Below are 72089 nucleotides of genomic sequence, written 5' to 3'. Positions count from 1 at the left end.
TATAATACTAGATATTATATCAGGATAAAGGAGTATGGGAAAGCTGGGTGCTGAGGTTAAGAGCCAAGTGTTAGCATAATTATCCTGTAGCACGAGGGGGATGGGAACGAGGAGGGGGCCAGGTCAAAATTTTGCACTTGGGTGCCATTGCAAGTGCCATACCTCAAATCAACTCCAGGCCTTTTATGTGCTTAATTGAGAATAAAACATCAAAGGCATTGCCCACACCGGCCCATGAACCAGCCTGAGAGTCAAATGTGCAATTACTTTTGGGCCCATTAAAACCAGGGGGGCACATGTAAAGGAGCGGAAACTCCTAAACCCTTCATTTAATTTTAATGTGGATACCCTCAAATGAAAGCTAAAAGTCAGAACTTTATGTCCATGTCCATTATATACCTATAACTTGAATATGTTTTAGTAACCAGGTAAAAAAAACAACATTTGTGTCAGTATCCAAATATATTTATGGACCTAACTGTATGTCATCACATTCATTTAGTTTTTTTGTTTTTATTTCACTCCTTTGTTACTCGATTCATTTGTTCAGATTCTTGATGACATTAAAATGGGAAAACTGTTCTTAAATGAGTCTTCTTGGTATGATTGTTTTACTTGATAAAAACCTGGCATTAATGGGGGTGTGTAGACTTTTTATATCAGTGTAGAGTCCAGGCTATTTTGCTCACTGAAGAATATCTAATCTGAATTCGAATGTTCTGAAGTATAAGGTCTTTATGGCAAATACCTATAAAAATGGACATCATTTATCAAAACTGACCCAAAATAAATAACGTTTTAAATAAATATACATTTTTAACATATCCATTCTTATCAATATTTTACGTTATTTAAAATAAGTGATAAATTGTGTAAACGCAAAAAGAAAAGCTGTCAAAATATAAATTAATATTAATTAAGGGTTTTGTATTGAAAAGGTTTTATTTTGGTGTGACATTAGCTTTTTAGAAATTATACAGAAACTTTACAACTGTTAATAAACTCAGGCCTATAAGCCAGGCTCATGATGTCACTGGCCCATCGTTGCTGTCATTTCAACTTTGGCTTTGGTCCCTTTGTGATGTCACTTGACCTTTGGCTTTGGTTCCGCTGTGATGTCACTTGACCTTTGGCTTTGGCCCCTCTGTCATGTCATGTGATCATTAGAATATGATGATGTCACAATTGCCTTTGTGATGTCACGGAATCAATGAAATGTCTCTGCAGCCTGAATATTATCCAGTTGTTTTCATCACTTAGTGGGTGAGGGCAATTTTTCTTGCGCTTGGCAAATTTTGGTTTGATATAAAATATTTGACTGAAAAGCAGAAGGCCTGTCATGGGAGCAGTTCTAGACTACATCCGGGAGCGCCCTAGAGGTGGACAGGACCTTCCTCAGCCCAAAACGACATCTATGGAGCTGAATAATAGGAAGAGAAAGGGAGAGAGACTTGGTAAGGTCTCAAGAAAGAGGAGAATAGAAGCATCAGAGGGTGAACAAGAGGGCACCAATCAAAAGATGATCAAAGCTTCAAAAAGACCTGGAAGTCCGATACAGGAGAGTATCATGAAAAAGAAAAAAAAGGAAAAAGATGGCATCATTATCAAAGCTTCAAAAAGACCTGGAAGCCCGATACCAGATAGTATCATGAAAAAGAAAAAAAAGGAAAAAGATGGCATCATTATCAAAGCTTCAAAAAGACCTGGAAGCCCGATACCAGAGAGTATCATGAAAAAGAAAAAAAAGGAAAAAGATGGCATCATTATCAAAGCTTCAAAAAGACCTGGAAGCCCGATACCAGAGAGTATCATGAAAAAGAAAAAAAAGGAAAAAGATGGCATCATTATCAAAGCTTCAAAAAGACCTAGAAGCCCGATACCAGAGAGTATCATGAATAAGAAAAAAAAGGAAAAAGATGGCATCATTATCAAAGCTTCAAAAAGACCTGGAAGCCCGATACCAGAGAGTATCATGAAAAAGAAAAAAATGGAAAAAGCGATGGGGGACAAAGCTGTGGATGGACCCAGTGTTTACCCCAATACTGACACTGAGCAGCTCTCAGGTGAGTACAGATCTAAGACACAGAGACCCAATATCCCAAATTTTGTCAATGACAGGATTTTTCGTAGGAACCCACTTATTATGATTACGGTCTTGTTTCTCTTTGGTACCCCCCTATATTTTTGTACCCATCTGTAGGAGGCCACTTTGGCATTAGCTAGGTCTATTACTTTCTTACTGCAGAAATACAATGGGCTCCAGAAATGGTATTTCTATGAAGCCCCCTATAGCCTATTGTCTGTATACCATCTCCCTCTGGGGATAGTGGTCAGATGGAGAAGCAAAATACATAGACACATGGTGTGTACATCAAAGTGTCTCTCTGGGGGCCAAACCTGTTATCCCCCCTTTATTATAGTAAGAGCAGGTTTTAGAAAATAACTAATAAGTATTTAACAAGACATAGAATATAAGCCAATCATAATACATGAAAGATAAAACAATCTTAATACAATATAGCATAATATAATATAATCACATTTTTATTAATGAATTACATCATTTATATCAAAAAGCATGTAATTTATTCTTAATGGTAAGACACTTCCCTATAATATATTTTTTGATTATAGTCTGCTGGTTTGGTTCTGCAGTGGTTATCTTTTTGCGTAATGCTGTGGTTCACTGTTCCAAAAAACTTAATTAGAGCAGAGGTTATGATATATAATAAAAAGTAAAAATTAAGACAAATCAAATAAAGAGTGAAAGTTGAGATTTATGTAAGAAGTCAGATAATGTAATAAAATGGAGATTGTGTTGCATGAACTATTATATTCACATACAGATATTGGCTTTCTGTCACATCTTATTTCTCCCTTCTCCACCAGGTATAACACCAGCTGAATCTCCCATCATTGTGACGGGAGTGGAGAGCTTCACCTTCCATAAAATCCTTGGAGAGGGCTCATATGGTAAAGTAAGTATTAGACATTGTGGTGACATCTTCCTCATGTGTCTGATGTGGAGCAGTAATAGGACTCTAGGAGCATCACTGCTTCACATCTTCTCATCACATCTCATGGCAGCTCAGGCCTTTCCTTCAGTTCTAACTCTCTGTATCCTCCAGGTCATGTTGGCCACACATCAGGCCTGCCAAAAACAACTGGCAGTGAAGATGGTGAAGAAGAGGCTCCTAGTCAAGGACTCAAGAGACGATGTCCTGATAGAGCGACAGGTCCTGGAGATGATTAGGAAGAGTCCATTCATTTCTCGGGCTTTTGCCACCTTCCAGTCCCAGGTAAGAGGCTCATAATCCAACATTTCTGAGTCATCGATGTATTAAATTTATCTACTCTATGTGCCAATTTGTGTGCAATGTTCTTCTAGGTCACAGTCATAGTCACAGTCATAGTATTTGTTAAAAGAATGTGACTTAGAAGAACATTGATTAAAACCAGTGCAACCAGTGCCTCATATCGACAATATTTCATTATTTCCTCTGTTTTACACAGGACTATGTTTTCTACGCCATGGAATATCTCAGTGGAGGAGACCTTAGAGGCTTCATGACAACTTATGCCCCTATTCCCATTCCAGCCATCAGGTAAGATAGAATGTCATATATTAGATGAAGATAATGGTTGTCAGGGATATTCGGCTTTATGTCATTATCACTCTCTTAGTTTAGTGGATGAAATATTGGATTTTGATGGATTTCTTTTTTTCTCATCAGATTTATTGCAGCTGAGCTGATCTGTGGGCTGCAGTTTCTCCACAGCAGAGGCATTATACACAGGTAAGTACGGCACACCTTCTATGTAGACCTGGTATAAATAGTCTTATACCCTCATCCTAATGCCCTCTGTAGACACTTTTTATCTCAGGCCACAATGGGGTCTTCCGCCAGGTTAATATAATAAATATGTTATTATCTCTTTTTTTCTACCAGAGATATAAAATCAGACAACATCTTACTGGACAACAATGGTCACTTGAAGATTGCTGATTTTGGTCTTGCCGTGATGAACATCTTTGGCAATGCAAAAACGACAGGATGGGCCGGGACGCTTAAATATATGGCTCCTGAGGTGAGGAATCATTTACATGTCCCTGAGTTATCTCAATACAAGACTGGACATCTCCATGTGTTCCGCTGTCTGGTCAATATTCTTATTGTCTTCTTTATGTCTTCACAGATTCTTTTAGAGAAGCCATACAACACAGCAGTGGACTGGTTCTCTGCTGGTGTTGTGATATATGAGATGGCTACTGGCAGATATCCATTCAGTGAAAATGAAATTGAGGAGAACATCGAGAAGGCACTGATCAATGATGATCCTGCCTTCCCAAAAGAACTGGACCCCCAAGTCAAAGCCGTCATAAAGGGGGTGAGTATAAAGGCACAACTCAGTAATAAAGTTTTTGAATACTATGAAAAACACAACAATAAAAAAGGATAACGACTGAAGGCTGAATAAATGTCTAAATTGTATGTTCCCAGCTCTTGGATAAGTCACCAAAGAGTCGGCAGAAATTCGTGGACAACATTAAAGATCATCCATTCTTTACGGAGATCAACTGGACAGAAATAGAGGGCGGCAAAGCATCTCCACCATTCCACCTACCACCTGTAAGTATATGACCCAGAGAAGATGGTGACAGCAGTACATCTCTATTGTGTGACTTCTTTATAAACACTGATTCTTGAATATTTTGTCCACAGCCACCAGTGATGACATCAGATGGAATGAAAGATGTCCTTTCTTTCTCCGAAGCCACTAAACCACGAATGGCTAAAAAAAATCAAAATCTTTTCTGTGGATTCACATTTGCTGATGATGGATGGAAGGTTGTAAAGCAGATGCAGAAAGCTAAAACACCTAATCGGAGACCTAAAACACCCCATCGTAGGTGAGTCATTGTAAATGGTGGGATAGGGGTCATGAAACCCTATCTTGTCCCATGAGAATCAGTTAGCACAGTGTAGTGAGGAAAACTCTTAAGGGTGCTTTACATGGTGCGATATCGCTAATGATTTATCGTTGGGGTCACAGTGTTTGTGATACACATCCGGCGTCGTTAGCGACATCGCAGCGTGTAACACGTACGAGCGACCTTCGATGATTGCAAAAGTGGTTAAAATTGTTGGATTTGGAGAGATCGTCCAAACACCAAATATCGTTGTCAGGTGAGTAACGAGGTTGTTTGTCATTCCTGCGGCATCACACATCGCTATGTGTGACACCGCAGGAATGACAAACAACTCCTTACCTGTATCCGCCAGCAATGCGGAAGGAAGGAGGTGGGTGGTAGGTTATGTGCCGCTCATCTCCGCCCCTCCGCTTCTATTGGCCAGCCGCTTAGTGACGCCGCAGTGACGTCTCTATGACGCCGAATGCACGTCCCCCTTGAGGGAGGGATTGTTCGGCGGTCACAGCGACGTCGCTGCCAAGGTATGTGCGTGTGACGCTGACGTAGCAATAATTTTTCCTACGGCAGCGATCAACAAATGTCGCACGAGTGACGGGGGCAGGTGCTAACGCTCGCGACATTGCTAGCAATCGCTAGCGATGTTGCAGCGTGTAAACCACCCTTTAGTGTTGCTTACAGTTTGCTGATTGCCCATAGGGCCAAACCTGGAGGTGTTTTCCCATTAAGATAATCCCATTTCATGTGTCCCATTAATATAACCTAGTATCTCTTTTTGTGAAGGTCGCCTACCACAGAATCTGGAGGAGGATAAGATGGTGGAAATAAAGAGCTCTGAAGACATGTCCCAGCAGAGCTTCTAATGGAAATGATGTGCACCAGAAAGAGCCAACGAGTCTTAGAGTGCACTCCTGACTACTTGTCAGTCCTGGCTCCTAATCAATCAACACTAGGAGTGTCCTGAGGGCCGTGACCTGCAGTGTAACATGCAGCCATATCCACTCCTTCCTATTGAAGGCTGGGGGTGTTGCTACATTCTGGTGCTCTGCAGTGTCCAAATACAAGAAGAAGATGAAGACCATGAAAATCCTACCAGGAGTCAGTAAAATGACCGTGGACCAGAACTTCTAGATGGCATGTTGCCTTGTGCCCCCAGGGAAGGACAGTTATCCATAGGCCATGGTTCCCTAGAGGTTTCCCCCACAGGGGGTTTTTCCTCTCCTGAGTGCCGATGGATAAACACAACATAAAAACAATGGCAACTTGTCATCTTCTGCCCTAGGTGGATCTCCTACTACAACCACTAGTGGCATAGAGGAACCTAAGAGGACTTTTACGAGCAATAAACAGGACAATTCACCATCATGTGCTAGTAATAGTTTCAATTTATATCTTATGTATAAGTATTTTTTTCTATTTACCCTTAAAGAGAACAGGGTGTAATGTATTAACTTTTATTCTCATCAGGGCTGAACTCCTGGTCACTATGGGTCACTGCTTTACTCTTCCTTCCAATAATTTGGATACATTTCCCCTATGATTGTGTTTTTTCACTAAAATCTCAGCCAGGGAGTAACACCTCAATATAAATCTCCCTTCAGTCCCTAGATTTCTGAAAGATTCAGTCGTTCTTTCCTAAGGTAGCACTTCCACTGACTTCCAGGCGTTCGGACCTGGCCACTGTTCCCTGTTTGATGCAATGGTTTAATGTTTCTTTAACCCCTTAACAACCACCAATGCGAATTAAAATGGCGGTCACTCGGGAAATAGGGAATAAGGAAATTGTGCCCCCAGAGCTGCAAAATCTCCAGGATTTCAGCTACCAGGAATAACAGAGAACCTGGAGAACACGAACGAGACCAGTTACATAACGGTGATCCTGTGCCTCTCTCTTCTCTCCTTGTAGTTGTTCTGGGAGATAAGAGGGATACAAGTGCTGTCCTGTCAGTGAAGTTAGAATCAAATTCAAGATCAAATCAATGAACCCTACCCCAATCTCCTGATCATCACCCCCAGATCATCACCCCAACACCATTCCCCTTGTTATCCCCCTAATACGATTAAATTTTATTTTTTTAATTTTTTTTTATCTTATGATTTTTTCTTTCTGTCTTTACTAATAGCTGGGTTAGGGTTTAGTGTTCTGGGTTTTATAAAATTTACACAACAAAAGTATAATAAAAGAAAAATAATAAAATACAACTAAAAAAATACCAGTCTTAGATTAGGTTTAGGTTTACTAGTGTTAGGTTTGCTTTTAGGTTTTATTCTTTTAATGTTAGGCAAGTATATAAAATACAATAGTGGCCCTCAGAATGCTTACTATGGAGCAGGCGTATACGCTGCTTTGCTCCGGCAGTTCCGGGACAGATACAGAATTTGCCTCTAAAGCAGAACTGTTTTGAAACAGTGACAACTCGGCTTCCTCCACAGGATCCCACAGCCCGATGGTAGCAGAGTCAGTCGTCACTGCTGAAACGTCAGTGGCACGGCCAAGTTCTGCAGTCCCCTCTTCATAGAGCTATCCTGATCAGTCCTTTTCCCCGCAAATTCCCCAGTTTCCAGCAGCTTATGGTACAAAAGTTGACGTCACTAATTTTACCTCCTTTGATTTTTTCAAAATTTTTGCCACCCAAGAATCCCTACAATTAATCGCCCAGCAAACCAATTTCTATGCCCTTCAATACATAAAACCCATGGCCTTCCATTTCTGTTCATGGAGTTTCACCAATGTCTCTGAAATAGAAAATAATAGGGGTATTAGCCTTAACATGAATTTATTGAAAAAACAACAACAAAAACCACATACTCTGCTCCTACTGGGCAACAAAATCTGTCCTCAGTACCCTTTTATTTACAGCTGTAATGACCCTATCCCGTTATGAAGCCCTAATGAGTTTTCCTCATTTTAGGGACAATTCCCAAGTTCTCTAAGAAATGACCCTGATTAGGATTGCCTTAGTAAATCGAGACCCCTAATTTATTTTTAAATTCCTATACCCCTCAGCACAATGTTTCCATTGAAGCAGAGGTTACCATTAGAGATGAGAGAACCGGTCGCGGTTCGGCTCGAGTTCGGTTCCCCGAACGGAGGTCTCGTTCGAGTTCGGTTTGGCTAACCGGTTCGGCGAACCACTCGAGCCGCATAGGAAACAATGGCAGGCAATCACAAACACATAAAAACACCTAGAAAACACCCTCAAAGGTGTCCAAAAGGTGACAAACAACTCACAACACAACACAAACACATGGGAAAGTGACAAGGACATATACTCATGCGAAAACAAAAGAGCTGGACAAGGAAAAAGAGGAGGAGACAAAGATATATGAGTATATGCAAGGAAACATTGATGCCATTACTGTGCAACTTGAGCCCTGCTCATTTTAGGCTTCCAATCTGGATAAATTGCCTGAGCTTGCCACGTACGCCTTGGGGATCTTGTCGTGTCCTGCAGCCCGCTTTCTCTCGGAACCTGTCTTCAGTGCTGCTGGGGGTCTGCTGGCAGATAAGCACACGCGTCTGTCCACTGACAATGTTGGCATGGCTCTCAGAGGACTTTTCTTCCCCTGGGTCATCCAGGGGATTCGAAAGGAACGCGTATTTTTGAGAGTGCTTCATGCAAAGCATCTTTTTCATTTTAAAAAGGGGGATCAACTGATGCCAGTCAAGTGGGGTGTGTGTGGCCCGATTAGTGGAAACGAGGGAGACTGTGGTTGGAGTCCCCTCGCTGTTTTTTACATGATTTTCGATGTGCATGACATGTCTAAGAGGTTTTGTTTCGGCATCTCAAACTTGTTGGCTACAGAAAGGCTGCCTTTACACCCTTTTATCACCGAGGATTTTCGAGACCTTATGCCCATTGCAGTGCCCCAAGAGCCGATGGCCATTTGCCACTCCTTCTCCAAGAAAGGGGTGCCCGCGCTAACACAGCAGGTCGCACACAACATCAACGCTTCCTTGAGAAACTCTGTGTGTGACAGGGTGCATTTCACCACAGATACTTGGAACAGTAAGCATGGACAGGGTCGTTACATGTCGCTAACTGGGCACTGGGTAACTATGGTGATAGATGGAGAAGTGTCTGCTGTACAAGTCTTTCCGTCCCCACGAGTTGTGTGTTTAAATCCTTCCTCTGTATGTACAAGTTCCTCCACTGCTTCTGCCTCATCAACCTCGTGTTGTTCCTGCACCTCAGCCCAAACCCTGTGTGGTCAGGCCACCCTTCCTTGTAACTGTGCCCAAGGAATCCCACACACCTCCTTACTATGCTGGCAGCAGAGCTCAAGGCCATCAGGCGGTCAAATGTTTACTTTGAAATATAGGGGAAATGTGAGACACCGCTGAGGAGTTGTGGACGGTTAGCTCTGTAGAGTGAGACCGAGTTTCATCAATGGTTGTCTCCACTCAACCAGCAGCCAGGGAATGCCGGGTGCGACAATGATGCTAAACAGTCTGCGGCCCTTCTTCAGGGCAATGTGACACACGTACCTTGTATGGCTCACGTGTTGAATCCGAATCTCCAGCAATGTTTAAAACACTATCCCGGCCTACATGTCCTTCTGTCGAGGGCACGGTGTAACGCCTGCCTGGATCGACACACTCAGATGGGCTGTAAAGAATAGGCTAGAGGGAACCCACTCACCAAGCTGGACCCCCAGAACTCTGAAACCCTTTAATCCCTATACAGTGATGTTGAATGACACAGGGCCCAAGTTGATCAATACCTGTGGAAAGCTGCAGTTCCAGAGAATAGTAGTCATGCAGGGTCAAAACATTAATTGAGGAAGAGGAGCAGAATGGGAGGGACAGGACTTAATCAGAAAACAAGCAGAGGTGAAATGCAAATCGGCCAACGAGGTACCTAAACAGCAAGCAGGAAAAGTAGTCAGGTAACAAGCACACAAACTCAAAAAACTAAACTGGGGGTAACAGTAACCAGAGGTTCATAGCTATGTCTGGCAGTGGACTTCAGACAGGAGGGGCCTAAAAAAGGATGTTGTGTCTTCCCATTGGTTGTAGCTGAATGATGATACTTCATCTGTGAGATACCCACCACCTGCATTCAGCCTGTGGTTCTGCATCTGTCAAGGTAACACATCCCAGTGGGTGAGGTTAACCTGTGTCCACCTGCGCCGCTGGCGTCGACTCCTCTCCCATCATCTGCACTATGCATGAAAGGAACACGTTGTCACCTTGCGACAGGAATACAAATTGACGTAGCGGACTACGGTGGTGACTTAACAGCCGTGTGCGGCAATGATGCAAACATGGCAGCGTGCCTTCGTCAGGCCCATGTGACACACGTGACTTGTATGGCTCACGTGTTTAATCTGATTCTCCAGCAATTTTTAAAACAACATCCCGGCCTACATGGCCTTGTACAGCGGGCACGCTCACTATGTGCTCACTTCCATCGTTCGCACCCAGTAGCTCAACAATTTTTATCGCTCCTGAAGTCTTAAGGTCTGGCGGTTAAACGTCAGAAATGCGATGTTCCGACACGCAGGAATTTTAACCTGCACATGTTGCAGCGTCTGTGGCAGCACCGCAGAGGCCAGCTGAAATACGTTATGACGTATACCCTGGGCTAACTTGATCCAGAGGTGGTGCAGATCACGCTGCTGGAGTGGTGTCAGTTCAAGGACATATGCACCGTTCTACACAGTTTACAAATGTCGACGCAGATGTTTAACACTGGCGATGACATTCTCAGCGTGACAATTTTGGTCACCTACATGATGGAACACACTGTAAGTATTATTCGGAGTCAGGTGTTGGTCCAAGAGGAAGGGAGGAAGTACTGGAGGAGTCATATGCGGAAGGGATAACAAGATCTACAAGGTCCAGACGGTCAGCGGCACCTTGGCGGCAGTCATGGTACGGTGGGGGAGAGGGATTATCAAGGGAGCATAGTATCAGCAAAACAGTTGAGGAAGGTGCAGGAGCCCAGGAAGAAATGGAGGATGAACTGGCGATGGGCATGGAAGACTCGGCAGATTAGTTAGAGCTTGCTTACATTTTGGTTGTGCGAGGTTGTGGGGAGAGGGCAGAGGAAGGAGGCACGATTCTCACCTCTCCGCCACCAACACACCAAGGACTTGGTCCTCCTGGATGCTCAAGACACATGAGCGCCTTCTTGCTGCACTACCTACAACATGACCCTCGGATTGTACGAATTCCAAGTCATGCTGACTACTGGGTTGCCACACTGTTAGATCCCCGGTACAACACAAAATTTTGCGAAATAACTCCTACCATAGAAAGGGACGCACGTATGCAGGAGTATCTGCAGAAGGTGGTACGCAATCTTACATCTGCTTTTCCACTAAACACCAGTGGTGCACAGAGTGAATCTCAAAGCTTTTTCATCGATAGGAGGAAATGGTCTTACTTGTCCACATCTGAGGGACCGAGGGCTGGCTGCTGTGCTTAGACGGCGTTGAGTACGGTGTCTCTGCAGAGTTGCATTTTTGGTCATATACAAACTGAGTTGAAAAAGGACAGATGCTGGTGGAAAGGGGAACAGGTGTGTTGGAAAGGGTAAAAAAGTTTATGTCCGTGGGTTTGGTGGTTAAGCAACATTAACATTTGCTGAAGAAACAACATCTGGTATGGTGGGACTGGCAGATTTGGATAAGGTGGTATATACTATGTTACCGCTATATCAAAAATATTAAGAAGAAAAGAAAGAGAAAGGTAGATATCCCAATCGCCATTCGGTGTCCACCGTGCTCAGAGATGGAAAAGGAGAGGTTGGCAACTGGAAGGTTAGGTGGAGGATACAGAGCAGGTTGACTCTCAAACAAATAGTAGCCTGAACCGAGTTAGACGCAACTCGGATCAGGAGACTTGGAGCCCTGTTAGCGTGACAGGGTCCACACGACCACCCAGCCCTGGAACTCCCTGTTAACAACACAGGGGCCTTTGGTTACGCAGTCCGTGTGCGTAGGGGACACACCTGTGGACAGCAGGCGCATCAGCAGCAGCAGGCCTGTTTATGCCACTGGGCTGCACTAGCAGGACTGGTAGGACAGGAGCTGTTCTTAAACGTTCTGCGTTACCAACTGTGGTGTCGGCCTGCATCGATGACCTATCCCTGCCTCCCTCTGGCCTAAAGCCACAATGGGTTCAACACATGGAGGTGTGCTCTTTTGGAGCATAATAGAAGACTGGGCACCTTCTTCTTGGCTCCAGCCCCTTTTATAACCTGGGTCCGCCCGAAACCAGGGTGGACCACAATGCACCTCCTGGAGACAAAAGCAGAGTGACACGTCATGAGTGGCATAACTAGCGTCCTATTTTAGACCGCCACTTGAATGATGACCTCATGGCTGCCACAACCAAAACACTTCAACAGTCATCGTCTGACCAACAACAATGAGGTGACAAGTCATAGGGGCGGCCCTCTGCAAGCCTGTTGGGAGTGGCCTGGCCAAATTATCAGGACACCTGATGCCCTGTGGTCTTTATGGGCTCCCCACATCAGGGGCAGGGCCAAAGAGTTCATTACCCGACCTAGCCTCTGATGCAGTAAGTGCCTGAGCATGCTCAGTAGCATGAAATACAGTTTCTGAAAAAAAGACTATCCGCTTCAGCATGCTGTCTAGGCACAACACAGGACTGAGACCCGGCACGGAGTGCAAGTACCTGTGCAAAGAGGCTTTTCTCAGTCAGTGTGAAGTCCCACAGGTGTTGTGTTGGTGCATTACCTTCAGGGACTCCACGTGGAGGAAGAGTCTGGTCACATTTAGGTTGCTTCTTTATATGTATTTTCGTGACGCCACTCTCTGTATTGCGGTCAGTGGGGACCGCCACTGCAGTGTAAGGGGACACCTGGGGCTGATGTTGGGTGCAGTTAGTTTTAGTGGCCTCCCGAGAGTGAGTCAAGCACCAGGGCCCTGTGTAAGTGTGTTGAGCCGCAGGTCGCAGAATGACTCAGGCACAGTCCAAACGAGCATGCGCTGTAGCCCAAAATTAAGACTTTGCCTAAGGAATGACACAGTCAGGCAGAGCATACTCAGTTGGCGAAACACTGGAGTTAGGCTTTGGCTGGGGTAAATCGGCACACAGGAAGGAGCAACCGCAGAAACACTTCGTTCAATTGTGAGGGGAGTCATTTTGGAGTTTTATGAGGAGTGCCGTAACGCCAGTGAGCAGCATCCTGTGCCACAGACCAACATTCTTCTGGTGCTGTCTATACTGTTAACCATGATAGGAGCGTAAAGTCTGTATTTATGGCAACTGGACATCACATTACCCGGGTACGGTAGGCTGTGCCCAGACAGTAATGCGTGCACGCAACACTTTGTTTTATTATGAAAACACATATCTGTTCTGGGTAGGACGACTATATAGACAATCATACTTGCTGCCTCTGCACTGTCAAATTGTCACGTACAGTTTAAATCATAGAGGGACAGCGACACATGTTTGCATTGAATGTTGCTTTTCAATATTTACATGACTGTGTTGCAGAGCTGTGTGGTTTGCATTCACACTGTTATCATCTGCCTTATCTGTGAGGCTTCAGCTAACAAGGGTATTCAGGGTGGGTGATGTGTTTTGTCTATGTTTAGGTAGATAACTGGGAAGCTCTTGTGATGCGCCACTAGTTAGTTGTCTTTGCACACACACACACACACACACGCACAAACACACAATTACTGCTGCTACGCAGAGGGCTTAGCAAGCAGTAGGCCACTGATTAGATTGTTCTATTATTTCAATTTAATGCATGGTTCTTATTGTTTGTTTTGGGAAAGTGAAAGAATCATTTATGAACCCAACAGTGCTTTTCATGTTGCGTGGTTTTGCTGCATACTGTCGATCCCACCAAATACAAGACTTAAAATGAAGCATAAGTCGCAAAGGGAATTTCACTGTGCTACAATGCGGCCTAGCGGGGCTGTGCAACCACCGCCTGCCCCATCAAGTGCATCTGCGTGCTCTTCATCTTCTGTGACTGTGGGGACAGCAGTCACACATGCTTTTTCATGATGAACTTCCACCCCTTTACCCGTAAGCGGGAGTGTGATTGCCATGTCGCCACTTGTTTTGGAAGTGGAAACAGATGGTATTGTTGAGCTGTCAGACATCGAGAGCACCACCATTGGATGAAGGCAACATTATATCCACGCCTGCACCTTTGTGAAAGATTGGCTGGACTACCTTCAGTTAATTATTGCGTTCCACAAATGGAAAGGAGTGTAGAACGCACATGTGTTGTACCTTGCTTGGCAGCAAAGGAACACTAACTTAGTATTCCAGACAATTTTAGGATGGCAGAAAAAGTGTCAGCTCTTTGGGCAAATTAAATAGCGTGGCAAAAGTGGGCAGGTGGGTACAGTGGCCGTGTTCTGTGTGTACCAGGACAGTAAAGGAAGCCTCACTTTCTATCCCTCCTAAAGGTGAAATGCAGCAAAGAATTCCATGAGTTTGCTATAAAAATAGCGTTGCAAAATGTGCAGGAGGGTGTCATGCAGAGGTGTTAGAAATAGCTTGGCACCATTGGGGCACAAATGGAGTACAACAGCCACTTTTTGGATGCCACTAACTGGCAGCATTTTTTGCTATTATTATAGCTTATTAAAAACAGAGCAGGAGTGTGCAATGCAGTGGTGCTGCAAATAGCTTTGCACCAGTGGGACACTAATGGAAGTCCAACAGCTACTTTTAGGATGCCACTAGGTTTACTCAGTGATTGCTAGTATAATGGCTTAGTAACAATGAGTTTGAGTGTGCAATGCAGTGGTGCTGCAAATAGATTTGCACTAGTGGGAAACTAATGGAAATCCAACAGCCACTTTTAGGATGCCACTAAGTTCACTCAGTGTTTGCTAGTATAATGGCTTAGTAACAATGAGTTTGAGTGTGCAATGCAGAGGTACTGCAAATAGATTTGCACTAGTGGGACACTAATGGAAGTCCAACAGCCACTTTTAGGATGCCACTAAGTTTACTCAGTGTTTGCTAGTATAATGGCTTAGTAACAATGAGCTTGAGTGTACAAAGAGCAGGAGGGTACAGTGGCAGGGTTGTGGGTCTGGGTAGAGGAAAGGAAGCCTCACTTTCTATCCCTCCTAATGGGGAAATGCAGCGAGGAAATCCCTGACCTTAGCTACACAGACGCTGTTATCTTGTGTAGCTGTTAAAATCTGTTTTCACGGACCTGACAGTCACCTATGGCTCTGAGCCTGCTGTTATTAGCCCTTACAAGGGCTAATAGAAACTTCTATCCCTATTCTGTATAGCGCTGTGTGTAGAGCGTACACAGCAGTATCGGAGACAGGAGCTACGCCAGTGGTGACTGACTGACACCCAGACACAGAAGGCAGATAATGGCGTCCAGACGGGCAGATGCCCGAATTTATAATGCAGGGACATGTGACATGGACATCCTATCACACATGCCGTTGCTTCTCTGGCTAAAAGTCCACTTAGCTGTGTGTGTGTCTGGGATTGGCTGACATGCTGGCCCGCCCCACTACACGCGCGCGCTTAGGGAAGGAAGACAAGGAAAAAAAAAAAAATGGCGATCATCATTATCCCAGCAGCAGTGATCTGAATGCGCTGTTCCCGTACACTATACGCTGAAATTTCATAATAGTGTGAGTCACAGAGTGACTTACACTATTACAGCGGAAAGCCAGCTAGTTATTAGCTTGGCTTTTTGCAGCTAGAACCATTCTCGAACGTAACTAGAACTATCGAGCTTTAGCAAAAAGCTCGAGTTCTAGTTCGATCTAGAACAGCCCCCAAAATCACTCGAACCGCGAACTGGAGAACCACGAACCACGCTCAACCCTAGTTACCATCCTTCTAGACCTTGAGACGAGCCACATTCAGCTCTGAGAGAGATTCGCAAGCCACATTCAGCTTCTGCCCCTCACTGTAGTGACACCCAGAGCCTCTCATTACACGTATAATGACAGCCAAAGCTTTTCAAAAGAAATCACACTAAGTTCCATACCCAAATTAGATCTGCTCTTCTATTTTGGGGCAACTCACAAAAGTCACCATCTGGAGACCTGCCCTTCACAGCTGTTTTCTAGACCAGATTCTAATGCACCAATCTGGAAGATGGTCATGAGCTACACATCACAGGCCTGCAAGCCACGTGTGGCTCCCGAGTTACAGGTTGGTGACCACTGCATTGACAAATCCCTTATGAGCTTCAAGGGCCGTCTGTTATTTATTCCAATTAATGCCCTCCAAGCGTGACAAATAAGGTGCCAAATTATACAACATTTACTAGAGCACAACATGGTACATGTGCACCTTTCTCATTTATGAAGGTAAGTGTGATGCCCTGGACCCCAGGGGTCACGGAATAACATCATATACACACACACACCCCTCCCCTGGTCAGGAACACCCGTCAAACAAAACCCTTGTTGCCTCCCTCCAGGGTCTGATGTCCACACCAGGTGGGGCGGAGCCAGGAGGTTGGCCCCACCCACCGAGGAGTTCACAGGCCTGGAGGCGGTAAAAGCAGTCAGTTGAGTTGAGTGGAGTTGAGTGGAGTTGAGGAGTTGAAGTGGAGACTGTGTGTGTCTGGGTCGGAGCCCAGGCACCATCAGCAAGGTCAGCAGATGGTGGTGACCGTCTGCAGGCGTTAGTGGAAGTCTGCAGAACCGTAGGACCAAGGTCGGGCGGAGGCCCGCCGGTACCGAACCGGGGAGCAGATTGAAGCTAAGCACCAAGGCAGGGTACTCAGACCCCGACTAGGCTCGGAAGCCGCCGTAACGGTCAAATTCTCTGATTGCAGTCTGGACCTCAGGGGTTCATTCCCACCCAAGTCCCGTCAGAAGGCAACAGCCCAACCCATCCGGATAAGAGCCACCGCCAACGGCCAGAGATCCAAGGGCCAGCGCCTGCGGGCAAAACGGGCTCTCCCGACACGTACAAGCCGGGAAGCGGACCACCCGTAGGAATCCATAAGGGTCAAACACTTAAACACAGGTGCAGGGAAAGACAGCCACCATCAACCCGTCCGGGGAAAGTGAAGACACCACAGCCGACTGCGGGCCCCGTCCATCCAGCCGTTTGGTTTACAAGAGACTCTGTCATTGACTACCTGAGTGAGTACACCAGTGCCATCCGGAACAGCGCTACACCGCTGCCCCGCATCCGCGCTGCCTCCCCGCATCGGCACCTGCACCTATCCCTTACTCACCAAACCAACCGGGGCCCCGGGACCAACAGCCCCTACCCACGGAGGGGCCAACACCTCAGCTGCTCCCCGCCATCGCTCCCAGGAACCCCCGTCACCAGCAGCGGTGGTGCCCACCATCACCACAACCCCATGGGTGGCGTCACAACCGACATCCCACCACCAAACGTCCCCTTTTCACTCGTGTGCGAGGAGGAGCTGATCGAGCCCCCGGGTCCAGCCCCGTGCTCGAGCCACTGAGGAGCAGAAGCACCAGACCCGAGTGCCAGCGATTCCCAGGCGAGCGGCGATCCCAACCCCTCCGCCCGCGACATAGGTGCACCAAATAAACCCTCCAAACTACCCCCAGAAAAATTAGCATCCCTGGAAAAAAAATTTTTAGTAGTACACCAAATTATATTTCTGAACATTGAAAAACTAGTGAAAAATTTTCAGTGTTTTTTTTAGAACGCACAAAAAAGATTCATAAAAATGAGAGAAAATAATGCAAATTGTGATTTTTCAAATTTGTGTTGCTTCAACTGCATACAAAATGGTGCAATAAAACTGCTTACTGCCTCCCTAGATAAGACATTAGAGGATAGAATTTACAAAAAATGACGTTTGTGGGAGTTTTCTCTTGTTCTTCAACCACACAGGTCTGCAAATATGGCAATCTATTTCAAATAGAGTCTAATTTGTGTTCCAACATTCAAATATTGCTCTTTCCATTCCGAGCCCTCCCATTTGTCCAAACAGAACTTTCTGACTACATGTGGGGTATTGCCGCGTTCATTAGAAACTGGGTAACAAATTGTGAATCCCCATTTTTGGTGTTACTGTGCCGCCCTAGCAGCGTTCGAACCGCTCGGATCCGGGGCTCACTGCGGGTCAAGGGTCTCCTAGCCCAGGGGCTTGCGGCCACTACAAATAAAAAAGGAGGGCTATTTACAGGGGAGAGATAGTTCGTGACACCACCCGTGGTGTGTGGTAATAGGGACTACCACCGCTGCCGATGGAAGTGCCCGGGGGAGATGGAATGGGGACAGCCAGATGACGTTTCCCTCCACGGGTAGGGAAGGCCCAGGGACTCGGGATTTTGGGCTGTAGGGTAGCACAGGGCTTGGTGGTAGCAGTGGAGGACCATGTACTCACTCAGACAGCATCTGTGATGGAAAGCAGACTCTGACAACAAGGTAAACCAAGTCTCTGGGTGCCACTGCCCTCTTGGGGGACCTCATCCGGTTATCCGTCCCCTACAGTACTGCCTGATGGTCCAGAGCCTGCCTCCATGAATAAATTTAGAAGTGTTCGGGCGGCCCGTAGGCATAAAGCTGTCCGGGCCCCGATCCCTACTATTGGTAGTGGAGCTGTGCTCTTAAGAGCTCACGCTTGGGATTTCTGTGGGCTGCATTTCTTGGAAAGACCTATCCCCCTCATTGAGCTAGTGCCCCTGATCTCTGAGCTTTGTGGGGGGCAGTCCATAAATTCACTATCCTCCGCAGGTTAATTGCTGGGTTGCTTGAAGCTACTCCCCATCCTAGAGTCCAGTACCCCGCCTTGCTTTCAATCCCAGACAGGCTATTGAACTCGAGCTGCTGACTGTCCTCCAAGACTAGGTCTAGGCACCCAGTCCCAATATCCCGCGACCTTGTCTCCGACTACTCCGGCCCAGACCACCGTCTGCAACCCAACCCTTCACTCAACTTCCCTGGGAGCTCAAACCCCCAGTTTTTTTCTCCCTTAGAGAGCTACTACTTCTCTTCCTCTCACTTTGCTCCCCTGGTGCCGACTGACTTGTCACCTACCACTAGTCTGTGTGATCCCTAATTGGGCGGCCCTATTCCAGCTCACCAGTCCACTGGTGTGTCTGACAGGGTGTGATGTGAAGTGTCATTGTGATTTTGGATGCTGATGGAAGCAGTACTATAGGTTGGGAACCCAGAACCAAGAGGGGTTTAGTCCTGCACTAAGGGTAAAGAGCGTGCAGTACCCTGTGACGCCCTGACTAGTCCAGGGGCGTCACATTACCTCTTACAAAAGTAAGAAATTTAGAGTTAAATCAATATTTGTGTGGAAAAAAATGAAAAATGTCAATATCATGACCTAATGTTGACAAATTCTGTGTAGTGCCTGTGGATCAAAATGCTCACTATGCCCATAAATGCAATCCTTGATGAGTCTAGTTTCCATAATGGGGTCACTTGTGGGGGGTTTCTGCTGTTTGGGCACCTTAGGGGCTTTGAAAATGCAACATGGTGCTCACAATCTATTTCAACCAAATTTGTGTTCCAAAATTCCAATATTGCTCCTTCCCTTCTGAGCCTGGCTGTGTATCCAAACAGAGGCCTCAGAAGAAACTGCGTAACAAATTTTGGGGTCTATTTTGATGTGCTATGTCTTGTAAAAGTGAAATTTTTTTAATTTTTTATTCCACTTTGTATTATATCCTGTCAAGCACCAGGAGGGTTAAAACATTGCTTGACAGCAGTTTTGAGGTATTTGAGGGGTGCAGGTTTTAAAAATTGTATCACATTTGGGGAGTTTCCAATACATAGGCCCCTCAAAGGCCATTTAAGTTTGAATAGGTCCCTAAACAAATGGGTCTGGTTAATTAAAAAAAATAAATAAATAAATTAGAAATTTTAACACTTTCAACAATCTGACAAAATAAAATGACGTTTGAAAAAAGATACAAATGTAAATAGACACATGGGAAATTATATTTATTAATTATTTTGCACAGCATGACTAACTGGTTTAAGAAAATAAAAATTGAAATTCTTAAAAATTACAAAATGGAAAAAAATGCAGCCAAAATTCTGATATTTTCACAAATAAACTAAAAATATATATACATAAATTTACCACTATCATAAAGAACAAGTGTCGAGAAAAAATATATTCCAAATCAATAATTCCATCACCTGTGAAATACTGAGGAAATCCTGAAAACATGCACTGTTAGTGGGCCTTGAGGACTGGAGTTGGGGAACACTGCTTTAGAACATTCAGTCATTGGACCTTTCCTATCCTTTTCCTGAGTCCATTAAAATCTGCCTTTATAAAGTCCAACCTTAAAATTTGAGTCGTCGCAGGTCTTCCTCCTCTTGTCATCGAAAATTCAAGAGCAGCATGATCACTGTCTCCTAAATTCCCAGCCACATTTAGTTCCTCAACCATTTCCCCCTTGGATGGTTTGAACATGATTTTTCTTCATCAATGGAGTCTTGCGTGGTGAGTGTGCATACAGACCATGGAGTAGGAGTGCATTACTTATTGTTTTCTTTGAAACAATTATACCTGCTGAATCCAGGTTTTTCTGTAGTTCTCCACAGGTGGTCTTTGCCTCTTGTACAATTCTTCTGATAATTCTTTTCACTCCTCTATCTGAAATCTTGTGTGGAGCACCGGGTCATGGCTGGGTTATAGTGAAATGATGTTCCTTCCACTTCAAGATTATGGCCCCAACAGTGCTGACTGTAATCTTCAGTAGTTTAGAAATTCTTCTGTAACCAATGCCGTCAGTATGTTTTGCAACAATAAGGTTGTGAAGGTCTTGAACAGCTTACTGGTTTTACCTATCATGATATGTTTCTTGTGTGGCACCTTGGTAATTAGACAAGTTTTTATAAGCCATCAGAAATGATGGGCGAGCACTAAAATACTCAGGTACTACAGTAGTTACTTTAGTCGATCAGGTCAGATGCTCTGAAAGGGCTCAACTCGAATAATGAGTGTTATGGAAGTCAATAATTGGGCAGTTCGGCTCTCTACCCACATACAGCCAGCCATATACGGAGCACTTCCAGGGGGAGGGAGGACAGAGTTTTTAGATACATATTTATTTAGAAAATTGGTGACGTGTTCAATACTTAATTCACCCGCTTTAGTATCAGAACCTGAGTAATCTTAGAACGCAGTTTATTGTCATTATTCCATTAGGAGACTCCCTTTTCTGAATACAAAATGTATAATGATCTGGAATTAAAAGGGCAGTCAAAAACCAAATAATCTAATCACTTTTCTAATATATGTCAATTAAAAATTCCCTGCAGTTCCCTTTTTGCTCTAACTTCCTTGTTGCTTTTTTTTTTCCTTTATATCCTATAACTTTTTTGTTTGAGAATCCCCAATGCCTGCTTGGACACTGAAACAGGATAGCTTCACGCAACGTGATAATTCATATGTGGAGGGTAGACTCTTTATGAATTTTCCCCAAGAGCTCACAGATCTAAGGCACCAACACAACGAGGGGGATAGGGCTTTCCAGCTTATGCGGCCCACTGAAATCCCAAGTGTCAGTCATCGAGAGCACAGCTCCTCTATCCAAAGATAGGAAGCGGGACCCCGACAGCTTTAGGCCGAGGGGTCACTTAGAACTTCTAAAAGACAATGCATTGAGGCAGGCTCCAGACCATTAGCAATACCAACGGGAACAGAGTCCCGGACGTGCTCCCTCAAGCGTCAGTGGTACCCAGAGACTTGGTTTACTCCTGTGTCAGAGTCTGCTTTAGAGTCGCATCAACACCAACACGGCCTGAGGGAGTATGCTGCCCTTCCCTGCGTCCAACCTGCATCACGCTCCCCTACACCTTATCATCCCGAGTCCAGGGACCTTCCCTACCCGTAGAGGGAACGTCATCTGGCTGCCCCACTCCATCTCACCCGGGTACTCCCATTGGCAGCTGCTGTACTCCTCTTACTGGGAACCACGGGAACCTACCCCCTGTAAATACCCCCCCTTTACATTTCAGTGGCCGCAAGCCCCCGGGTCCGGAGAATGTCGAGCCACAGCAACCCTGGATCAGAGTGGTTCGATAGCTGCAGGTGTGGCACACATTTAATGTGGACACTGAAATAAGGGTTACAAGGGAGTGACATGATGGATCGTAGATGAAGCCGTGATCTTGCCTGAGCTATAACTGGATGACATCAGAACTGCAAATAATTACAACTCTCATTTTAAAGCAGAAAGGCCAACAGGAAAGTACAGAAAATGGAGGAAGAGACTCTGTGAGCCTCATCTTATCTGTGGTTGTAGATAACCCCAGGAAGATGTTAGGCTTGCAAAAGTGCGCATGTGGTAAATAAGGTAAAATATGCTCCTGGACGAAGCTTTTCTTGGGAAACGCACATCGAGTCGGTTGGGACCTGGCCCTTACGTGTGACTCGCTGGACTGGTAATTACATTGGAAAAACTAGTGAAAAAAATTGTAAGTGTGTTTCTTAGAATGTACAAAAAAAATAATAAAAATGAGTGAAAAAAATGCAAATAGTAATTTTTCAAATTTGTGTTCCAACAACTACATAAACAATGGGGCTATCAAACTGCTCACTGCCTCCCTAGATAAATACAGGGTATAGATTACAAACATAGACATTTGTGGCAGTTTTCTGTTGTTTTTGAACCACATAGACTCTGCAAATATGGCCATCTATTCAAAATAACTATTACTGATTAATACAGTTGTTAGCCGCATCCATGCGGTAATGAATGGGGAAGTGGACGTGCTACTGGTGGTGCACGCATGGAGGTAGGAGAAACTGTGCCTGCTGCGTGACTACAACAAAAAGGATCAGCCGCGAGACCTACCTTACTGTCCCACTTTGCGGTGGGGGGGGGGGGGGCAACACTCCTGAAGTCCAAACAGTGCTAACAGGTTGTCGGTTGGATGGCAGATGATATTTTTTTAAATTGTCCTAGAATTTAATCAGAGTCTCTCCTCTCCGTCTCTTGATCTCTTGCTGCATGTATAACCCCTCCTTGGGATTCTAGATAGTTCTTCTACTGAGTGCATAGGCTGTACAAAGGTAGGAGTCTGAATCTTTTTACAATTGACACAAAATGTAGTCAGAGGCCTCCTCTCTGTCTCTTGCTGTGTGTATTACAATCCGTCCTGTGAATTCTAGCTAGGCCTTCTAATGTTTGGCAGCCCTTGCACTTAGTGCATAGTCTTTGTGAGTGTAGCAGTCCCACTACCTTCCTTTATGTGTAATTCGGGGTGTATCAGAGGTCCTCTTGACGCATCTATAAGGGATAAGCAGGTTATCCTGTAAAACACACCCCCCGTACCATATCTACCTAAATGAAGACGAGAACCACGACTTTATTGCAGGAATGGCCACAGTTTTATTTTACCGTATATATGTATACCAAACTTGTGGCCCAACATGCCACTCAATTGTTAAACTTAACCTTATACATATATACCCGTATAACCAGAAACACCGATAGATCCGTCCGAGAGGCAAACCATCATTCCTAACCCCCCGGCCGTAACCTCCAAACCGGCCCAGAGGACCACCTCGGCCGTGACCACCCGGCCCGAGGTGAGGGGTAACAACGTTCCATCGTTAATTACCCCTACCCAGAACCTGCGGGACCTCCGCCCACAAGTTCCCATCCACTCCGAAGCCACTCCCCTTGAGCGACTTCGTACCAACAAGCCGACTGTCGGTACTCCCAACCTCTCAGACGGACCTATCACCCCGCTGTGACAACAATAAATTAGCAACTCAACCTTGTATTCTCCTTTATTCCTCTTTTTTTTTTTTTTTTTTTAAAGTTCTTTTTTTTTTTTTTTTTTTTTGAAAAACCATCACCTTTTCACCTTTTTATTTTTTATTTTTTTTTTTTTTATCTTTATTTTTTTTTTTTTTTGAACATATACATATAATTATATATCAGGGCGGGCGGGTGGGACACAAAGATCAATCGACGAAAGGGGAGGTAAACAGCACCCCCCCCTCTCTTATACCTCTCCCAACACCCCACCCCTTCCTTGCTTCCCCCCAATCCCCTTACAGCTCCCTACTACCAATCCTGTACTCCCACACATCCCCCATCCCATGCAAACCTATTAACCCTTTCCTAACCTTGCACCCTCCCGATCGTCATGGGGTCCATTCACCCCTATGCGGCTCACTGCCCTTCTTGACGCATCTATAAGGGATAAGCAGGTTATCCTGTAAAACACACCCCCCGTACCATATCTACCTAAATGAAGACGAGAACCACGACTTTATTGCAGGAATGGCCACAGTTTTATTTTACCGTATATATGTATACCAAACTTGTGGCCCAACATGCCACTCAATTGTTAAACTTAACCTTATACATATATACCCGTATAACCAGAAACACCGATAGATCCGTCCGAGAGGCAAACCATCATTCCTAACCCCCCGGCCGTAACCTCCAAACCGGCCCAGAGGACCACCTCGGCCGTGACCACCCGGCCCGAGGTGAGGGGTAACAACGTTCCATCGTTAATTACCCCTACCCAGAACCTGCGGGACCTCCGCCCACAAGTTCCCATCCACTCCGAAGCCACTCCCCTTGAGCGACTTCGTACCAACAAGCCGACTGTCGGTACTCCCAACCTCTCAGACGGACCTATCACCCCGCCACAGGCCGGCCAAGTGACACCCTTACTTGGCCCGGGCCCCCCACACCCCCAGTGCTTGCTCTAGGCCATCCCTCAAACCCAACATCCATAAATCCAGACCCACATCAGTCAGGTGAACCCCATCTCTCCTTAGATACTGCTCCGTGGACTCCTCCAATTCTCTATGCCGCACCACCAACCCACCATTTCTCGCCACAAACCTGCCAATAGCCCGGTTCAGCTTGCTCCGAGCCCTATTAATACGGTCCACCGACCTCCCAAAACGCCACTGCGTCCGAGCTATAATGTCCGACCAAACGATAACTATGCCCGGGAACGCCCTCCACAAATGTAACAGGTCCAGCTTTATATCCCTTTTCAATTCCCTCGCCGACCTTACTCCCAAATCGTTCCCTCCCACATGCAAAATTAACACATCAGGGACACGATCCATACGGCTATAATAAGCCACCTCAGGGCGCACCCTACCCCAGGTCATGCCCCGAATTCCGAGCCACTTTACTCGAGCTTCCGACACCGACACTCCGAGCTGCCGACCGTCACGCCGCACATCCGCCCGCAACGCTCCCCAATACACATAGGAGTGCCCGAGGATCCACACAAGGCATGGACCTATAAAATACCAAGACCACGAATAAAAACAGCAACAGCACAAGAAATTGCCCACAAACCGGCATCTAACACCAACCTTGAATCCCCCACCCCTGACCATCACCTGACCAAGTGAGGCCTGATGTACAAACGGAACCTGGAAGACTCCCACCTCCCAATCCGCCGGATACAATCCTCACTCAAGCCCCACCTGGCGGCCTCCGTTGCCGCCCCAATACGGAAGGAGTGAGACCCGTACTCACGTGGCTCCTCCCCCACCCTTGCTAGAGCCATCTTCAGCACCGCATTGAATTGATACCGCGACAAAGCCAATCCGTCCGTATGTCTAAGAAAAACACCAGGGTAACCGCCGCGCACCTTTAAAAACTCTGACACATGTAACACTGGGCACAACTGGTGCCCCGGTAAAGCGTACAACACTACTAAGCGCCCCCGGCCCCTCTGATCCGTCTTAGAAAAACGAAGCCGACATTCCACTCTATCCTCCCCCAGCATCACATCACCCAACAGCAAACCACCCATCGCTTGCTTAGTCGGGCTGACCAATTCGCCAATACGAAAGGCCCCAAAAAACGCCAGTACAAAAGCTACCGAGAACAACACCCGCTCATAAGGAGACGAACACAACTCCCCTAAACACCCCACCAAACGCACCAACAATGGCAATGACACAGGCCGCCTACAGTCACGCGACTGGGCCCCTTTTCGAAAACCCTTCATCGCCTGTCGCACCAGAAAATCCTTAGTCGCGTCCCGAACCCCTTGCATCTGGAACAAAAAGGCCAACGCCGCCAACTTGCAACCAATCACCGAAACAGACCTGCCTTCCGAAAAATCCCCACTTATTAACATCAGTACCCCCAACACTCGACCCTTGTAACCCGACTCCATGAACTCCCTACTTTCCAACTCTGCCCATTCCTTCCACACCGCCTGATATCGGCACCAAGTAGCCTCAGACACCGATCTCCGAATTCCCTCAAATGCTATACCGATGCCAGGTCCCACAGCCAGTTCGGGCAAGGTTCCCCCTCCGCGTCCGCTTCCGGCACCAGCTTCCTGAACCTGCAAAACTGAAACCGTGATAGCGCATCAGCCACCTCGTTGCGAATCCCAGGCACATGCCGAGCCACCACGCAAATGTTTAACTCCAAACAACGCAACACTAGATGCCTTAAATACCCCACAACCGGCGGGGATTTTGCCGACAGTGCGTTGATGGAATGCACCACCGCCATGTTGTCACAATGCATGCAAAACCTTCTTCCAGCAAAAACAGGGCCCCACAACTCCACCGCCACAATAATGGGAAACAATTCCAACAGCGCCAAATTCCTCACCAAACCTGCTTCCACCCACCGCCGCGGCCATTTTCCCACGCACCAGCGCGTTTGAAAAATTGCTCCAAAACCTGTCGCCCCAGCCGCATCCGTGTACAATTCCAGCTGGCTATTGGACACCGCCTCGCTCATCCAAAGGGTCCGACCGTTGTACCGGTCCAAGAACTCCTCCCACACCAACAAATCCCCTTTCATCATTTTTGTCACTCTGACAAAGTGATTTGGAGCTTTTACCCCTGCGGTTGCGCTCGCCAGTCTCCTATTAAATATCCGCCCCATCGGCATAATGCGACAAGCGAAATTCAATTTTCCGAGCACTGACTGCAACTCGCGCAACCGCACCTTCTTGGCCTGAGACAAAAACCGCACCGACGCCTTCAAATCCAACAGCTTTCCCTCCGGCAACCGGCATTCCATTGCCAGTGTATCAATTTCGATACCTAAGAAACATAATACCGTCACCGGCCCTTCTGTTTTGTCTTTTGCCAACGGAATACCCAGGCTCCGCGCGATCCGCTCTAACGTAAACAACAACAAGGAGCAAACCGAAGAGCCCGCCGGACCCACGCAAAAGAAGTCATCCAAATAGTGAATCACCGAATGGACTCCTGCCACCTCCTTGACTACCCATTCCACAAACGTACTGAATGCCTCAAAATAAGCACACGAAATGGAACAGCCCATCGGCAGGCAACGATCCACATAGTATTCACCATCCCACATACACCCTAAGAGATGAAAGCTCTCTGGATGCACCGGGAGTAAACGAAAAGCTGCTTCCACATCCGGCTTTGCCATCAGGGCCCCCCGCCCCGCTACCCTTACCAGCTCCAAGGCCCTATCGAACGATACATAACATACCGCCGACAATTCCGGTGATATCCCATCATTCACCGACAATCCCGCCGGATAAGATAAATGATGAATGAGCCGAAATTTGTTCGGCTCCTTCTTAGGTACCACCCCAAGGGGGGAAATCCGTAAATTAGAGAATGGCGGGTCCTGGAATGGGCCCGCCATCCTCCCCAACTCCACCTCCTTCTGCAGCTTTTCCTTCACCACCGCCGGATGTTCTTTTGCGGACCGCAAGTTTCCCGGGCGAAACACCGGCGCCTCAGATTCAAACGGAATCCGAAAGCCCTCTGTAAAACCACGTTCCAACAACTCCGCCGCCCGCACATCCGGGTATCTACTTAAATAGGGAAGCATCGCCTCTACCCTCACTGGCGTCCTCCCTTTTTCCAGACCCCTCCCCCGCCTTTCCTTTGCCTTTCTTGAAGCACCTGGCCAGAGGGTGGGACCCTCCACATCCGGAACACTCGTGTCTGAACCGACAAGAGGCCCCGAACTTACACTGTCCCTCGTTATACTGCCAACAAGCTCCCTTTTTCTGTCCAGCCGAGGACCCGCCACTCGCACCCGGGCTCCCGGCACCCCCTCGAAAGGGCTGAGCCGGCGCCGTCATAACCGCATCCACAAAGAAATATCCTTGTGGCCCCACTGGACTCCCGGCCGCAGAGCCTTCCGCTGCCGGAACTGCTCATCATATCTCAACCACCCCAAACCGCCGTATACTCTATACGCTTCCCCTATCGCGTCCATATATCCAAATAGGGCGGAACAATGCTCCGGCTCCTTTTCCCCGATCACACTGGCTAAGATAGCAAAGGCCTGCAACCAATTGGTAAACGTCCTCGGGATCAACCTATACCGCCGTTTTTCCTCATCCTCCTTCTCCTTTTTTGTATCACTAGGTTTCACCTTATCCAAATTAAACTTTTCCAAGGGAAGCAGGGAAAAAATTTCCACATACTCCCCCTTCCAAATCTTTTCCCTCACCTCCTTTTTCAAATGAACCCCTAACTGCCCTTCAAAGCACACATAAATTTCACTCCGTGCCCTATCATCCAAACGCACTACCTCATCCTCCTTTTCTTTCTCCTTTTCCGCCTCCTTACTCGCACCCACGGAAGCCGCCCCACCAGCCTCCTGTCCCGTACCTGCCGCCGAGGTCGTGTCCCCCGCAGCAACATCGCGCACCGGCGCTTCTGTCCGCACCACCTCCGTGGGGCCCACCCACGCCCCCACCGGAGCCCCAGGCCCAGTCCGACTACCCCGTTCCGCAGACAACCCCTGCAACACCCCCAAAAGCTGCCCCCAAAACTCTGGACCCGGTAAACCAGACTGCCCGACCGCACTCGCCCCCAGCGCAACGCGTCCCGCGACGGAACCCCCGCCCTCGCCCGCGCTACCCACAGCATGTAACATTTCTGTTGTCTGCTCACCAGGCTGCCGTTGAGCCGACGCCGGAACAGCCGTGCCACGATCTTCCAGCTGCCGCTCCGTCCGACCTGCCGCTGCTCCTTCTTCCTCGCTGGAGTCTGATGCGCTGCCGAAATCCTCAGGGGGGACCAGCGAGGGGACAGCCCGCACCTGGCGGCCGTCGACCCCCACGGTCACCGCACCCCGCTCGTCCGGGCGACTCCTGCTTGACCTCTTCCTTTTCTCCCGCCGTGGCGCCCTGCCGCCGTCTCTTCCCGCTGTAATCGTGATATCCTGCTGCGCCGCCCCTTCTCCTGTCGTCCTCAGTGGGCTCCCTCCCTGCCGACTGCCGGAAGGCCGTGCCGAGCTTGCTCCTCGCCGGGACCCACCCCCAGCACGCTCCTCGCCGGGGGGGACCGTGACTACCGATCTCCTCTGTGCCTGCGGGTCACCGTACCCCTCCTCCGATCTCCTGACCTCGCCGCTCACATCCGCTCCCGTCCCCCGTCCTGTTGCTCTCCCCTGCGGCCTGCAGGGAGTCTCCTCCGGCAATCCGGCACGCCGAGCGCCACCCCCAGCCGGCACATCACTGGGGGCTGCCGTCATCCATGCTCCGGTCTGGTGCTGCGCAGGCCGCGGACCGGAAGTGGGCCTCGCAGAGGCTCCGCCCACCCCCGACCCACGGGATCTCCGTCGCGGATTCCTCCCGGTGGTCGGCTGCTCCCCTAGGTTAGTTGGAGGGCTCCGCCGCTGCTCCGGAGGGTCCCCGCAGGGGCTCCTTGATCTGATTCTCCCCCTCCAGCTGGGGGAGTAGCGCTCCGGCGGTCGCGCCCGCCGAGCACGTAGCCACGGCCCGGGCGCAGGAACAGCAGGCGGCGCCGCTCCAGCCCCACAGACCGCTGCCAGCTGTTGCCTCAGGGCATCCACTCCCATGACCTCGGATGCCCCCCGCACCATCTCCAGGAGTTCAGCAAGGGCAGCCATGGCAGGAAGCAGCAGCAGCACTACGTCCTGGGACACAAAGATCAATCGACGAAAGGGGAGGTAAACAGCACCCCCCCTCTCTTATACCTCTCCCAACACCCCACCCCTTCCTTGCTCCCCCCCAATCCCCTTACAGCTCCCTACTACCAATCCTGTACTCCCACACATCCCCCATCCCATGCAAACCTATTAACCCTTTCCTAACCTTGCACCCTCCCGATCGTCATGGGGTCCATTCACCCCTATGCGGCTCACTGCCCTTCTTTCTTCTCTTTTTGGAAGTTCTTGCATAGTCCGCATAGGCTTTGTGAGTTTCAGAGTCCCTCTATCATAGAGTAAAGCGGATGTATCTGACCATGTCATACACGCCACATGCCCAGGTAAGGAAGTAAAATGTTACAATTACTTTTACCGGTGACTATCTGTGAGTATAGTTTTTGTTTACCTTGTACTCATGTCATTTACTGCAGTCAAAGGTGACCCGGAAATATGGTGAGCGGTGGCCCGGCTATTACGGCAATGTTCACACATTTTCATGCATTTTTTTCGCAGTGGTTTTAATGAGTTAGATCCAAATTAAAAGTCGATTTTACAGTCCTAACAACAGTGATGAGGTTTCATAAAGTAAATGCACGCGATTGTTTCTTTTTCCTGACTGAAATGTAAAGCTGCTGCTTTTTTGAAAGAATGCTAAGTGTGAATAAAGCGGAGGGTTTATTCTCTTTATTAATTTTCCGTCTATACATGTCATCATACAGTAATGAATGTTTCCTAACATTTTGTCCATCAAATCTATTTTATCTTCGGTTTTGTATTGTCAGTCCATAAAAGTGGAGTAATACTCTAACAACATTGTTCCCGGCAGCGACCTGCGAGTCAGCGATGTGTCCAGGCGTGTTCCCCATGCTGTTCCCATTCCATTTCAGCGGTGTTTTCATCTATTTCAGTAATTTCAGGACTCTGCCGACCTCCCGAGAGGATCTGCTGGAAGAGTGCTCAAGTTTCCCATTGATTTCCATTATGCTTGTTACTCGAGACGAGCATTCGAGCATTAGAAATTGCCCGGATAGAGTAACGAGCACCCGAACATTTTAGTGCTCGCCCATAACTAGCAATTAGATCATTACATGAAAGATAGATATTTTTTTTTATCATTAAATCATTATTATTTTCAGAAGACCCTTTTGAGGTAGATTTTGGCACAATGTAGCCTGGTTTAAATTTCTTTCTTTGTAAGAAAAGACTTCCATATTGCCACCTTTCCCCAGAGGCCAGACATATGGAGAATGCAGGAGATCGTTGTCACATGAAGTACATATAGTAGAAAAGTAATGGCATGCACCCAATTGTGGAGCAGGGAGTAAGCGGAAGGGAAGAGGGTCCTGAGCACCTATAACTTGCAATTGCAAATGGTTTTTTATTTTGAAAAAAAAACATTTTTTTTCTCTGGAATAGTGTGTTTGTGTATACAAACTGATCCTGGAAAAGGCTCATATATGCATTAACGTAAGCCAGAGTTACATTCGAGCTCATAGCGGTCCCACAAGTCTGAAGATAAAAAGTGTCACTGAATAGAAAATAGTTCATGTACATATTCCTTGTATATTTTTATTACATATATTTGATGTACACTTATGCCATTATTATTTCTTGCTTTTTCCCCGCTTTTTTTCCTAGAGTGAGATTATGAATAAGACCTTAGATTAGGTAGAAATGTTAAAAGCTGGTCACATCAAATGTTGTAAATTACCGTATTTTTCGGACTATAAGACGCACCGGACCATAAGACGCACCCTGGTTTTAAAGCAGGAAAATATGAAAATAAAATTTTAAGCAAAAAATGGGACTCATGACACACTGTTATGGAGCGAGGATCTGCTGCTGACACTGTTATGGGGGTGATGTCTGCAAATTCTCTACTATGGTACCCCAGCCTGGTAATGATCCTCCTGCCTTGTATATACAGAATATGTCCCTCCTCCTGCTACATACCCCATCCTGGCATATGGCCCCATCCTGCTATATACGGTAACCCATCCTGGCATATAGCCCCATCCTGCTATATACCCCCAACCTGCTATATAACCCCATCCTGCTCATATACCACCATCCTGCTATATACCCCCATACTGCTCATAATATACCCCCATCCTGCTCATAATATACCCCCATCCTGCTATACGCCCCCATTGTGCTATACACCCCCATCCTGGTATACGGCTTGCATCCTGTGGCACATAAAAACAAATAAACATTCATACTCACCTTACCTCACTCCCTGCAGCATCGCTCCTCCTCCCATCTGTGTCAGCGGCAGCACCGCTGAGTGGAGCCGTCCCCGTTCCCCTGCAGCATTGCGATGTCCTCCTGTGCCAGCCGCGGCTGCGTGTGGACACGTGCGCACAGCGATGACGTCATTGCTGTGCGCGCCGCTAGTCTCCACTCAGCAGCCGCCGCTGGCACAGGAGGACATCGCAATGCTGCAGGGGAACGAGGACGGCTCCACTCAGCGGCCACCGGCAGCCAGGAGGAGATCACGGTGCTGCAGGGGAATGGTGACAGGTGAGTGTACTGATTCACTGCACCCTGACGCTGATGATGATGTGCGGGGGGGAACAGTGAATACAGCCTCACATGATCACTCCAGGCTGCAGTTGCCAGGAGTGATCATGCGGGCCGGCTGTTTATCCCTCGCCCATCATCCCGCCCACCTGTCAGTGCCGGCTTCAGCGCTGAGAGAAGGGCGGGAGGATGGGCGTGCATATTAAATGAGCAGGTCCACGTGGTCACGGCAGGCGCTGCTGCAGCCTGCTCATGCCCCCGATGACCCGCTCCACCACAGCACCCTCATTCCTGGCCCTATATTCAGACCATAAGACGCACCCCCCACTTTCCCCCGACATTTGGGGTAAAAAAGTGCGTCTTATGGTCCGAAAAATACGGTATACTGCACCATTCTACATATTTTTGTGTGCTTCTGCATTTGAGAAAAACATTGTCATAATAAAAAAAACACATAAAGTACATAAAAAGTGCTTGCCAGAAATTCCTGCAGCTCCTTTAATATTGCTGTGCGCCCCTTGGCCACTTGGCATCTTAGCAAGATCACTTTGCTGTGTTGTAAGCTGTTTACAGAACATGGCTGTTAATGTAAACTACAAAATGTCAGGAAAATCCTCCTAGAGCACCTGAACTTTATATGTGAATGATCAGAATCCCTGGAAATGATGGCGGCCGTGCACTGACTACTATGTAATGTGACGGTAAATGTCATTGACTAATTCTGAAGATACCTACATCCCAAAGGGGAGTTCACACGTACAGTTAGGTCCATATATATTTCAACAGAGGCAACATTTTTCCCATTTTTGTTCTGTACATCACCACAATGGGTTTTGAACAAAGCAATTCAGATGTGGCTGACGTTCAGACTTTCAGCTTTACAGTAATTCAGTGGGTTGAACAAAATGATTTCATAAAAATGTAAAGAACTAAAGCATTTTTTATATTCAATCCCTTCATTTCAGGGGCTCAAAAGTAATTGGACAAATTAAATATATGGAAATAAAATTTTCATTTCTAATATTTGATTGAAAACCCTTTGCTGGCAATGATTGCCCGAGATCTTGAACTTATGGACATCACCAGATGCTGTCTTTCCTACTTTTTAATGCTCTGCAGCGGTTTTCAGTTGCTGTCTGTTTATGGGCCTTTCTATGACCGAAAACACACTTCCGCATAAAAAACGTACGTGTGACACGGTCCGTTTTTCGTGTCCGTGTTCCGTTCTTTTTGGGTGTTTCTCCGGTATGTATGGCATCCGTGTGATGGCGTATGCTATATCCGTGTGTGTGTAAAATGTCCATGTGTGCATGTAAAATGCCCGTGTATGTGTACGTGGAATGTCCGTGTGGAATGTCCGTGTGTGTGATGCACAATGTCGTTTATACATGTCGGCTGACAGCACACAGAGTTGAGCGATGAGAATGAACTCGGGTGAACTTCACCCGACTTCATTGTCATGCCGCGGCTCTGTCTGTGTGCCGCGTACTGATTAGCGGTCACCCGTGAAGGACTCACCGGTGACCGCTAATCCCCTGAGTGACTGAAGTGAGCAGCCCTCTCTCTTATACTTACCGTTCCCCCATCTCCGGCACGGCGCTGCACGGCTGTTATAAAAACTCCGGCGGCTTTTACTATTTTGAAAATGCCGGCCGCTCATTAATCAATCTCGTATTCCCTGCTTTCCACGCCCACAGGCACCTGTGATTGGTTGCAGTCAGACACAACCCCCACGCTGAGTGACAGCTGTCTCACTGCACCCAATCACAGCAGCTGGTGGGCATGTCTATACTGTGCAGTAAAATAAATAAATAAATAATTTTAAAAAACGGCGTGCGGTTCCCCCCCATTTTAATACCAGCCAGATAAAGCCATACGGCTGAAGGCTGGTATTCTCAGGATGGGGAGCCCCACGTTATGGGGAGCCCCCCAGCCTAACAATATCAGTCAGCAGCCGCCCAGAATTGCTGCATACATTATATGCGACAGTTCTGGGACTGTACCCGGCTCTTCCCGATTTGCCCTGGTGCGTTGGCAATTGGGGTAATAAGGAGTTAATGGCAGCCCATAGCTGCCACTAAATCCTAGATTAATCATGTCAGGCGTCTCCCCGGGATACCTTCCATGATTAATCTGTAAGTTACAGTAAATAAACACACACACCTGAAAAAATCCTTTATTTGCAATAAAAAACACTAACAAATACCCTCGTTCACCACTTTATTAAGCCCGAAAAACCCCTCCATGTCCGGCGTAATCCACAGAGGTCCAGCATCGCATCCAGCTCTGCTACATGAAGGTGACAGAAGCTGCAGCAGACACCGCCGCTCCTGTCAGCTCCACGAAGCTGCTGAAGAGAGCTGCGCGATCTGCTCAGCTGTCACTAAGGTAACTCGTGGCCACCGCTGGATCCTCCAACTGTGACAGCAAGTCGCCTGTGACTACATCGCTGTCATTCGGGCGTCTTGCTGTCACAGTTGGAGGATACAGCGGTGGCCACGAGTTACCTTAGTGACAGCTGAGCAGATCGCGAGTCTCTCTTCAGTAGCTTTGTGGAGCTGACAGGACCGGTGGTGTCTGCTGCAGCTCCTGTCACCTTCATGTAGCAGAGCTGGATGAGATGCTGGACCTCCGTGGATTACGCCGGACATGGAGGGGTTTTTCGGGTTTAATAAAGTGGTGAACGAGGGTATTTGTTAGTGTTTTTTATTGCAAATAAAGGATTTTTCAGGTGTGTGTGTGTTTATTTACTGTAACTTACAGATTAATCATGGAAAGTATCTCGGGGAGACGCCTGACATGATTAATCTAGGATTTAGTGGCAGCTATGGGCTGCCATTAACTCCTTATTACCCCAATTGACAACGCACCAGGGCAAATCGGGAAGAGCCTGGTACAGTCCCAGAACTGTCGCATATAATGTATGTGGCAATTCTAGGCGGCTGCTGACTGATATTGTTAGACTGGGGGGCTCCCCATAACGTGGGGCTCCCCATACTGAAAATACCAGCCTTCAGCCGTATGGCTTTATCTGGCTGGTATTAAAATGGGGGGGAACTGCAAGCCGTTTTTTTTAATTATTTATTTATTTTACTGCACAGTATAGACACGCCCACCGGCTGCTGTTATTGGGTGCAGTGAGACAGCTGTCACTCAGCGTGGGGGTCGTGTCTGACTGCAACCAATCACAGGCACCTGTGTGCATGGAAAGCAGGGAATACGAGGTTGGTTAATGAGCGGCCGGCATTTTCAAAGTAATTGTTGCCGCGTATTCTCTGCACAGCTGTTCCTCGCCACGCTGGTGATCGTGGATTGTTAAGTATAAGCCGGGGGAAGAAAAAGACCGAGCACCAATGTAAGTATGACTGAGAACAGCAGAAAAAAATCTAAGTAGACTGACTTTAATAATAAAAATAAAAAAAAATAGATCGCTCGTTTAAAAACGCACACGGACGAAACGTGCTGAACACGGACATACTCTGTGTGCGGTCCGTGCAGGCACGGACCCATAGACTATAGCGGATCCGTGCCTGCGTGCTGCCAGCCAAAAAGGGACATGTCATCCGTGTAGAAAAACGTACACACGTACTTACCACACGGACACACGTTCCGTGTGATTTTACGTGTGTGTACCATCTACCATAGAGTAACATTTGTGTCCGTGTCTCCGTGTCTCCGGTACGTGCAAAAATGTACCAAACACGTACTGGAAACACGGATGTGTGTTGCAGGCCTATGTAAAGTTTAGTCTTTAACAAGTGAAATGCGGCACTATGGGGTTGAGATCAGGTGATGACTCCTGCGTTAATTTGGCTTTATGTTTTGGGTTATTGTCCATCTGTATTATGAAATGGCGACCAATCAGTTTGGCTGCATTTGGCTGGATTTGAGCGCACAATACGTCTCTGAAAACCCCAGAATTCTTCCGGCTGCTTCTGTCCTGTGTCACATCATCAATAAACACTAAGGATCCAGTGCCACTGGCAGCCATGCATGCCTGGCCATTACACTACCTCCGCCGAGTGTTACAGATAATGAGGTATGCTTTGGATCATGACCCGTACCATGCCTTCACCATACTTTTTTCTTTCCATCATTCTGGTAGAGGTTGATCTTGGTTACATCTGTCCAAAGAATGTTCTTCCAGGACTGTACTGTTTTTTTAAGGTTTGTTTTTTTAACAAGGACCAATCTAACCTTCTTATTCTAGAGGCTTATGAGTGGCTGCACCGTGCAGTGAACCCTCTGTATTTTCTTTTATGCAGTCTTTTCTTTATGGTAGATTTAGATTTTTATATGCCTACAATCTGGAGAGTGTTGTTCACTTGGTTGGATGTTGTGAAGGGGTTTTTCTTCACCATCATAATTATTCTGCGATCATCTAGCAGTATTGTCTTCTGTGGATATCCAGGTTTTTTTGCATTGTTGAGATCACTATTGTTTTCTCTATTTCTTTCTCAGAATGTACCAAACTGTAGATTTAGACACTTCTAATATTGTAGCAATTTCTCAGATTTTTTTTCTGTTTTTGCTGATGATGGATGGCTTGTTTTACTTACATGGAAAGCTCTTTGATTGCATGTTTACTGCTCAGCAACAACTTCAAAATGCACGCACCCAGGCGCAGAACGATCGCGGTTGCAGGGGTCGCCTTCCGACCGACCCTGGGGATTGCACATTCAATTGTATTGGCATCACAGATGCCAATACAATTGAAAAAAATGACGAGTGAGCATCATGCTTCCTCTCTCATCATTCTCACGCTGTGTCTGCGCTCTGACGTGTCAGCACAGCGGACTGCGATGATGACATCACTACTGCAAACTGTGCTGAGATGTGCCGAGCAGCAGAACAGTGGACATACTGAGGGGACCGGAGCAGCGGGGGCACAAGGAGAAGTGAGTATGTATTTATTCATGGCAGACAGATGACTAAGGGGAGCATTAAATGATATGGGAGTTCTATGCTACAATATGGAAGAATATGGGAGCTGCATAATGCTTTATGGGGGCTGCATGAAACTTTATGGGGGCTGCATGATTATTTTGAGGGGGCTACATGATACTATATGGGGGCTAAATAGTACTATATCGAGGACTATGGGGGTGCATTGAACTATATGCAGGCATTTGGGGTGTGCATTATACTACATGGAGGTATATGGGGGTTGCATTATAATATATGGAGGGCCATAGGGGTGCTTTATACTATATGGAGGACTATGGGAAATGTATTATACTATATGGAGGACTATGGGGAGTGTATTATAATATATGGAGAACTATGAGATGCATTATATGATATGAAGGACTATGGGGGATGCATTATAATATATGGAATACTATGGGGGCTGCATTATTACATATAAAGGCCTAGGGGGGTGCATTATAATACTAGATATTATATCAGGATAAAGAAGTATGGGAAAGCTGGGTGCTGAGGTTAAGAGCCAAGTGTTAGCATAATTATCCTGTAGCACGAGGGGGGTGGGGACGAGGAGGGGGCCAGGTCAAAATTTTGCACTTGGGTGCCATTGCAAGTGCCATACCTCAAATCAACTCCAGGCCTTTTATGTGCTTAATTGAGAATAAAACATCAAAGGCATTGCCCACACCGGCCCATGAACCAGCCTGAGAGTCAAATGTGCAATTACTTTTGGGCCCATTAAAACCAGGGGGGCACATGTAAAGGAGCGGAAACTCCTAAACCCTTCATTTAATTTTAATGTGGATACCCTCAAATGAAATCTAAAAGTCAGAACTTTATGTCCATGTCCATTATATACCTATAACTTGAATATGTTTCAGTAACCAGGTAAAAAAAACAACATTTGTGTTAGTATCCAAATATATTTATGGACCTAACTGTATGTCATCACATTCATTTAGTTTTTTTGTTTTTATTTCACTCCTTTGTTACTCGATTCATTTGTTCAGATTCTTGATGACATTAAAATGGGAAAACTGTTCTTAAATGAGTCTTCTTGGTATGATTATTTTACTTGATAAAAACATGGCATTTAATGAGGGTGTGTAGACTTTTTATATCAGTGTAGAGTCCAGGCTATTTTGCTCACTGAAGAATATCTAATCCGAATACGAATGTTCTGAAGTATAAAGTCTCTATGGAAAATACCTGTAAAAATGGACATCATTTATCAAAACTGACCCAAAATAAATAACTTTTCAAATAAATATACATTTTTAACATATCCATTCTTATCAATATTTTACGTTATTTAAAATAAGTGATAAATTGTGTAAATGCAAAAAGAAAAGCTGTCAAAATATAAATTAATATTAATTAAGGGTTTTGTATTGAAAAGGTTTTATTTTGGTGTTACATTAGCTTTTTAGAAATTATACAGAAACTTTACAACTGTTAATAAACTCAGGCCTAAAAGCCAGGCTCATGATGTCACTGGCCCATCGTTGCTGTCATTTCAACTTTGGCTTTGGTCCCTTTGTGATGTCACTTGCCCTTTGGCTTTGGTTCCGCTGTGATGTCACTTGACCTTTGGCTTTGGCCCCTCTGTCATGTCATGTGATCATTAGAATATGATGATGTCACAATTGCCTTTGTGATGTCACGGAATCAATGAAATGTCTCTGCAGCCTGAATATTATCCAGTTGTTTTCATCACTTAGTGGGTGAGGGCAATTTTTCTTGCGCTTGGCAAATTTTGGTTTGATATAAAATATTTGACTGAAAAGCAGAAGGCCTGTCATGGGAGCAGTTCTAGACTACATCCGGGAGCGCCCTAGAGGTGGACAGGACCTTCCTCAGCCCAAAACGACATCTATGGAGCTGAATAAGAGGAAGAGAAAGGGAGAGAGACTTGGTAAGGTCTCAAGAAAGAGGAGAATAGAAGCATCAGAGGGTGAACAAGAGGGCACCAATCAAAACATGATCAAAGCTTCAAAAAGACCTGGAAGCCCGATACCAGAGAGTATCATGAAAAAGAAAAAAAAGGAAAAAGATGGCATCATTATCAAAGCTTCAAAAAGACCTGGAAGCCCGATACCAGAGAGTATCATGAAAAAGAAAAAAAAGGAAAAAGATGGCATCATTATCAAAGCTTCAAAAAGACCTGGAAGCCCGATACCAGAGAGTATCATGGAAAAGAAAAAAATGGAAAAAGCGATGGGGGACAAAGCTGTGGATGGACCCAGTGTTTACCCCAATACTGACACTGAGCAGCTCTCAGGTGAGTACAGATCTAAGACACAGAGACCCAATATCCCAAATTTAGTCAATGACAGGATTTTTCGTAGGAACCCACTTATTATGATTACGGTCTTGTTTCTCTTTGGTACCCCCCTATATTTTTTTACCTATCTGTAGGAGGCCACTTTGGCATTAGCTAGGTCTATTATTTTCTTACTGCAGAAATACAATGGGCTCCAGAAATGGTATTTCTATGAAGCCCCCTATAGCCTATTGTCTGTATGCCATCTCCCTCTGGGGATAGTGGTCAGATGGAAAAGCAAAATACATAGACACATGGTGTGTACATCAAAGTGTCTCTCTGGGGGCCAAACCTGTTATCCCGCCTTTATTATAGTAAGAGCAGGTTTTAGAAAATAACCAATAAGTATTTAACAAGACATAGAATATAAGCCAATCATAATACATGAAAGATAAAACAATCTTAATACAATATAGCATAATATAATATAATCACATTTTTAATAATGAATTACATCATTTATATCAAAAAGCATGTAATTTATTGTTAATGGTAAGACACTTCCCTATAATATATTTTTTGATTATAGTCTGCTGGTTTGGTTCTGCAGTGGTTATCTTTTTGCGTAATGCTGTGGTTCACTGTTCCAAAAAACTTAATTAGAGCAGAGGTTATGATATATAATAAAAAGTAAAAATTAAGACAAATCAAATAAAGAGTGAAAGTTGAGATTTATGTAAGAAGTCAGATAATGTAACAAAATGGAGATTGTGTTGCATGAACTATTATATTCACATACAGATATTGGCTTTCTGTCACATCTTATTTCTCCCTTCCCCACCAGGTATAACACCAGCTGAATCTCCCATCATTGTGACGGGAGTGGAGAGCTTCACCTTCCATAAAATCCTTGGAGAGGGCTCATATGGTAAAGTAAGTATTAGACATTGTGGTGACATCTTGCTCATGTGTCTGATGTAGAGCAGTAATATGACTCTAGGAGCATCACTGCTTCACATCTTCTCATCACATCTCATGACAGCTCAGGCCTTTCCTTCAGTTCTAACTCTCTGTATCCTCCAGGTCATGTTGGCCACACATCAGGCCTGCCAAAAACAACTGGCAGTGAAGATGGTGAAGAAGAGGCTCCTAGTCAAGGACTCAAGAGACGATGTCCTGATAGAGCGACAGGTCCTGGAGATGATTAGGAAGAGTCCATTCATTTCTCGGGCTTTTGCCACCTTCCAGTCCCAGGTAAGAGGCTCATAATCCAACATTTCTGAGTCATCGATGTATTAAATTTATCTACTCTATGTGCCAATTTGTGTGCAATGTTCTTCTAGGTCACAGTCATAGTCACAGTCATAGTATTTGTTAAAAGAATGTGACTTAGAAGAACATTGATTAAAACCAGTGCAACCAGTGCCTCATATCGACAATATTTCATTATTTCCTCTGTTTTACACAGGACTATGTTTTCTACGCCATGGAATATCTCAGTGGAGGAGACCTTAGAGGCTTCATGACAACTTATGCCCCTATTCCCATTCCAGCCATCAGGTAAGATAGAATGTCATATATTAGATGAAGATAATGGTTGTCAGGGATAGTCGGCTTTATGTCATTATCACTCTCTTAGTTTAGTGGATGAAATATTGGATTTTGATGGATTTCTTTTTTTCTCATCAGATTTATTGCAGCTGAGCTGATCTGTGGGCTGCAGTTTCTCCACAGCAGAGGCATTATACACAGGTAAGTACGGCACACCTTCTATGTAGACCTGGTATAAATAGTCTTATACCCTCATCCTAATGCCCTCTGTAGACACTTTTTATCTCAGGCCACAATGGGGTCTTCCGCCCGGTTAATATAATAAATATGTTATTATCTCTTTTTTTCTACCAGAGATATAAAATCAGACAACATCTTACTGGACAACAATGGTCACTTGAAGATTGCTGATTTTGGTCTTGCCGTGATGAACATCTTTGGCAATGCAAAAACGACAGGATGGGCCGGGACGCTTAAATATATGGCTCCTGAGGTGAGGAATCATTTACATGTCCCTGAGTTATCTCAATACAAGACTGGACATCTCCATGTGTTCCGCTGTCTGGTCAATATTCTTATTGTCTTCTTTATGTCTTCACAGATTATTTTAGAGAAGCCATACAACACAGCAGTGGACTGGTTCTCTGCTGGTGTTGTGATATATGAGATGGCTACTGGCAGATATCCATTCAGTGAAGATGAAATTGAGGAGAACATCGAGAAGGCACTGATCAATGATGATCCTGCCTTCCCAAAAGAACTGGACCCCCAAGTCAAAGCCGTCATAAAGGGGGTGAGTATAAAGGCACAGCTCAGTAATAAAGTTTTTGAATACTATGAAAAACATAACAATAAAAAAGGATAACGACTGAAGGCTGAATAAATGTCTTCATTGTATGTTCCCAGCTCTTGGATAAGTCACCAAAGAGTCGGCAGAAATTCGTGGACAACATTAAAGATCATCCATTCTTTACGGAGATCAACTGGACAGAAATAGAGGGCGGCAAAGCATCTCCACCATTCCACCTACCACCTGTAAGTATATGACCCAGAGAAGATGGTGACAGCAGTACATCTCTATTGTGTGACTTCTTTATAAACACTGATTCTTGAATATTTTGTCCACAGCCACCAGTGATGACATCAGATGGAATGAAAGATGTCCTTTCTTTCTCCGAAGCCACTAAACCACGAATGGCTAAAAAAAATCAAAATCTTTTCTGTGGATTCACATTTGCTGATGATGGATGGAAGGTTGTAAAGCAGATGCAGAAAGCTAAAACACCTAATCGGAGACCTAAAACACCCCATCGTAGGTGAGTCATTGTAAATGGTGGGATAGGGGTCATGAAACCCTATCTTGTCCCATGAGAATCAGTTAGCACAGTGTAGTGAGGAAAACTCTTAAGGGTGCTTTACATGGTGCGATATCGCTAATGATTTATCGTTGGGGTCACAGTGTTTGTGATACACATCCGGCGTCGTTAGCGACATCGCAGCGTGTAACACGTACGAGCGACCTTCAACGATTGCAAAAGTGGTTAAAATTGTTGGATTTGGAGAGATCGTCCAAACACCAAATATCGTTGTCAGGTGAGTAACGAGGTTGTTTGTCATTCCTGCGGCATCACACATCGCTATGTGTGACACCACAGGAATGACAAACAACTCCTTACCTGTATCCACCAGCAATGCGGAAGGAAGGAGGTGGGTGGTAGGTTATGTGCCGCTCATCTCCGCCCCTCCGCTTCTATTGGCCAGCCGCTTAGTGACGCCGCAGTGACGTCTCTATGACGCCGAATGCACGTCCCCCTTGAGAGAGGGATTGTTCGGCGGTCACAGCGACGTCGCTGCCAAGGTATGTGCGTGTGACGCTGACGTAGCAATAATTTTTCCTACGGCAGCGATCAACAAATGTCGCACGAGTGACGGGGGCAGGTGCTAACGCTCGCGACATTGCTAGCAATCGCTAGCGATGTTGCAGCGTGTAAAGCACCCTTTAGTGTTGCTTACAGTTTGCTGATTGCCCATAGGGCCAAACCTGGAGGTGTTTTCCCATTAAGATAATCCCATTTCATGTGTCCCATTACTATGTAAAAGTTATTTCTAACCTAGTATCTCTTTTTGTGAAGGTCGCCTACCACAGAATCTGGAGGAGGATAAGATGGTGGAAATAAAGAGCTCTGAAGACATGTCCCAGCAGAGCTTCTAATGGAAATGATATGCACCAGAAAGAGCCAACGAGTCTTAGAGTGCACTCCTGACTACTTGTCAGTCCTTGCTCCTAATCAATCAACACTAGGAGTGTCCTGAGGGCCGTGACCTGCAGTGTAACATGCAGCCATATCCACTCCTTCCTATTGAAGGCTGGGGGTGTTGCTACATTCTGGTGCTCTGCAGTGTCCAAATACAAGAAGAAGATGAAGACCATGAAAATCCTACCAGGAGTCAGTAAAATGACCGTGGACCAGAACTTCTAGATGGCATGTTGCCTTGTGCCCCCAGGGAAGGACAGTTATCCATAGGCCATGGTTCCCTAGAGGTTTCCCCCACAGGGGGTTTTTCCTCTCCTGAGTGCCGATGGATAAACACAACATAAAAACAATGGCAACTTGTCATCTTCTGCCCTAGGTGGATCTCCTACTACAACCACTAGTGGCATAGAGGAACCTAAGAGGACTTTTACGAGCAATAAACAGGACAATTCACCATCATGTGCTAGTAATAGTTTCAATTTATATCTTATGTATAAGTATTTTTTCTATTTACCCTTAAAGAGAACAGGGTGTAATGTATTAACTTTTATTCACATCAGGGCTGAACTCCTGGTCACTATGGGTCACTGCTTTACTCTTCCTTCCAATAATTTGGATACATTTCCCCTATGATTGTGTTTTTTCACTAAAATCTCAGCCAGGGAGTAACACCTCAATATAAATCTCCCTTCAGTCTCTAGATTTCTGAAAGATTCAGTCGTTCTTTCCTAAGGTAGCACTTCCACTGACTACCAGACATGCGGACCTGGCCACTGTTCCCTGTTTGATGCAATGGTTTAATGTTTCTTTAACCCCTTAACAACCACCAATGCGCATTAAAATGGCGGTCAGTCAGGAAATAGGGAATAAGGAAATTGTGCCCCCAGAGCTGCAAAATCTCCAGGATTTCAGCTACCAGGAATAACAGAGAACCTGGAGAACACGAACGAGACCAGTTACATAACGGTGATCCTGTGCCTCTCTCTTCTCTCCTTGTAGTTGTTCTGGGAGATAAGAGGGATACAAGTGCTGTCCTGTCAGTGAAGTTAGAATCAAGTTCAAGATCAAATCAATGAACCCTACCCCAATCTCCTGATCATCACCCCCAGATCATCACCCCAACACCATTCCCCGTGTCATCCCCCTAATCAGATTGCATTTTAATTTTTATTTATTTTTTTTTATCTTATGATTTTTTCTTTCTGTCTTTACTAATAGCTGGGTTAGGGTTTAGTGTTCTGGGTTTTATAAAATTTACACAACAAAAGTATAATAAAAGAAAAATAATAAAATACAACTAAAAAAATACCAGTCTTAGATTAGGTTTAGGTTTACTAGTGTTAGGTTTGCTTTTAGGTTTTATTCTTTTAATGTTAGGCAAGTATATAAAATACAATAGTGGCCCTCAGAATGCTTACTATGGAGCAGGCGTATACGCTGCTTTGCTACGGCAGTTCCGGGACAGATACAGAATTTGCCTCTAAAGCAGAACTGTTTTGAAACAGTGACAACTCGGCTTCCTCCACAGGATCCCACAGCCCGATGGTAGCAGAGTCAGTCGTCACTGCTGAAACGTCAGTGGCAGGGCCAAGTTCTGCAGTCCCCTTTTCATAGAGGTATCCTGATCAGTCCTTTTCCCCGCAAATTCCCCAGTTTGCAGCAGCCTATGGTACAAAAGTTGACGTCACTAATTTTACCTCCTTTGATTTTTTCAAAATTTTTGCCACCCAAGAATCCCTACAATTAATCGCCCAGCAAACCAATTTCTATGCCCTTCAATACATAAAACCCATGGCCTTCCATTTCTGTTCATAGAGTTTCACCAATGTCTCTGAAATAGAAAATAATAGGGGTATTAGCCTTAACATGAATTTATTGAAAAAACAACAACAAAAACCACATACTCTGCTCCTACTGGGCAACAAAATCTGTCCTCAGTACCCTTTTATTTACAGCTGTAATGACCCTATCCCGTTATGAAGCCCTAATGAGTTTTCCTCATTTTAGGGACAATTCCCAAGTTCTCTAAGAAATGACCCTGATTAGGATTGCCTTAGTAAATCGAGACCCCTAATTTATTTTTAAATTCCTATACCCCTCAGCACAATGTTTCCATTGAAGCAGAGGTTACCATTAGAGATGAGAGAACTGGTCGCGGTTCGGCTCGAGTTCGGTTCGCCGAACGGAGGTCTCGTTCGAGTTCGGTTTGGCTAACCGGTTCGGCGAACCACTCGAACCGCATAGGAAACAATGGCAGGCAATCACAAACACATAAAAAGACCTAGAAAACACCCTCAAAGGTGTCCAAAAGGTGACAAACAACTCACAACACAACACAAACACATAGGAAAGTGACAAGGACATATACCCATGCGAAAACAAAAGAGCTGGACAAGGAAAAAGAGGAGGAGACACAGATATATGAGTATATGCAAGGAAACATTGATGCCATTACTGTGCAACTTGAGCCCTGCTCATTTTAGGCTTCCAATCTGGATAAATTGCCTGAGCTTGCCACGTACGCCTTGGGGATCTTGTCGTGTCCTGCAGCCCGCTTTCTCTCGGAACCTGTCTTCAGTGCTGCTGGGGGTCTTCTGGCAGATAAGCACACGCGTCTGTCCACTGACAATGTTGGCATGGCTCTCAGAGGACTTTTCTTCCCCTGGGTCATCCAGGGGAGGCGAAAGGAACGCGTATTTTTGAGAGTGCTTCATGCAAAGCATCTTTTTCATTTTAAAAAGGGGGATCAACTGATGCCAGTCAAGTGGGGTGTGTGTGGCCCGATTAGTGGAAACGAGGGAGACTGTGGTTGGAGTCCCCTCGCTGTGTTTCTAAAAGAACCAAGATGAACAAGTCATGGCTCTCAGAGGACTTTTCTTCCCCTGGGTCAGCCAGAGGACGCGAAAGGCACACGTATTTTTGAGAGTGCTTCATGCAAAGCATCTTTTTCATTTTGAAAAGGGGGATCAACTGATGACAGTCAAGTGGGGTGTGTGTGGCCCAATTAGTGGCAACGAGGGAGACTGTGGTTGGAGTCCCCTCGCTGTTTTTTACATGATTTTCGATGTGCATGACATGCCTAAGAGGTTTTGTTTCGGCATCTCAAACTTGTTGGCTACAGAAAGGCTGCCTTTACACCCTTTTATCACCGAGGATTTTCGAGACCTTATGCCCATTGCAGTGCCCCAAGAGCCGATGGCCATTTGCCACTCCTTCTCCAAGAAAGGGGTGCCCGCGCTAACACAGCAGGTCGCACACAACATCACCGCTTCCTTGAGAAACTCTGTGTGTGACAGGGTGCATTTCACCACAGATACTTGGAACAGTAAGCATAGACAGGGTCGTTACATGTCGCTAACTGGGCACTGGGTAACTATGGTGATAGATGGAGAAGTGTCTGCTGTACAAGTCTTTCCGTCCCCACGAGTTGTGTGTTTAAATCCTTCCTCTGTATGTACAAGTTCCTCCACTGCTTCTGCCTCATCAACCTCGTGTTGTTCCTGCACCTCAGCCCAAACCCTGTGTGGTCAGGCCACCCTTCCTTGTAACTGTGCCCAAGGAATCCCACACACCTCCTTACTATGCTGGCAGCAGAGCTCAAGGCCATCAGGCGGTCAAATGTTTACTTTGAAATGTAGGGGAAATGTGAGACACCGCTGAGGAGTTGTGGACGGTTAGCTCTGTAGAGTGAGACCGAGTTTCATCAATGGTTGTCTCCACTCAACCAGCAGCCAGGGAATGCCGGGTGTGACAATGATGCTAAACAGTCTGCGGCCCTTCTTCAGGGCAATGTGACACACGTGCCTTGTATGGCTCACGTGTTGAATCCGAATCTCCAGCAATGTTTAAAACACTATCCCGGCCTACATGTCCTTCTGTCGAGGGCACGGTGTAACGCCTGCCTGGATCGACACACTCAGATGGGCTGTAAAGAATAGGCTAGAGGGAACCCACTCACCAAGCTGGACCCCCAGAACCCTGAAACCCTTTAATCCCTATACAGTGATGTTGAATGACACAGGGCCCAAGTTGATCAATACCTGTGGAAAGCTGCAGTTCCAGAGAATAGTAGTCATGCAGGGTCAAAACATTAATTGAGGAAGAGGAGCAGAATGGGAGGGACAGGACTTAATCAGAAAAAAAGCAGAGGTGAAATGCAAATCGGCCAACGAGGTACCTAAACAGCAAGCAGGAAAAGTAGTCAGGTAACAAGCACACAAACTCATAAAACTAAACTGGGGGTAACAGTAACCAGAGGTTCATAGCTATGTCTGGCAGTGGTCTTCAGACAGGAGGGACCTAAAAAAGGGTGTTGTGTCTTCCCATTGGTTGTAGCTGAATGATGGTACTTCATCTGTGAGATACCCACCACCTGCATTCAGCCTGTGGTTCTGCATCTGTCAAGGTAACACATCCCAGTGGGTGAGCTTAACCTGTGTCCACCTGCGCCGCTGGCGTCGACTCCTCTCCCATCATCAGCACTATGCATGAAAGGAACACGTTGTCACCTTGCGACAGGAATACAAATTGACGTAGCGGACTACGGTGGTGACTTAACAGCCGTGTGCGGCAATGATGCAAACATGGCAGCGTGCCTTCGTCAGGCCCATGTGACACACGTGACTTGTATGGCTCACGTGTTTAATCTGATTCTCCAGCAATTTTTAAAACAACATCATGGCCTACATGGCCTTGTACAGCGGGCACGCTCACTATGTGCTCACTTCCATCGTTCGCACCCAGTAGCTCAACAATTTTTATCGCTCCTGAAGTCTTAAGGTCTGGCGGTTAAACGTCAGAAATGCGATGTTCCGACACGCAGGAATTTTAACCTGCACATGTTGCAGCGTCTGTGGCAGCACCGCAGAGGCCAGCTGAAATACGTTATGACGTATACCCTGGGCTAACTTGATCCAGAGGTGGTGCAGATCACGCTGCTGGAGTGGTGTCAGATCAAGGACATATGCACCGTTCTACACAGTTTACAAATGTCGACGCAGATGTTTAACACTGGCGATGACATTCTCAGCGTGACAATTTTGGTCATCTACATGATGGAACACACTGTAAGTATTATTCGGAGTCAGGTGTTGGTCCAAGAGGAAGGGAGGAAGTACTGGAGGAGTCATATGCGGAAGGGATAACAAGATCTACAAGGTCCAGACGGTCAGCGGCACCTTGGCGGCAGTCATGGTACGGTGGGGGAGAGGGATTATCAAGGGAGCATAGTATCAGCAAAACAGTTGAGGAAGGTGCAGGAGCCCAGGAAGAAATGGAGGATGAACTGGCGATGGGCATGGAAGACTCAGCAGATTAGTGAGAGCTTGCTTACATTTTGGTTGTGCGAGGTTGTGGGGAGAGGGCAGAGGAAGGAGGCACGATTCTCACCTCTCCGCCACCAACACACCAAGGACTTGGTCCTCCTGGATGCTCAAGACACATGAGCGCCTTCTTGCTGCACTACCTACAACATGACCCTCGGATTGTACGAATTCCAAGTCATGCTGTGGGTTGCCACACTGTTAGATCCCCGGTACAACACAAAATTTTGCGAAATAACTCCTACCATAGAAAGGGACGCACGTATGCAGGAGTATCTGCAGAAGGTGGTACGCAATCTTACATCTGCTTTTCCACTAAACACCAGTGGTGCACAGAGTGAATCTCAAAGCTTTTTCATCGATAGGAGGAAATGGTCTTACTTGTCCACATCTGAGGGACCGAGGGCTGGCTGCTGTGCTGAGACGGCGTTGAGTATGGTGTCTCTGCAGAGTTGCATTTTTGGTCATATACAAACTGAGGTGAAAAAGGACAGATGCTGGTGGAAAGGGGAACAGGTGTGTTGGAAAGGGTAAAAAAGTTTGTGTCCGTGGGTTTGGTGGTTAAGCAACATTAACATTTGCTGAAGAAACAACATCTGGTATGGTGGGACTGGCAGATTTGGATAAGGTGGTATATACTATGTTACCGCTATATCAAAAATATTAAGAAGAAAAGAAAGAGAAAGGTAGATATCCCAATCGCCATTCGGTGTCCACCGTGCTCAGAGATGGAAAAGGAGAGGTTGGCAACTGGAAGGTTAGGTGGAGGATACAGAGCAGGTTGACTCTCAAACAAATGGTAGCCTGAACCGAGTTAGACGCAACTCGGATCTGGAGACTTGGAGCCCTGTTAGCGTGACAGGGTCCACACGACCACCCAGCCCCGGAACTTCCTGTTAACAACACAGGGGCCTTTGGTTACGCAGTCCGTGTGCGTAGGGGACACACCTGTGGACAGCAGGCGCATCAGCAGCAGCAGGCCTGTTTATGCCACTGGGCTGCACTAGCAGGACTGGTAGGACAGGAGCTGTTCTTAAACGTTCTGCGTTACCAACTGTGGTGGCGGCCTGCATCGATGACCTATCCCTGCCTACCTCTGGCCTAAAGCCACAATGGGTTCAACACAAGGAGGTGTGCTCTTTTGGAGCATAATAGAAGACTGGGCACCTTCTTCTTGGCTCCAGCCCCTTTTATAACCTGGGTCCGCCCGAAACCAGGGTGGACCACAATGCACCTCCTGGAGACAAAAGCAGAGTGACACGTCATGAGTGGCATAACTAGCGTCCTATTTTGAACCGCCACTTGAATGATGACCTCATGGCTGCCACAACCAAAACACTTCAACAGTCATCGTCTGACCAACAACAATGAGGTGACAAGTCATAGGGGCGGCCCTCTGCAAGCCTGTTGGGAGTGGCCTGGCCAAATTATCAGGACACCTGATGCCCTGTGGTCTTTATGGGCTCTCCACATCAGGGGCAGGGCCAAAGAGTTCATTACCCGACCTAGCCTCTGATGCAGTAAGTGCCTGAGCATGCTCAGTAGCATGAAATACAGTTTCTGAAAAAAAGACTATCCGCTTCAGCATGCTGTCTAGGCACAACACAGGACTTAGACCCGGCACGGAGTGCAAGTACCTGTGCAAAGAGGCTTTTCTCAGTCAGTGTGAAGTCCCACAGGTGTTGTGTTGGTGCATTACCTTCAGGGACTCCACGTGGAGGAAGAGTCTGGTCACATTTAGGTTGCTTCTTTATATGTATTTTCGTGACGCCACTCTCTGTATTGCGGTCAGTGGGGACCGCCACTGCAGTGTAAGGGGACACCTGGGGCTGATGTTGGGTGCAGTTAGTTTTAGTGGCCTCCCGAGAGTGAGTCAAGCACCAGGGCCCTGTGTAAGTGTGTTGAGCCGCAGGTCGCAGAATGACTCAGGCACAGTCCAAACGAGCATGCGCTGTAGCCCAAAATTAAGACTTTGCCTAAGGAATGACACAGTCAGGCAGAGCATACTCAGTTGGCGAAACACTGGAGTTAGGCTGCGGCTGGGGTAAATCGGCACACAGGAAGGAGCAACCGCAGAAACACTTCGTTCAATTGTGAGGGGAGTCATTTTGGAGTTTTATGAGGAGTGCCGTAACGCCAGTGAGCAGCATCCTGTGCCACAGACCAACATTCTTCTGGTGCTGTCTATACTGTTAACCATGATAGGAGCGTAAAGTCTGTATTTATGGCAACTGGACATCACATTACCCGGGTACGGTAGGCTGTGCCCAGACAGTAATGCGTGCATGCAACACTTTGTTTTATTATGAAAACACATATCTGTTCTGGGTAGGACGACTATATAGACAATCATACTTGCTGCCTCTGCACTGTCAAATTGTCACGTACAGTTTAAATCATAGAGGGACAGCGACACATGTTTGCATTGAATGTTGCTTTTCAATATTTACATGACTGTGTTGCAGAACTGTGTGGTTTGCATTCACACTGTTATCATCTGCCTTATCTGTGAGGCTTCAGCTAACAAGGGTATTCAGGGTGGGTGATGTGTTTTGTCTATGTTTAGGTAGATAACTGGGAAGCTCTTGTGATGCGCCACTAGTTAGTTGTCTTTGCACACACACACACACACACACACACACACAAACACACAATTACTGCTGCTACGCAGAGGGCTTAGCAAGCAGTAGGCCACTGATTAGATTGTTCTATTATTTCAATTTAATGCATGGTTCTTATTGTTTGTTTTGGGAAAGTGAAAGAATCATTTATGAACCCAACAGTGCTTTTCATGTTGCGTGGTTTTGCTGCATACTGTCGATCCCACCAAATACAAGACTTAAAATGAAGCATAAGTCGCAAAGGGAATTTCACTGTGCTACAATGCGGCCTAGCGGGGCTGTGCAACCACCGCCTGCCCCATCAAGTGCATCTGCGTGCTCTTCATCTTCTGTGACTGTGGGGACAGCAGTCACACATGCTTTTTCACGATGAACTTCCACCCCTTTACCCGTAAGCGGGAGTGTGATTGCCAGGTCGTCACTTGTTTTGGAAGTGGAAACAGATGGTATTGTTGAGCTGTCAGACATCGAGAGAACCACCATTGGATGAAGGCAACATTATATCCACGCCTGCACCTTTGTGAAAGATTGGCTGGACTACCTTCAGTTAATTATTGCGTTGCACAAATGGAAAGGAGTGTAGAACGCACATGTGTTGTACCTTGCTTGGCAGCAAAGGAACACTAACTTAGTATTCCAGACAATTTTAGGATGGCAGAAAAAGTGTCAGCTCTTTGGGCAAATTAAATAGCGTGGCAAAAGTGGGCAGGTGGGTACAGTGGCCGTGTTCTGTGTGTACCAGGACAGTAAAGCAAGCCTCACTTTCTATCCCTCCTAAAGGTGAAATGCAGCAAAGAATTCCATGAGTTTGCTATAAAAATAGCGTTGCAAAATGTGCAGGAGGGTGTCATGCAGAGGTGTTAGAAATAGCTTGGCATTATTGGGGCACAAATGGAGTACAACAGCCACTTTTTGGATGCCACTAACTGGCAGCATTTTTTGCTATTATTATAGCTTATTAAAAACAGAGCAGGAGTGTGCAATGCAGTGGTGCTGCAAATAGCTTTGCACCAGTGGGACACTAATGGAAGTCCAACAGCTACTTTTAGGATGCCACTAAGTTCACTCAGTGTTTGCTAGTATAATGGCTTAGTAACAATGAGTTTGAGTGTGCAATGCAGAGGTGCTGCAAATAGATTTGCACTAGTGGGACACTAATGGAAGTCCAACAGCCACTTTTAGGATGCCACTAAGTTTACTCAGTGTTTGCTAGTATAATGGCTTAGTAACAATGAGCTTGAGTGTACAAAGAGCAGGAGGGTACAGTGGCAGGGTTGTGGGTCTGGGTAGAGGAAAGGAAGCCTCACTTTCTATCCCTCCTAATGGGGAAATGCAGCGAGGAAATCCCTGACCTTAGCTACACAGACGCTGTCATCTTGTGTAGCTGTTAAAATCTGTTTTCACGGACCTGACAGTCACCTATGGCTCTGAGCCTGCTGTTATTAGCCCTTACAAGGGCTAATAGAAACTTCTATCCCTATTCTGTATAGCGCTGTGTGTAGAGCGTACACAGCAGTATCGGAGACAGGAGCTACGCCAGTGGTGACTGACACCCAGACGCAGAAGGCAGATAATGGCGTCCAGACAGGCAGATGCCCGTATTTATAATGCAGGGACATGTGACATGGACATCCTATCACACATGCCGTTGCTTCTCTGGCTAAAAGTCCACTTAGCTGTGTGTGTGTCTGGGATTGGCTGACATGCTGGCCCGCCCCACTACACGCGCGCGCTTAGGGAAGGAAGACAAGGAAAAAAAAAAATGGCGATCGTCATTATCCCAGCAGCAGTGATCTGAATGCGCTGTTCCCGCACACTATACGCTGAAATTTCATAATAGTGTGAGTCACAGAGTGACTTACACTATTACAGCGGAAAGCCAGCTAGTTATTAGCTTGGCTTTTTGCAGCTAGAACCGTTCTCGAACGTAACTAGAACTATCGAGCTTTAGCAAAAAGCTCGAGTTCTAGTTCGATCTAGAACAGCCCCCAAAATCACTCGAACCGCGAACTGGAGAACCACGAACCACGCTCAACCCTAGTTACCATTCTTCTAGACCTTGAGACAAGCCACATTCAGCTCTGAGAGAGATTCGCAAGCCACATTCAGCTTCTGCCCCTCACTGTAGTGACACCCAGAGCCTCTCATTACACGTATAATGACAGCCAAAGCTTTTCAAAAGAAATCACACTAAGTTCCATACCCAAATTAGATCTGCTCTTCTATTTTGGGGCAACTCACAAAAGTCATCATCTCATCTGGAGACCTGCCCTTCACAGCTGTTTTCTAGACCAGATTCTAATGCACCAATCTGGAAGATGGTCATGAGCTACACATCACAGGCCTGCAAGCCACGTGTGGCTCCCGAGTTACAGCTTGGTGACCACTGCATTGACAAATCCCTTATGAGCTTCAAGGGCCGTCTGTTATTTATTCCAATTAATGCCCTCCAAGCGTGACAAATAAGGTGCCAAATTATACAACATTTACTAGAGCACAACATGGTACATGTGCACCTTTCTCATTTATGAAGGTAAGTGTGATGCCCTGGACCCCAGGGGTCACGGAATAACATCACATACACACACACCCCCCTTCCCTGGTCAGGAACACCCGTCAAACAAAACCCTTGTTGCCTCCCTCCAGGGTCTGATGTCCACACCAGGTGGGGCGGAGCCAGGAGGTTGCCCCACCCACCGAGGAGTTCACAGGCCTGGAGGCGGGAAAAGCAGTCAGCTGAGTTGAGTGGAGTTGAGTGGAGTTGAGGAGTTGAAGTGGAGACTGTGTGTGTCTGGGTCGGAGCCCAGGCACCATCAGCAAGGTCAGCAGATGGTGGTGACCGTCTGCAGGCGTTAGTGGAAGTCTGCAGAACCGTAGGACCAGGGTCGGGCGGAGGCCCGCCGGTACCGAACCGGGGAGCAGATTGAAGCTAAGCACCAAGGCAGGGTACTCAGACCCCGACTAGGCTCGGAAGCCGCCGTAACGGTCAAATTCTCTGATTGCAGTCTGGACCTCAGGGGTTCATTCCCACCCAAGTCCCGTCAGAAGGCAACAGCCCAACCCATCCGGATAAGAGCCACCGCCAACGGCCAGAGATCCAAGGGCCAGCGCCTGCGGGCAAAACGGGCTCTCCCGACACGTACAAGCCGGGAAGCGGACCACCCGTAGGAATCCATAGGGGTCAAACACTTACACACAGGTGCAGGGAAAGACAGCCACCATCAACCCGTCCGGGGAAAGTGAAGACACCACAGCCGACTGCGGGCCCCGTCCATCCAGCCGTTTGGTTTACAAGAGACTCTGTCATTGACTACCTGAGTGAGTACACCAGTGCCATCCGGAACAGCGCTACACCGCTGCCCCGCATCCGCGCTGCCTCCCCGCATCGGCACCTGCACCTATCCCTTACTCACCAAACCAACCGGGGCCCCGAGACCAACAGCCCCTCCCCACGGAGGGGCCAACACCTCAGCTGCTCCCCGCCATCGCTCCCAGGAACCCCCGTCACCAGCAGCGGTGGTGCCCACCATCACCACAACCCCATGGGTGGCGTCACAACCGACATCCCACCACCAAACGTCCCCTTTTCACTCGTGTGCGAGGAGGAGCTGATCGAGCCCCCGGGTCCAGCCCCGTGCTCGAGCCACTGAGGAGCAGAAGCACCAGACCCGAGTGCCAGCGATTCCCAGGCGAGCGGCGATCCCAACCCCTCCGCCCGCGACATAGGTGCACCAAATAAACCCTCCAAACTACCCCCAGAAAAATTAGCATCCCTGGAAAAAAATTTTTTAGTAGTACACCAAATTATATTTCTGAACATTGAAAAACTAGTGAAAAATTTTCAGTGTTTTTTTCAGAACGCACAAAAAAGATTCATAAAAATGAGAGAAAATAATGCAAATTGTGATTTTTCAAATTTGTGTTGCTTCAACTCCATACAAAATGGTGCAATAAAACTGCTTACTGCCTCCCTAGATAAGACATTAGAGGATAGAATTTACAAAAAATGACGTTTGTGGGAGTTTTCTCTTGTTCTTCAACCACACAGGTCTGCAAATATGGCAATCTATTTCAAATAGAGTCTAATTTGTGTTCCAACATTCAAATATTGCTCTTTCCATTCCGAGCCCTCCCATTTGTCCAAACAGAACTTTCTGACTACATGTGGGGTATTGCCGCGTTCATTAGAAACTGGGTAACAAATTGTGAATCCCCATTTTTGGTGTTACTGTGCCGCCCTAGCAGCGTTCGAACCGCTCGGATCCGGGGCTCACTGCGGGTCGAGGGTCTCCTAGCCCAGGGGCTTGCGGCCACTACAAATAAAAAAGGAGGGCTATTTACAGGGGAGAGATAGTTCGTGACACCACCCGTGGTGTGTGGTAATGGGGACTACCACCGCTGCCGATGGAAGTGCCCAGGGGAGATGGAATGGGGACAGCCAGATGACGTTTCCCTCCACGGGTAGGGAAGGCCCAGGGACTCGGGATTTTGGGCTGTAGGGTAGCACAGGGCTTGGTGGTAGCAGTGGAGGACCATGTACTCACTCAGACAGCATCTGTGATGGAAAGCAGACTCTGACAACAAGGTAAACCAAGTCTCTGGGTGCCACTGCCCTCTTGGGGGACCTCATCCGGTTATCCGTCCCCTACAGTACTGCCTGATGGTCCAGAGCCTGCCTCCATGAATAAATTTAGAAGTGTTCGGGCGGCCCGTAGGCATAAAGCTGTCCGGGCCCCGATCCCTACTATTGGTAGTGGAGCTGTGCTCTTAAGAGCTCACGCTTGGGATTTCTGTGGGCTGCATTTCTTGGAAAGACCTATCCCCCTCGTTGAGCTAGTGCCCCTGATCTCTGAGCTTTGTGGGGGCAGTCCATAAAGTCACTATCCTCCGCAGGTTAATTGCTGGGTTGCTTGAAGCTACTCCCCATCCTAGAGTCCAGTACCCCGCCTTGCTTTCAATCCCAGACAGGCTATTGAACTCGAGCTGCTGACTGTCCTCCAAGACTAGGTCTAGGCACCCAGTCCCAATATCCCGCGACCTTGTCTCCGACTACTCCGGCCCAGACCACCGTCTGCAACCCAACCCTTCACTCAACTTCCCTGGGAGCTCAAACCCCCAGTTTTTTCTCCCTTAGAGAGCTACTACTTCTCTTCCTCTCACTTTGCTTCCCCTGGTGCCGACTGACTTGTCACCTACCACTAGTCTGTGTGATCCCTAATTGGGCGGCCCTATTCCAGCTCAGCAGTCCACTGGTGTGTCTGACAGGGTGTGATGTGAAGTGTCATTGTGATTTTGGATGCTGATGGAAGCAGTACTATAGGTTGGGAACCCAGAACCAAGAGGGGTTTAGTCCTGCACTAAGGGTAAAGAGCGTGCAGTACCCTGTGATGCCCTGACTAGTCCAGGGGCGTCACATTACCTCTTACAAAAGTAAGAAATTTAGAGTTAATCAATATTTGTGTGGAAAAAAATGAAAAATGTCAATATCATGACCTAATGTTGACAAATTCTGTGTAGTGCCTGTGGATCAAAATGCTCGCTATGCCCATAAATGCAATCCTTGATGAGTCTAGTTTCCATAATGGGGTCACTTGTGGGGGGTTTCTGCTGTTTGGGCACCTTAGGGGCTTTGAAAATGCAACATGGTGCTCACAATCTATTTCAACCAAATTTGTGTTCCAAAATTCCAATATTGCTCCTTCCCTTCTGAGCCTGGCTGTGTATCCAAACAGAGGCCTCAGAAGAAACTGCGTAACAAATTTTGGGGTCTATTTTGATGTGCTATGTCTTGTAAAAGTGAATTTTTTTTAATTTTTTATTCCACTTTGTATTATATCCTGTGAAGCACCAGGAGGGTTAAAACATTGCTTGACAGCAGTTTTGAGGTATTTGAGGGGTGCAGGTTTTAAAAATTGTATCACATTTGGGGAGTTTCCAATACATAGGCCCCTCAAAGGCCATTTAAGTTTGAATAGGTCCCTAAACAAATGGGTCTGGTTAATCAAAAAAAATAAATAAATAAATTAGAAATTTTAACACTTTCAACAATCTGACAAAATAAAATGACGTTTGAAAAAAGATACAAATGTAAATAGACATATGGGAAATTATATTTATTAATTATTTTGCACAGCATGACTAACTGGTTTAAGAAAATAAAAATTGAAATTCTTAAAAATTACAAAATGGAAAAAAATGCAGCCAAAATTCTGATATTTTCACAAATAAACTCAAAATATATCGACATAAATTTACCACTATCATAAAGAACAAGTGTCGAGAAAAATATATTCCAAATCAATAATTCCATCACCTGTGAAATACTGAGGAAATCCTGAAAACATGCACTGTTAGTGGGCCTTGAGGACTGGAGTTGGGGAACACTGCTTTAGAACATTCAGTCATTGGACCTTTCCTATCCTTTTCCTGAGGCCATTAAAATCTGCCTTTATAAAGTCCAACCTTAAAATTTGAGTCGTCGCAGGTCTTCCTCCTCTTGTCATCGAAAATTCAAGAGCAGCATGATCACTGTCTCCTAAATTCCCAGCCACCTTTAGTTCCTCAACCATTTCCCCCTTGGATGGTTTGAACATGATTTTTCTTCATCACTGGAGTCTTGCGTGGTGAGTGTGCATACAGACCATGGAGTAGGAGTGCATTACTTATTGTTTTCTTTGAAACAATTATACCTGCTGAATCCAGGTTTTTCTGTAGTTCTCCACAAGTGGTCTTTGCCTCTTGTACAATTCTTCTGATAATTCTTTTCACTCCTCTATCTGAAATCTTGTGTGGAGCACCGGGTCATGGCTGGGTTATAGTGAAATGATGTTCCTTCCACTTCAAGATTATGGCCCCAACAGTGCTGACTGTAATCTTCAGTAGTTTAGAAATTCTTCTGTAACCAATGCTGTCAGTATGTTTTGCAACAATAAGGTTGTGAAGGTCTTGAACAGCTCACTGGTTTTACCTATCATGATATGTTTCTTGTGTGGCACCTTGGTAATTAGACAAGTTTTTATAAGCCATCAGAAATGATGGGCGAGCACTAAAATACTCAGGTACTACAGTAGTTACTTTAGTCGATCAGGTCAGATGCTCTGAAAGGGCTCAACTCGAATAATGAGTGTTAAGGAAGTCAATAAATGGGCAGTTCGGCTCTCTACCCACATACAGCCAGCCATATACGGAGCACTTCCAGGGGGAGGGAGGACAGAGTTTTTAGATACATATTTATTTAGAAAATTGGTGACGTGTTCAATACTTAATTCACCCGCTTTAGTATCAGAACCTGAGTAATCTTATAACGCAGTTTATTGGCATTATTCCATTAGGAGACTCCCTTTTCTGAATACAAAATGTATAATGATCTGGAATTAAAAGGGCAGTCAAAAACCAAATAATCTAATCACTTTTCTAATATATGTCAATTAAAAATTCCCTGCAGTTCCCTTTTTGCTCTAACTTCCTTGTTGCTTTTTTTTTTCCTTTATATCTTATAACTTTTTTGTTTGAGAATCCCCAATGCCTGCTTGGACACTGAAACAGGATAGCTTCACGCAACGTGATAATTCATATGTGGAGGGTAGACTCTTTATGAATTTTCCCCAAGAGCTCAGAGATCTAAGGCACCAACACAACGAGGGGGATAGGGCTTTCCAGCTTATGCGGCCCACTGAAATCCCAAGTGTCAGTCATCGAGAGCACAGCTCCTCTATCCAAAGATAGGAAGCGGGACCCCGACAGCTTTAGGCTTCTAAACTTCTAAAAGACAGTGCATTGAGGCAGGCTCCAGACCATTAGCAATACCAACGGGAACAGAGTCCCGGACGTGCTCTCTCAAGCGTCAGTGGTACCCAGAGACTTGGTTTACTCCTGTGTCAGAGTCTGCTTTAGAGTCGCATCAACACCAACACGACCTGAGGGAGTATGCTGCCCTTCCCTGTGTCCAACCTGCATCACGCTCCCCTACACCTTATCATCCCGAGTCCAGGGACCTTCCCTACCCGTAGAGGGAACGTCATCTGGCTGCCCCACTCCATCTCACCCAGGTACTCCCATCGGCAGCTGCTGTACTCCTCTTACTGGGAACCACGGGTGGCGTCACAAACTCCTACCCCCTGTAAATACCCCCCCTTTACATTTCAGTGGCCGCAAGCCCCCAGGTCCGGAGAATGTCGAGCCACAGCAACCCTGGATCAGAGTGGTTCGATAGCTGCAGGTGTGGCACACATTTAATGTGGACACTGAAATAAGGGTTACAAGGGAGTGACATGATGGATCGTAGATGAAGCCGTGATCTTGCCTGAGCTATAACTGGATGACATCAGAACTGCAAATAATTACAACTCTCATTTTAAAGCAGAAGGGCCAACAGGAAAGTACAGAAAATGGAGGAAGAGACTCTGTGAGCCTCATCTTATCTGTGGTTGTAGATAACCCCAGGAAGATGTTAGGCTCGCAAAAGTGCGCATGTGGTGAATAAGGTAAAATATGCTCCTGGACGAAGCTTTTCTTGCGAAACACACATCGAGTCGGTTGGGACCTGGCCCTTACGTGTGACTCGCTGGACTGGTAATTACATTGGAAAAACTAGTGTAAAAAAATTGTAAGTGTGTTTCTTAGAATGTACAAAAAAAATAATAAAAATTCAACACAACAATGATTTTGCTACTGAGGGTAAAACATGTGTTCTTTACTAATTTGAACATGCTGATTCCAAATATGAACTCAGAATTTGCACAGCACGTCCAGATTTTGAGTTATACTTAGAAAAGGCCATACGCCTATTCAGGCATTGTTGAAGGCATTGCACATGCGATTGGAATGAAAGAGACCTATGCTTCTATGCAGATCATTCTGAAATTGATTAAATATTCAGAACATCAATGGAACATTTGTGCTGACCTCACAGTTGTTGCACTAGTCCTTGGTTTGCAGTTAGGTTACACTAAGCATATGTGCTTTCTGTGCCTATGGAACAGTCGAGATGACAACAACCATTATAAAATTAAACGGTGGCCCAATAGAGATGAACATAAGATTGGTAAGCACAATGTTCAACACAAATCACTTGTCGATCCACTTAAAGTTTATCTTCCACCTCTTCACATTAAACTAGGACTAATGAAAAATTTTGTAGTAGCAATGGATCGTCAAGGGAATGGATTTAAGTATCTGAAGGAAAAGTTTAGTGCATTGAAAACTGAGGCCAAACTCAAAGCAGGAATCTTTATTGGTCCTGAAATCCACCAACTAATCCATGATGAAATCTTCAAGAAAGAACTCACCCCACTTGAACTAACTGCATGGGATGCATTTATAGTAGTAGTTCAAAACTTCCTTGGAAACGAAAGAGCAGAAAACTATGCTGAACTAATAGACAATATGCTTCAAGCATACGAAATGCATGGTGCCCGAATGTCATTGAAAATGCATTTCCTACATTCACATCTTGACTTCTTTCCTCCAAATATGGGTAATGTCAGTGACGAACATGGTGAGAGATTCCACCAGGACATTTCTACTATGGAAAAAAGATACCCAGGTCGCTTTAACCCCAACATGATGGGCGATTACTGCTGGTTTTTGCAACGGGCCACTAGGACCACTCACAAGCGCAAAAGCAAGTGCCTGAAGCACTTTTAAAAGTACTCTGCTGAGTTCAAGGCGATTTCTTAAGCTACTATAAGTGATTTTTAAGTTTTTTGGTTTATTTACCTATACTTCTTTTTCAATAAAAATGATAATACATGTTGTGAAACTGTGGGACATAACGATTCTGTATCTTTATTAATTGCTTATTTTAATTTTCACAAAAATTGGAATAACTTAATATCCTGACGTGCTACAAAAAAACTAACTTCAGATTTGGATTCAGCGCATTCGATTTAGTATAGCGCACATGGTTTTTGCCAAGTAGCAGACAAAAAGTGTTTATTTGTTGTGCTGTGAAATGAGTGAAAAAATGCAAATAGTAATTTTTCAAATTTGTGTTCCAACAACTACATAAACAATGGGGCTATCAAACTGCTCACTGCTCCCTAGATAAATACAGGGTATAAATTACAAACATAGACATTTGTGGCAGTTTTCTGTTGTTTTTGAACCACACAGACTCTGCAAATATGGCCATCTATTCCAAATAATTATTACTGATTAATACAGTTGTTAGCCGCATCCATGCGATAACGAATGGGGAAGTGGACGTGCTACTGGTGGTGCACGCATGGAGGTAGGAGAAACTGTGCCTGCTGCGTGACTACAACAAAAAGGATCAGCCACGAGACCTACCTTACTGTCCCACTTTGCGGTGGGGGGGGGGGACAACACTCCTGAAGTCCAAACAGTGCTAACAGGTTGTCGGTTGGATGGCAGATGATATTTTTTTAAATTGTCCTAGAATTTAATCAGAGTCTCTCCTCTCCGTCTCTTGATCTCTTGCTGCATGTATAATCCCTCCTTGGGATTCTAGATAGTTCTTCTACTGAGTGCATAGGCTGTACAAAGGTAGGAGTCTGAATCTTTTTACAATTGACACAAAATGTAGTCAGAGGCCTCCTCTCTGTCTCTTGCTGTGTGTATTACAATCCGTCCTGTGAATTCTAGCTAGGCCTTCTAATTTTTGGCAGCCCTTGCACTTAGTGCATAGTCTTTGTGAGTGTAGCAGTCCCACTACCTTCCTTTATGTGTAATTCAGGGTGTATCAGAGGCCCTCTTTCTTCTCTTTTTGGAAGTTCTTGCATAGTCCGCATAGGCTTTGTGAGTTTCAGAGTCCCTCTATCATAGAGTAAAGCGGATGTATCTGACCATGTCATACACGCCACATGCCCAGGTAAGGAAGTAAAATGTTACAATTACTTTTACCGGTGACTATCTGTGAGTATAGTTTTTGTTTACCTTGTACTCATGTCATTTACTGCAGTCAAAGGTGACCTGGAAATATGGTGAGCGGTGGCCCGGCTATTAAGGCAATGTTCACACATTTTCATGCATTTTTTTTGCAGTGGTTTTAATGAGTTAGATCCAAATTAAAAGTCGATTTTACAGTCTTAACAACAGCGATGAGGTTTCATAAAGTAAATGCACGTGATTGTTTCTTTTTCCTGACTGAAATGTAAAGCTGCTGCTTTTTTGAAAGAATGCTAAGTGTGAATAAAGCGGAGGGTTTATTCTCTTTATTAATTTTCCTTCTATACATGTCATCATACAGAAATGAATGTTTCCTAACATTTTGTCCTTCAAATCTATTTTATCTTCGGTTTTGTATTGTCAGTCCATAAAAGTGGAGTAATACTCTAACAACATTGTTCCCGGCAGCGACCTGCGAGTCAGCGATGTGTCCAGGCGTGTTCCCCATGCTGTTCCCATTCCATTTCAGCGGTGTTTTCATCTATTTCAGTAAATTCAGGACTCTGCCGACCTCCCGAGAGGATCTGCTGGAAGAGTGCTCAAGTTTCCCATTGATTTCCATTATGCTTGTTACTCGAGACGAGCATTCGAGCATTAGAAATTGCCCGGATAGAGTAACGATTTGTAGCGATCACAACTTCACAGTAGGGGCAAGGTCGCTGATGTGTTTCACACACTGCAATGTCGCTGGGGAGGTCGCTATTACGTCACAAAACCGGTGACGTTACAGCGATGTCGTTTGCGATGTTGCAGTGTGTAAAGCCACCTTAAGGGTACTTTCACACTTGCGTTATTTTCCTTCCGTTACAATCCGCCCTTTTGGGAAACAGCGGAATCCGTTAACGGATTCCGCTGTTTCCCATAGACTTGTATGGTTGACGGATTGTACCAAAAGGAGCTGCGTTGCTTCCGCTGGGCGACGCTCCGTTGCTTCCGCCCAGCGGGAGGAACGCAGCATGTAACGTTATTTTGAGCAGCGGAATCCTCTGGATTTCACTGCGCATGCTCTTTTTTTTTTTTTTTTTTTAAATCAAACTTTATTTTGGCTCGCGGTGGCCGAACGTTCAGCTGAGCGCCCGGCCGTCGGCAAGCGACAGCGCTCAGCTGAATGACCGGCCACCAGCATGCCCGGCCGCCGGCAAGTCACAGCGCTCAGCTGAGCGCCCGCCCGCCGGCATGCCCGGGCGCCGGCAAGTGACAGCGATCAGCTGATCACCCGGCGGCCGGCTGCAGGGAGCGATCAGCTGATCACCCGGCGGCCGGCTGCAGGGAGCGATCAGCTGATCACCCGGCGGCCGGGAGCGATCAGCTGATCACCCGGCGGCCGGGAGCGATCAGCTGATCACCCGGCGGCCGGGAGCGATCAGCTGATCACCCGGCGGCCGGCTGCAGGGAGCGATCAGCTGATCACCCGGCGGCCGGCTGCAGGGAGCGATCAGCTGATCACCCGGCGGCCGGCTGCAGGGAGCGATCAGCTGATCACCCGGCGGCCGGCTACTGGGAGCAATCAGCTAATCACCCAGCGGCCGGCTGCAGGGAACGATCAGCTGATCGTTCACTATAGTCTGCCGCTGGTAAAACCGGGAAAAAAAAAAATCAAAACGAATTGCGTTGTTTTGCAGCATCCGTTGCATCCGTTGTGTCACTATATGCAACACATCCGTTGCATCCGTTACACAACGCAATGCAACGGATACCGTTCAACGCAAGTGTGAAAGTAGCCTAAGATGAGTTTTTGTACAAAGAGGTAAAGATCTTTTATCTCTACAAATTCATTAAATGCGTCCCTTATTCAAAACATCAATTTGTGTTTGTGATAATATATGATTGGATAGATTAATTACCTCCAATTGATTAGTCCTTTTTCTATCTCTTATCTCAAAGAAGCTGGATTCTTGTTTTTTTGCGTTTGACTGGTGACTTTACGTTTAGTTGTCTCAAATTATAATGTTTTTGTTTGTTTGTTTAGGTCGCACCACTGGGTCTTCTTCACCCGATGTTTGTGATATTATTGACCCCAATCTTGACTGTGACACTGATCTGGATCTACTTTTTGGGAGGCGATTCCACTGACAGATTAGGTTAAATCTTTGGTCATTGGTATCCCTTTGAAATGTATTTATTTTATTTTTGCATATATTTTTTCCTGATGTAATAAATTCTTCGTCCAATTCAGAATTTACCGTACTTTACATAAATCATTTTTAGATAAATCCTGCATCAAGGTATTTTGTATTTCCTCAATTCTTGTATTCAGTGATATTAAAGTCTCAAAATTATGTTGCATTACGGCCATGTGCACACGTTGCGTTTTTTTCTAGCGTTTTGGCTGCGTTTTAAAGTGCACTGTGTCATTGACAAAATGCATGCGTTGTGCTTCCCCAGCAAAGTCTATGATAAATCAGAAATTTCCATGTGCACGTTGCTTTTTTTAGGCAGCGTTTTGTTTGACAAATATTTGTCAAAATTGTTGTGTAAAAAAAAGCATGTCACTTTTTCATTGCGTTTTGGTTGCATTTTCCACTCATTGAAATGAATGAGGTGTGTCAAAACGCAACCAAAATCCATTTCAATACAGTGGTGCCAGTGACAGGAAAGGCCAGCCTCAAAGCCTGTGGTATTACAATAACAAGATTTATTAAACAAACTTGCCCCTGTTTTTATGGGGAGGAAAAAAAGTAAATTAACCTTAAGTCTAAAGCTGTGTGCGCACGTGTGCTTTTTTTTCATGCTTTTACACTGCGTTCTGCATCGCAGCGTAAAAGCATGCATCCTGCGTCCCCAGTACAATCTATGAAGATTGTGCAAATTCCATCCGCACGTTGCGTTTTAGAACGCAGCGTTTTGCATGCTGAAATATTTGGCCAAAACGCTGTGTTCTAAAAGTCAACATGTCACTTCTTTTGTGCGCTCCGGATGCATTCCCCACTCTGTCTATGGCAGAGCAAGCATCCAGAACGCATGAATTCCACATGCCCAATGCTTTCAAAACGCAGCTTTTTGACTGTGTTTTGAAACGCACATGCAGTGACTTTAACGCTGCGGAATAGAACACAGACGTGCGTGTGACGCCCTGGCCTATCAGGTCGTCACAAGGTATTGTGCAGTCTGCCCTTATGCACGGTATCCACCTCCTTGGTTACGGGTCCCTGACCTTTTGGTGTTGCTAAGAGCTAAGCTAATCAAAACCCTAGGAACACTCTGCACCACACCCACCAGACACGCCAGTGGACAGCCTGAAGGGAATAGGGCTTACCACTAGGGGGCTTGTAAAAGGGAGGGTCAGGAGTGTGAGGAGAGGGCAGTGTATGTAGTGAGACCCTCGGGAGGAGAGGTCAGGAGCTGGTCTCCCCTGATACTAGGTGGCAGACGTTGGTCTGGGCCTCGTAGGAGCTGGAACCCCGGTCACAGGGGATTGTGACAAGGAGCACGGCATTGCCGAGGAGGGCAGCCGGCGGCCTTGTGCCATCTCTGGGCAGGGGCCAGGGCACGACGGGGTACGTGGACCCTAGGTCTGGAAGTAGCTTCAAGCGTCCTGGTAATTTACCCGACGACAACGGAGCCTTCAAGATCCATTCTCCACCTGCTCCAAAATCGAGGTACTAGCGCAACTAGGGGATAGGACTTTCCCAATCTACAATTCAGAAAATCCTAAGCGTGAACCCTGAGAGCAAGATCACTCCGTTAGCCATACGGGTGAGCGGGACCCGACTAGTTTCAAACTACAGGGGCCAACAAGTAAAGACAGTGCCAAGGAAAAGGCCACAGGCTAACAAGCAACACCAACGGGCACAGGACCCCAGCGTACTCCCTCCTTGCTGCAGCGGTGCTCAGAACTTTGATTTACAAGTTGTTGGTGTCAGCGTTATTGGACCGAGTGAGTACGCAGTGCCCCTTACCTCCCCCACGGGATCCCTACACCACCATCACCAAGCCCCAGGGCATTCCCCCTACCCACAGAGGGTTAAACACCTGGCTGCCATTCCATCACTACCAGATGCTCCCAACGGCAGCAGTGGTATCCCACCTTACCACACACCGTGGGTGGCGTCACGGACTTTATATACACCACCATCCCCTGTAAATATCCCCTTTTTATTTGTGTGGCCGCACGACCCTCGGGTCCAGAGACCCCTTGAGCCACTGCAGATCTGGATCCGAGCAGCAGCCCAGCTGCTGACCCAGGGGCGGTAGTACATGCGCACATACCCTAACAGTAATCTATGTCTTTATTTTCTCTTTCCCTACCAAGAGAACGCCCATGTATCTCTAGTCCCAGTGAGGGGGGTCTTCCCGTGGGCCCACAATGACACTCCCTCCCCTAAATGTGACTGGACCTAAACAGGGCTTATTCCCACAGTGAAGCCCTGATATGTGTCCTTTCTCCTGGTTTACAATCTTAATTGTACCGCAACCAATTCACCGTCCGGGATCCCGGTGTCACCGATCTCAGCTGTGCAGTGAGGCCAAATAAACATCAGATTCTTATAACAAATATAACATTTAAAACAACCGTATTTCATTCCCAAGCACAGGAGTCTGTTTGTTCGCACTTTTACTCAATCAGCAGTCTCTGCAGCGGATCCAATCCGAATAGCTGGCTGCCTTGAGAGCTTCAAAACGGGCTGTGGCCTTTTGGATGTTCACACCGTGCAATCCAGAGTTGTCAATAATGTAAACACACCAGGTTTTGCTGACACAGATCCTTGAAAGAAAAGTCATTCAGATTAGTCCAATTCCTTGTCTGCCCCTAACTACCTTGTTGGACCAGTCAAATATCCCACAAGGTACCTTATCCTGGGTTGTAACACAGGGTACTTTACCCTCTACAGGCGTTGCATCACTCCTCACAAGATGGCCGCCTTCTTCCATTGCTAACCCGCTGATGGGCCTCTCCACTCTCTACACCGAACAGTGGTAGAGGTTGACTGTTCCGGGTTTCACTGTTCACAGGAGCACAAACTCGCTAGCTCAGATCTTTCCCTTTCTTTTCTTTCCTTCTTTCCAGGAGCTGATAAGACGCACGTCCAGTCCCCGCTCCGTCTCCCTTACATCAGCTTAAGTGACAGAGCGATGACGCATTAAAAGTATTTTACGTATCCTGCACCAAAGTTACATTTTCACTGCACAGCTCTTCTGTTAAATACATCACGGTTTATATAAAATTATTCAAGCTTTGTTTTTTAACAATTACTAAACTCAGACCAATAGCGAGTGTTACTGACACCAAGTGGCCAGAAGTTATCATTACATCTGTGGTCAATACCCACACTGACAACCTGAAGTGTATAGCTCTTTTCCCCCTATTAATAATAATAATTAATAAAAATGTTATTCATTTATATAGTGCTGTTAATTCCACAGCGCTTTACATACATTGGCAACACTGTCCCCATTGGGGCTCACAATCTAAATTCCCTATCAGTATGTTTTTGGAGTGTGGGAGGAAACCCACGCAAACACAGGGAGAACATACAAACTCCTTGCAGATGTCGTCCTTGGTGGGATTTGAACCCAGGACCCAAGCAATGCAAGACTGCAGTGCTAACCACTGAGCCACCATGCCACCCTATTACACACATATACTCACCTACCAGACCCTCAGTACTGCAACCAGTGTACCTCGCCAATCTCCAGGCTTTATCTTCCAGCAGGTGCCATTGGGTGACTACTATAGACAGCATGGTTGATAAAGGTTTCACATTCATGTGTATCATCATGATTTAACCCCCTCCCACCGCAGCCAATTTCCGTTTTTTTCCTATCCCCTTCCTATTCTTCCAAGGACTATAACTTTTTTTTTTTCCATTCACATAGACAGATGAGGGCTTGCTTTTGTGGGACGAGTTGTATTCTTGATTGACACCACTAATTTTACCACCTAGTGTACTGGAAAACAGAGAAAAAAAACATTTTTAGGAATTCTTTTACCTTGTTTGCACAATTACGGTAATGCAAAACTTGTCCTGTTTGGTTTTGTTTTGGGTTTTTTTTAAATTTTATTGATGGAGAAAAAAAACAGAACTCAGAAAAAAATGGTTTTGATTGTGTTGGCAGTTTCTTGAGACTCGTAACGTTTTCATTTTTTTGGTCCATAGAGCTGTGTAAGATTATTTTTTGCGGGGCGAGACGACTCTTTTATTGAATACATGTTTGGATAGATATGACATTTTGATTGCTTGTTACATACTTTGTGTGCTTTTGCAGAGTCCAAAAAAACTGCAATTTCGGTGTTTTTTTTTTTGTTTATGGTGTTTATTGATCGGGTTAATTATTTTTATATTTTGACAGATCGAACTTTTATGGACGCTGTGATATTACATGTGAAGTTTTTTAATTTTTTATCTTTATTTTCTGTAGTGTTGTGCACATGTTAATTATTTGTTCTTTGCAGATTTGGTGCGCAAAATAAACTGCAGCCTGTCAATTCTTTCTGCATTTTTACCTATGTTTTTCCAGCCCAATATGCATGAAAAACGCATGGAAGAAACACATGCAAAAAATAATACACAACACATGTTTTTTTTCTGCCAGGAGATGCAGACTTGGTGTAGAAATTTCTGAAACGAAATCTGCAATATGTCCACATAGCCTTACGAAATCAAAGCAGCAGGTATGCAGAGTCACAAAGGGGATGCAGACTAGGAGCTGATGGAGGTACATAGCAAACAAATTTGACTAGGAGTCTTAATACCAAGACACAGGTATATGTCTAAAGGCCGCTTTACACGCAATGATATCCCTAGCGATCGCACCCGCCCCCGTCGTGCGTGCGCCACGGGCAAATCACTGCCCGTGGCGAACAATATCGCTAGTACGCATCACATGCACATGTGACGCCCTGGACTAGCCAGGTAGTCACAGATAGGCCCCGCATAACACCTGTCCCCTAAAAAGGTAACAGCAGCCAACCACATTAAAACCTAGTCACCTCCCTCAGGGCTTAGTGGTCACATCAGGGGGCGGAGCTAGTCGGTTGGCCACACCCACCGAGGGAGTCCAGAGGGCCTGGGGCAGGAGAAAACTGTAGTCAGTAGGAGTAGAGTGCAGCAGGCCTGTGGTGACAGATCTGCAGCGGAAACTGACAGGTGTGAGGGTCGCGGTGGCCTGGCCTGCAGGAGCCGGGAAGACGGCCAGGTGGAACTGTAAGGGACCGGGACAGGGTAGTGGCCCGCCGGTACCAAACTGGGGAACCGACTGGAAACCGGAACACCAGAGGGGTACTCAGACCCAGAACGAGGCCCAGAAGCCACTGGACCATGTTGAATTTACTGATTGAGGTCTGGACCTTAGGTCCTTTCCCATCCCAAGTCCCGACTGAAGGCAACAGCCCACCGAGGGGGATAGAAAGCCACCGCACAGGCAGAGAGATCCCACGGGCCAGCGCCTGCATCGACACATACACAGCCGAGGAGCGGACTCCCGTTGCTGAGGCACAGGCAGTCTACACAAACATAACAAGGTGCAGGAGAAAGGCCAAGACCACCAACCCGGGTGGGGGACAAGACGCAGCCGGCTGCGGGCACCGACCACCATCAACTTTGTTTACCAGAGACTTGTGTGTGTCAATAATCGTGAGTACAACAGTGCCATCCGGCCGCCACCGCCCTGCACCGCCCAATTACCACTCTCGCCAAACGGGTCCCAGGGCCACCATCCCTGTCCATGGAGGGGTTAACATCTTGCTGCACGACCATCTCCCCCGGGTGCCCCCGTAACTGCTGCGGTGGTATCTACACCTTCACCACGTGCCGTGGGTGGCGTCACGAACTCAAAACACGGCTCCGGCCATACATCTACCTAACCACCCCCATCGAGATCGCCAGCAACCCCTTGCAGAGCGACGTGACCCCTGGGTCCGGAGGCGCTCGAGCCACCTACCAAACGAGCCCGGACCCGACCGGCTCGGCTGCATCCGAGCGCGGGGCGGTACACACATACCTCCTAACGACGTCGCTGTGGCCGGCGAACAAACTCTTTTTTAAGGGGGAGGTTCATGCGCCGTCACAGTGACGTCACACAGCAGGCCACCAATAGAAGCGGAGGGGCGGAGAGCAGCCGCATTAACGTCACTCCCACCTCGTTGCCGAAGGACGCAGGAACGCTGTTGTTTGTCGTTCCCGGGGTGTCACACGTAACGATGTGTGCTGCCTCAGGAACGACGAACAACCTGCGTCCAGAACAAGCAACGATATTTGGGAAAGGAACGACGTGTCAACAATCAACGATTTTTGTCTTTTTTCGGATCATTAGCGGTTGATCGTAGGTGTCACACGCAACGACGTCGCTAACGATGCCGGATGTGCGTCACAAATCCGTGACCCTGACGGCATATCGTCAGATAAGTCGTTGCGTGTAAAGCGGCCTTTAGTGGGCCTTATATAGGCCTGGGCAGATAATGTCATGGAAGCACGCCGGGCCACTTATAAAATCCTACGTGGAGCACAGCAGAGGGCAGCGGCCATAGGGGAAGATAGTAAATACCTGCTGAGCCGAGGCAAATGCATAACAATTATGTTTATGTGACGCCCTGGGCAAGCCAGGGGTCACAGGTCACAACACCACCACACCCCACACTCCAGGTAGGCACATCACAGCTAAACTACAAATCCTTGTTGCCTTCCTCCAGAGGCTGATGATTCACACCAGGGGGTGGGCCAGGCGGTTGGCTCCGCCCACCGAGGAGGTCACAGCACTGGAGGCGGGAGAAACCAGGCAGTTGAGCCCAGGCAGGGCAAGAGTGAGGAGAGTCAGCTCAGGGACGAGCTTGAGTGAACAACAGAGTCTAGTCAGGGAGGAGGAAGTGGAAGGAGTGGAGGAGAAGCCTAGACAGGGCAAAAGTAAACAGCTAAGTGAAAGGAGTGAAAGTAGAAAAGCAAGTGAAGTGACAGTAAAGAAGGAGAGCCTGGAAGGTCCAGCTTGGTGTAGGGCCAGATCAGCAAGGTCAGCGACGGCGGTGACTGTCTGGAGGGGGACCGTTTGGAAGTTCCTGGAAGGACCCCGTTGGCTGTGTGCCCGGCGGTCTGGAGCAGTGTTCCGAAGGACAGTCAGCACCAGGGCAGGGGCCTCTCGGACCCCGGCAAGGCTAGGAGTCGCCAAATTTGCCGAATCCGTCAATGAAGGGGACGTAGATCCCCCAACAACCAAGTCCCGATTGAAGGCAACAGCCCAACCTGAAGCAGAGAGACACCGCCACCGCCACGGCACCAGTTTCTCAGGGCCAGCGCCTGCGGGCAAAGTGTAGAGCTCCTCCGGCCCAGATTGTAGTCGGGGAGCGGGTAACCGGAGGGAATCCACCGCTACCACAAGTCAACCATAGGTGCAAGGAAGAGGGACATCACCGTCACCTACCGGGAGTGCAGGTGCAGCCGTCTGTGGGACCGTCCTACCAGCCGTTTGGTTTACCGTAAAACTGTGTCCACGTCTCAGGCTGAGTGAGTACCACAGTGCCGCAAGGCACAACGCTGCCCCCGCGTCCCTGCGCCCACCAGGCCCCGCACCTCCCAAACCATCACCGGGCCCCGGGATCACCAACCCCTACCCACGGAGGGGCAACACAACACCTGGCTGCTCCGCATCACCATCCCCGGGAGCCCCGTATAGAGCAGCGGTGGTGAAATCACCACAACCGTGGGTTGCGTCACGGACAATAATCATCCCCACACCCAACAAACCCCTTTCACTCACGGGCGAGGAGTGCCGCTCGAGAACCCCCCGGGATCCGGCCTACGGCTCGAGCCACCACTGAGCAGCGGCCGCCGGACCCGAGCAGAAGGGGGTGAGCGTAGTGTGCTGACACCCTCCTCCCCGCCCGCGACATTTACACTGAGGTTTTTTTGAGGAGAAATGTTCTTTTTTTTGGGAGTTTCTGGTGGAATTTTTCTATTCCAAAAGAACTTCCTGAATCATTTTTTTCTTTGCAGTCTTTTGATGGGACAGTGCTTCATTTGTAGAGAGGTCTTCAAGATCCGCTTCAAAGAAGTGAGGTGT

At 46.5% G+C, this 72089-nt stretch overlaps 3 protein-coding genes across 3 annotated transcripts; all 3 read left to right on the top strand.

Annotated features, from left to right (window-relative positions):
• Positions 1-1914: 1914 nt before the first annotated feature.
• Positions 1915-6278, top strand: LOC142283629 (protein kinase C theta type-like). Its single transcript, XM_075333135.1, has 10 exons — positions 1915-2063; positions 2890-2978; positions 3129-3299; positions 3514-3605; positions 3735-3797; positions 3951-4089; positions 4198-4389; positions 4503-4631; positions 4725-4912; positions 5714-6278. The coding sequence occupies exons 1-10, from the start codon at positions 1973-1975 to the stop codon at positions 5742-5744; spliced, it is 1185 nt and encodes a 394-aa protein (XP_075189250.1). The 5' UTR covers positions 1915-1972; the 3' UTR covers positions 5745-6278.
• A 33119-nt stretch (positions 6279-39397) lies between these two features.
• On the top strand, positions 39398-41653 carry LOC142287038 (protein kinase C delta type-like). Its single transcript, XM_075333419.1, has 7 exons — positions 39398-39461; positions 40288-40376; positions 40527-40697; positions 40912-41003; positions 41133-41195; positions 41349-41487; positions 41606-41653. Exons 1-7 carry the CDS (start codon positions 39398-39400, stop codon positions 41651-41653), a joined length of 666 nt encoding a protein of 221 aa, XP_075189534.1.
• On the top strand, positions 41609-43691 carry LOC142283613 (putative serine/threonine-protein kinase DDB_G0277449). Its single transcript, XM_075333133.1, has 4 exons — positions 41609-41787; positions 41901-42029; positions 42123-42310; positions 43127-43691. Exons 1-4 carry the CDS (start codon positions 41662-41664, stop codon positions 43155-43157), a joined length of 474 nt encoding a protein of 157 aa, XP_075189248.1. The 5' UTR covers positions 41609-41661; the 3' UTR covers positions 43158-43691.
• The last annotated feature ends 28398 nt before the right edge of the window (positions 43692-72089 follow it).

Source organism: Anomaloglossus baeobatrachus, chromosome 2, assembly GCF_048569485.1.
Source record: "Anomaloglossus baeobatrachus isolate aAnoBae1 chromosome 2, aAnoBae1.hap1, whole genome shotgun sequence".
Classification (NCBI taxonomy): domain Eukaryota; kingdom Metazoa; phylum Chordata; class Amphibia; order Anura; family Aromobatidae; genus Anomaloglossus; species Anomaloglossus baeobatrachus.
The sequence above is the reverse complement of the archived record's forward strand: the minus strand, read 5'-3'. Positions and strand labels throughout refer to the sequence as shown.

Bases quoted from the DNA above. Each gene is read 5' to 3' on its own strand.
- LOC142283629 (XM_075333135.1), top strand. From the start codon at position 1,973: ATGAAAAAGAAAAAAATGGAAAAAGCGATGGGGGACAAAGCTGTGGAT. The intron at 3,798-3,950 runs GTAAGTACGGCA...TTTTTCTACCAG, and splicing joins AGCAGAGGCATTATACACAG to AGATATAAAATCAGACAACA. The intron at 4,390-4,502 runs GTGAGTATAAAG...GTATGTTCCCAG, and splicing joins TCAAAGCCGTCATAAAGGGG to CTCTTGGATAAGTCACCAAA.
- LOC142287038 (XM_075333419.1), top strand. From the start codon at position 39,398: ATGGGGGACAAAGCTGTGGATGGACCCAGTGTTTACCCCAATACTGAC. The intron at 40,377-40,526 runs GTAAGTATTAGA...TGTATCCTCCAG, and splicing joins GAGAGGGCTCATATGGTAAA to GTCATGTTGGCCACACATCA. The intron at 41,004-41,132 runs GTAAGATAGAAT...TTTTCTCATCAG, and splicing joins ATTCCCATTCCAGCCATCAG to ATTTATTGCAGCTGAGCTGA.
- LOC142283613 (XM_075333133.1), top strand. From the start codon at position 41,662: ATGGCTACTGGCAGATATCCATTCAGTGAAGATGAAATTGAGGAGAAC. The intron at 41,788-41,900 runs GTGAGTATAAAG...GTATGTTCCCAG, and splicing joins TCAAAGCCGTCATAAAGGGG to CTCTTGGATAAGTCACCAAA. The intron at 42,311-43,126 runs GTGAGTCATTGT...CTTTTTGTGAAG, and splicing joins CCTAAAACACCCCATCGTAG to GTCGCCTACCACAGAATCTG.